This window comes from Momordica charantia (genome assembly GCF_013281855.1).
Source record: "Momordica charantia cultivar OHB3-1 chromosome 11 unlocalized genomic scaffold, Mcharantia_2.0 BLBB01000011.1, whole genome shotgun sequence".
Taxonomy (NCBI): domain Eukaryota; kingdom Viridiplantae; phylum Streptophyta; class Magnoliopsida; order Cucurbitales; family Cucurbitaceae; genus Momordica; species Momordica charantia.
The window spans coordinates 21,299,683-21,371,219 of NW_028275159.1; the positions used below are offsets into that span (position 1 = coordinate 21,299,683).

Sequence of the window (71,537 nt, forward strand, 5' to 3'; positions counted from 1 at the left end):
TCGGCACAAAATTTATATATTAAAGCTATATTGTAATTCTCAAGTTTGTGTAGTTATAATTTTATTTTAATAAAATTAAATGATTATTTTTGTCTAACAAGATAAATCTATCTTCAAGAATGTGTGCATTGATGTCAAAGCGAGCATAAATTAGTGGTAATTGACATATATGTCCAACCAAGAGGCACCCCCACATATTGTACTAAAAAAATGTGTGTATTGGTTTTTTTTTTTTGTTACTATTGTTTTTTTTTATACCATTGAGGGTCGAGGCCAAGTGCTCTTTATAGAAGAGAACCGATAATTGCGCCAGGGCACAATTATTGATTTCTTACTATTGTCTTGACACTTGTCTCAACATTCTTAGATACAAAAAAAGAGATAAAGACCGACAAGACAGGTCCTTGACTGACATCTTATCTCTTTGGAATCTACTTTTTAAAAAGTAAAGATAAGCGTGGCCGACAAGAGGCATCTTATCTTTGAAAAAGTAAGAAAAGAAATAAAGTTAAAGCGGAAAATAATTACAAACTGACAAAATAAAGAAAAGACTGAAAGTAAAGGCTGATATGACTGTTTTTGGACTGGATGCTTGCTTTAGAAATCTGATGAAGTCACCCGGCTTCTTCTAATTTAGCGAGGATTGCGGATTCTGTATATCAATCGTAAAGGCTTCTCTGGTTTCCAATTTGGACGTTCCATCCAGGGTCTTACTCTCGGCTTCCCGCCTATGCTGCCCAAGGAACACCAACTGTCTTCCACCAGGGTTGCCTTATGAGATATGGAATCCTCTCAACTGAGTCAATCCTATACGCTACCTGCGCTGCCTTGTAGTTGGTTACTCCACATCAGAAGCATGTCATCTACTGCATCTCGATTTCTTCTGCAAGTCCTTTACAAAAACAGACTGGGATAGAGATGATAAGATCGGAATACAATGATCTTATCCAAAATTCAAACGAAATTTAAACAAATTAATTTGCATAATTTACAATAAGAAATTAAAATAAACTCTTGAAATATCTAGTCTCAGCTAGGCTGTGAATCTAGATATGAGTTGTTGATGTCGTATCCTTCGAAGGGATCGAAGTCTTCTTCGTCGTCTTCGACATCATTGTTGACAGAGGTGGAGGAGTCTGCATCCGCCTGGGCGTCGTCTGGATCAGAGATCTGAACCGCGACTGTGTTGAGAACTGAGTTGAAGTCGGCTTGAGATCCGGCTCCAGCTAGTGAGCTCATGACAGCGTTCTTGGCGAGAAGAAAGCTTTCGTCTTCTTGCCTTGTCACGTCTTGGAGATGAACGTTGGTTTTTAACCAGTCTTTCATCTTATCAGATTCTAGGTAGGAATAATCAAATTTTTCCCACCATTTGATGCGTAAAGCTTTGCTCAACGCTTTGAAGTTGCCACTGGTTCCTAGCTGGAAATTCCAGCAAAAGATCCATGGTATTTGAAAATACAAAGCAAATCTAAACGTCTTAGAGAGGGGAGACGAGTAGATACTTTGTTGAAACAGATGGAACGATCTTTGAACCTCTACTGGAAAAATTTCTTCAGAGAGTCCAAAATACGTCTACCAACTTTGAAACCAATTCGGAAAGTGAGATTTGTAAGCTTGCTTACAGAATGTCACAAACCAAGAATGGTTGTAGCCTTGCAACCAGAAGACAACGTACCATGCTTTCATGTAGTCTCAGTAGTTGTATGTTTGAGGCTGAAAGGTTGTCATCAGTTTCTTCCCTACAAACATACCCTGTTTCCAAGAGGAAGGGGTAAGGATGCGGAAGATCCTGAGTTTTGAGTAAATGGTCCTGTAGGGATCATTTCTGTCTGGAATATGAGTAATTTCTGCAGATTTAGAATCTACCAGAATGAACTCATAATAAGTGCGAGTTTTTTGGAGATCCTCTGGTAGGAAGTTAAAGCCATGAGGAAATATTTGTCTACAGACTCCTTGGACCGAAGGTCTGTCGAACTCTGGTTCAATGGTTGAATCCACCAGGGTTGTTTTGGTGAAATAACCATTGATTGGAGGCCTTGGCTGGAAAACCTTTGGCCTGACGATTTGAGAGAACGAGGAAGGATTCCTCGGAACCGTTGGTCTTGAAGTGGCGGCTATCGTAGCAGGACGCCTATTTCTCGTCGTATTACCGAAGGGGCGTAACAACGTACTTGATGGAGTGGGAAGGCTCGGAGGGCCTGTTTGGATAGTCAAGGCTCTCTGTGAAGAACCTTGCTGGCGTCTGGATACCGTCTCAAACTGGATATCCATAGCATAATTTTCTGCACTCATCGGAGATGGTACAGATGATTGAGTAATGGGCCTTTTGCCTTTTGAGATAGCAGCTCTTGAAGAGGATGCTACTGTTTGAGGAGAAATGACTGTCTCATTTCTCGGCGACGGAGGTCGCTGATTGTTCTGCGGCGGAGGCCGCTGAGAGTTTGGTCGTCTCCGGTCGAGAGGAGGTTCCATCTTGAGGAGGAGAGGTCAGAGCTGATTCTGGGGTTTTCTTCAAGAGATGTTCTCTTGAGAGGTAATCAGCAAGGGAGTTCTCACTTCCTTTTATAGGCTCGATTTTGAAATCAAAGCAAGACAGAATGGCCTGCCACCTTGCAAAGATTTGCTTTGAGACAAGATTCTTTACATCCTTTTCAAATATGTATTTACTTGCTTTTGAATCCGTCCGTATGGTGAAATCTTTGTTGATAAGATCTCATTGGAACTTTTGAATGCAAAGTACTATTGCTAATACTTCTTTCTTCACCGTGGAATAGTTTTTCTGGGCACTATTCCAAGTTCCTGAATGATAACGGATTACTGTGACTTTTCCATTAACTTCTTGTTTGAGAACACCGCCGTAACCGATTTCTGAAGCGTCGGTGTCAATTATGAGGTGTGCCTGTTCATCCACTAGAGATAAGCATGGGATGCTTTTCGCCAGTGATTTGATGGATTGGACTGCGCGTGTATGTTCTACAGTACAAGGCTTTGGATTCTTCTTCAATCTATCATATAGTGGCCGACAGATTGTACGGAGATCTTTAATAAAGTCTCCAATATAATTCACACAACCCAAAAATCGATGTAGTTGTGTTTTGTCTTGTAGGACATCTGGAAATTTATCCACGAATTCCAGAGACCGTTGGATCGGTTTGATAATCCCTTGATTAATATCATAACCGAGGAATCTAACCTTCGTTTGGAACAACTTAATCTTTGGTTGGGAAACCACAAGACCATTTGTTCTGATAATATTGAGGAATATATGGAGATGCTTGAAGTGCTGATCTACAGTATTCGAGAATACCAGAATGTCGTCAATATAGACTATCGTGAATTCTTGGTATTTGTTGAAGATATCGTTCATAATCTTCTGAAATTCAGAAGGAGCATTCTTCAATCCGAATGGCATGACGTTCCACTGATACTGTCCGAATGGAACATTGAAGGTCGTCTTGTAACGGTCGCTTGGATGAATCTGAATTTGCCAAAACCCAGATTTTAAATCAAACTTTGAGAAAACCTTTGCAGAGGTAATCCTCTTCAATAGGTCCTGTCGGTTAGGTATAGGATACCTAATCCATTTGAGAACTTTGTTGAGTGGCTTGTAATTTATTACGAGCCTAGGAATTCCGCGTTCTTTTTCGGCCTGATTGTTTACGTAAAACGCCGAACAAGACCATGGGCTTTTGGAAGGACTGATTAATCCTTTTTTGAGAAGATCTGATATCTCGTCAGTACATGTCTTGACCAGATCTTTGCTCATTTGAATAGGCCGAGCTTTGGTAGGGATTTCGGCCTCTTTGAAATCATCTACATATGACAGATTCACCATATGCTTTTTCCTATCCCAGAAGGCATTTGAGATGTTTGAACAAACTTCCTTTTCAAGCTTTCTTAGGAAGTTTTGAATTTTCTGCTAAACAGATGGCGTATTGATCTGAATTGCCACTTTACAGGTTTTTATATCGTCTTGAAGGAATTCAATCTATTTTTCCTTCTTTGTGATACTATTGATATAAAGACTGATGTCTTCTTCAATTGATGAAATATATCTTGGAATTATCGGCTGACTGAATTCGAAGATAATCTCCTTGTTGAACTTCTTAGACACTATTCCTTTATCAGTGACTGAAAAAGGATATAATTGAGTTAAGAATGGGGTACCTAGTATGACTCCTTCATTAAGGTTTTTGACCAGGATGAAGGTGTTGATGAGGCACATGTCGTCTTTGCAGATGTGGACCTTTGATAATTTGTATTTGATATTCAACGGATTCCCTCCGGCTCCGCTGAGAACTTCTTTGGTCTTTTCAAAGTATTTTGAAGGGACCAATCCTTCTTGGATAACATTCTGATCGGCTCCAGAGTCGATAAGAGCGAATGTTTCCAACTAGAAGTCTCTGATTTTGAAAATAATCTTGGACATCAATTTCTGATTTTGAACTTTGCTAATGTAATTGATTTCGCTTGGTGAACCAATCTGTAGACCTTGTTCAGATTTTGAGAAAGTTTCTCCTTCCGTGGTTTCTGACTCTTGAATTTTTTTGAAGGTGAATTCAAGGGTATAGAGTCGTTGCTTATTATTAGAAACTCCTCTTTTAAGATTCTTTACTTCAGTGTGGAGATCTTCAATTTGGATTGGCTTCTTAGCTTCTCCTTTGACCCTTTTTAGAATATCGTGAAAAGAGTATTCTATCAGGTTGTATTCTGGTTTCCTTTGAAGAGCTTCTGCTTCAAGGCTTTCCCGAAGTTTAACAAGACACATTCTTTTCGAGTCTTCATCGGGTAGTTGATCAATTAGATCAAAGAGAGCCTCTTGATCTTTACTGATGACATTGATATGGCCGTGGCATTTTCCAACGCAATGGCCAGTGCAGGGGATAATTTCATCTTCTTCAGAGGAATCACTTTGAGAGAAAAAGGTCTCTTCGTCAGAATCTTCTTCGTTTATGAGATTAATCTCATCATTGTCAGTGGAAGATTCGGAACTCGAGGAGTTTTCTTCTTCACTTCTGATGGCATAGAGAAGAGATTGCCGTGTTTCTTCATCTACGGTCAGAGAATTGATCTTATCCTTCAAAGGGCACTTGCTGGAGTAGTATCCTTTGCGGTTGCACTTGTAACAAACAACAGGGGATTTGTGAGGACGATTCTTTGAATAATCCTTCTTTCCTTTGTTCCTGTTGTAATACTTCCTTTTACGCCGTGGTAATTCGAAATCTTTTGATTTACTCTTGCTAAAGAGTCGCTTGTTGGAAGATTTCTTTTTCTTCTTCTGTTCTTCTTCAGGTCTGTTGTCAAGACCGTATTGTTTGCAAAAAGTTCCCAATTCCTTTCGGTAGTCGGGATCTTTGATGACTTTGGTTGTATGCTTATTCTCTAGACAGAGATTAACGCATATCTGTTGAATCGTGGCATTAATGTCCCCGATTGTTAACTCTGCCCAATCGATACGATTAGTCATAGAGTTCGTTGCCGCAGTTTGGTAGAACTTTTGAGCAATATAATATGGAAGTCCTTCAACGAACTTTTGCTTTCAGATATCTGCTCCGCATGTTGTAATAGTATAGAGACGTGCCAAGAAGGTGTCTTTATACCATTTGTAGTTACTCATCTTTCGACATCGAAGGCTTAAAAGAGCTTCGGCATTGAGATCCGAGTAAACTTGAGTGCTACCAATAAAATTCTTGGTCATGCATAGATTAATTGATTTACCATATCTGGCTCATCAATCTGCATTGCATTAGAACCTTCCTACTTGACAACTGATTTAGTCGCCGTCAGGATTTTTGTTCTATCTTCGTCGGTTAGCTGGTTATGCCACCAGCTCCTTAGGTTTCCAGAGAGACTCGAGATAAGGATTTGGGCTGTCTGTAAAACCGGCTTCTTGGTGCTGAAAGCAGTGGCTGCCATCATCATCTCTTGAAAAGTATTCATCATTTGAGCTTCAGAATATCCATCGATATTCCAAGTGATTATGGAAGATCCGTCATAAGTCATTTGATCATGGCGGAGATCGTCTCATCCCATATCCGGAGGAGATGGTTTAGGATAATGGTTCTTTACTTCCGTGTGCATGGTGACCGGAAGTATTGTTGAGGAAAAGGCCTGGGTTGCAGTTGGTACAGTAGCAACTACATTTATACTCTTGGCTACCTCATTCTTTTGAGAAGAATCTCCCTTATTGAGGGACAAGGAAGAAAGTCTTCTGTTGATCTCAGCAAAAAGATCTGAGGGGTCTTCTTTGAGAGGTCCAATCTTAAAACTGTTTGGTTGAAAGATTGGTTGGCAGGGGTCTACTGGAGGGATCCCTGGGATTTTGGATATGGTAGGAAGAACTGGATTCTCAATTCTTTCTACAGCTTTAGATACTTCGGAAAGGATCTTGTTTGAGTAGTTGAGTTGATGTTGGATGTTCTTAATCTCTCGAACACCAACTTTCTGGACTTTGTCTTCATCTATTGTCTTATAGGGTGAAGACATCATCTTTATGGCAGGTATCACTGGGTGAGAGAAGGTAGCTTCTTCTTCCGGTGGGAAGGTGGAAGCTATTTCTTTGCCTCTTGCAGTAACCCAAACAGTGCCCTTTTTTATGACTGCTACCTGTCCATCGGCCTGGAGCTTTTTGACTAGATCTTCGTTCCTAACCAGCTCTCGTTCTTGTATCTTTGAAGTGAAATCGCCAATAGTCATGACGGGTTTCCTTGTTTCTTTTGGTGCAGCAATCCACATATCGATGTATTTGCTGTATAGTTCTTCATAACGTTTCTCAGGTTTTGAGATCACGTTTATTTGATTGAAGGCGGATTCAGTTCTCCTTTCCATGTCGGATTGAGTTGGAGAGAGTGATCCTTCTTCATAATGAACGTCAGAGATCGGATGAGTGAAATCTACTGACGCTCGCATGGATTCAGATCTTTTAAAAGATCTATTAATAGTGCTTACCGACCTAGCATCTGAAGATACGCTTGGACGGCTGCTCATGACTTCTCTAATTCTGGGATATCTTGCCTCAGAATTGAATTGAACTTCGACATTTCCATCTGGAAATTCGGTGATTGATGCCTCCGTATTAATCCTTCTGGCGGGGGCTGATACTCCTTGAAGTCTCCAGATAGTGTTTCTAGAGATTTCATCCCATCGAAGTGTCTTCGGAATGGTCATCGAAGATTTTTCGAGATTGACTTCCATTAGCATGGTGTAACCTTTTGGAGAGACACCAAGTGCTTTTGGAGAGAGGTTGGTATGCATCAATTTGTAATAGATGCGATAAGAAACAGCAAACGGGAGAGATCTGTCTTTGAGCTCCAATCCTTCAGAATGAACATCTAGACATAGGACGTCCATAATGTTTTTATCTTTAAGGGAGACGGTAAGACCGGATTTGTAGTTGAAATAAACTGGTCCTTGTACCAGATTTGATTCGACGATCCTCAGAAGAGAGGGAGTGAAGTTGAGATGTCTCTTATCTCGAAGGGCGAGATAAACGGGGACATCTAAGCCTTCTCTGAAAAGAGGCTTCAAAGCCACTTGAACGCATCCAATATGGAGGTATTTGAATTTGTTCCTGACTCTGAAGAGGGTTTCTTCAGGGAGAAGGGTGATCTCTGTGAATTCATCCTTCATGGCCATGTTCTCCTCAATGATGATGATAACATCCTGCTGGGAGAAGTTGAAGGTATTTATTTTGTATACCTGATTTGGATCTATCTTGGGGATAGACCAATTTTTGAGACGATCTTCAACCTCAGCCAGATGGGCTTCAGCTGAATTATGTTGAGCTAAAATCTTTGAAAAATCATTTTCAGATTTTTGTTTGTTGGAGGAAGAAGAGGAGGAGGAGGCTGTGTCGACGATTGACTGAGAATGAGGGGAGATTTTAGAGAGGAGCTTAGACAGCATAGAGGAGGGGAAGAGAGAATCTGGAGATATCTAGGAGATGAAAATAAAATCTTTCTAAGCTCATAATCTTTTATTTTGATAATAATCTATCTCTTAATTAAATCGAATTCTTCGATCAATCAATCTATATTCAAACATCTTCATATTTCCTAACTAGAAATTCTCAATCATGAAGGTTAACCACGCCTTTATCATGATATCTTGAGAATGGATAGCTAGAATTTATCAAGAGTTTGAACAAGAGAGATACCCGAATCAGATTTATTTAGTAGATAGGTTAAAAATCAAAAGAAAAGAAAGACAATCTTAGAAAATTTTATCAATGAAAATAAGATGAATTGACTTTAATTATTAATAAAATTATAAACTGTATAGACATAAATGAACAAACTAGTACATTAAAATTTGTCAATATTTACTTAGTATATATTATTTAGAGAAAAATTCAATTTTTACCCTCAATTCTCCGGAACTCTCTAATTCCATTGGAAATCAAATCTTAACAACAAATAAATACACAAAATTAAGACCAAGTGTTGAATGAGAAATTTCGGCTGATTATTAAATTTCACATCACAAAATTAAAATGACATTTATGACCAATGATAAAATTACACGTGTCCTAAATTAATTTTAAAATCGACGAATCAAATTATGTCACGTGTCTCTCCTATGGTTGTCTAATGAAATCAACTAATTGGATCAAAACCCATGAAAGACTGGATCCAAGCCCATGGTCAATTGGAGATTCAGAGCCTCAAAGCTTTCAGAATCATCTACAATCATTTAGAGTCAAACGAATCATCTAGAGCCGACAAGACTTGAAGACTATAAGACTTCAAGAACACTAAATCTTCTCTTCGTCAAGCAACCAACTAAAGAACTCTCCACCAAGCAACAAAACTTTTGAAGCCGAAGACTCCATCCAACTGCAAATTCTTCATCAAGCTTCAAAGCCGAAGAACTGCACAAGCTACAAGTCGAAGGATTTCAACAAGCTGCAAAGCCGAAGAACAAGTCGAAGGACTTAAACAAGCTGCAAAGCCGAAGAACTTCAATAAGCTGCAAAGTCAAAGAACTTTAAAAGCACAAAGCCAAAGACTTCACAAAGTCTTGATCAAGCTACAAGCCAAAGAACTCCATCAACAAGTCAAAGTCTTCAACAAACTCAAGGTTGAAGACTTCAAAGACCCTTCGATAAGCGAGAAGCTGAAGGCACCAACGTCATTTATTCACCAAACTCACACGCCCTTAAATTAAAGTTTACATTTGATAGAATTAATGATTATATATTATAGATTATAACACGTACATGCATAAATACAATACAAGTTCATAAATCCGAGTTTTCTTTTCGTTGAATTTCTCGTCGAACACCAAGCAAATAAACACACAAGGGATAAACCTCCCAAAACTCAAGTTTCAACAAAAATACAACAATAGTGTTGTCTTTTTCTCTTAAAAGACCATCAATTTTATACCAAACATCTATTTTAGCACTTTGGTAATCCGTGAAGGCACGTCAAAATATTCGTTTAACGAATTTTCAAACAAAAGCCTCTAGTAGAAAAAAAGGAAAAATACACTTAACAAAGTGATCTAATGTGTAATTTAATGAAATTGAAACTTTATAGTAAGATTGATTTTTCTGCTGATATTTATTAAGTATAAAATTTGGTATAGTTTGTATTAAATGTGGAATTGGCGGATTAAATAATATTAATTAAGATAAATTAAAGGGATGAGTGGTTTTGTTTCATTAACTATCCACCAAATTCTTCCGTCGCCTCTCACTATTTCCATACTTTACGTTTTCCTTTGCAACTCTCCAACTCTCTACCAATTTGTCTCTTTAATAGAAATCTCCGCTAAACAAAAAGTAATAAAAGCCAAAGAAAAAAAAGTATCCATTTGTATTTATAACATAATTTAAATTAAAAAAAAAAAGAGGGATAAAACTAACCATTTCAAGCCAACTTAATAGTCACTCATTGCTTTTTTTAATCCAACTCATAATCTTTTAGTTGGAGACACAATTAACATTGTTATTTGTAACTAATTAATTAAGATATATATCTCGCACCAAAAAATCGTGGGTTCTAATTTTTACATTTTATGTTGTACTAAAAATGTCGAAACTTTGTAACGTTGTATTTTTAAATTTTATATATATATATATATATATTTATTTATTTATTTATGTTGCGTATATTTTTTATTCTTCGTCCGTCCGGCCGTCCCTATATAACACATAAAGAATAATATTATTCTCTCTATATACATATATTTAAAAAAAATCACATCTAATATATAGAGGAGAATTAGACTATAATAAAGTTTTATCATTGAAAATTAAACAATTAATTAAGAAAATTTATAGGAAAAATACTTAATTGAGAAATAATTTTAAAAATAAAAAAAATAAATGGGAAAAATGGACTGTGCAAAATCTGATCCCTAAATTTCCCGTAGAGAATCCCCACCTGCTGATCCTTGCAAAATTTCATGGGAAATTTTCTATTCCCGCCCATGAACATCCTTAATGATAACAAATGTCTTATCATGTTCGAATTTGACCTATAGTTTCCGTCATCCCCAAACTCAAAAGCGTATTTTTTTCCCTTAATTTCAACAATTAAAAAAGTGAGAGATCAAATAATCAAGCTTTAGATGATAATATCCAAATATTTGCTCTCTTTCTTGGTGTATGGTGTATAAATATGGGATACGAATGAACCAAAATTTTGTCACTCTCTCACTGAGGAAGCAAACAAAATGAGGTGGTTGGTTTGGGGAGTGCTGTTGGTCCTCCTCGGTGGCCATTCGTCTTCATCGTCTCCGGCGCCGGCGCCGGCGGCCTTCGTCGGAATCGGAGACGGCCATTTTCAGTTGAACGGTTCTCCATTTGTGTTCAATGGATTCAACTCTTATTGGATGATGTCCGTCGGAGCTGACCCAAACCAACGCCGGAAAGTCTCCGATGCCTTTCGCGACGCTGCCGCCGCCGGCCTTACCGTCTGCCGGACTTGGGCCTTCGCCGACGGCGGCTATCACGCCCTCCAAATCTCTCCCGGCGTTTACGATGAATCGGTTTTTCAGGTTTTTCCTTTTTTTTTTCCTTTTCTTTTTCCTCTTTTAATCATATTAGAATTTTAAATATGTAATTTCATCATTTCACGTCCAACTTCTGTATTAATATTTTTAATAATTTTTTTAACACTTTTTTTATTAATACATTTGCTCTTTCAACTTTTCCATGTTGTGCTTATTTTATTAAATTCTCCTCCTTAACTTTTAAGATTTATCGTATTTTATTCGTATACTTCAAAAGTTTCTTAATTTTAATAATGGGTTTACTATTTTTTATAGTACAATATATTGGGATATAAGAATTTGAATCTCTGACCTCAAGAAATTATTAGTAGTGTCTGTTGAGCTATGTTCATATTGACGTGTCTAGTATTTCTTTGTGAATTTCGTCGGTTTAACATTTATAATCTTTATGTTGATTACCTTGTATTATAGTTTTAATTATTACATTGTGAGATGATTCCAAATCAGTAGTTCGGATATTTGGTTGCATATATATGTAATTAAATTGACGAAGCTATAAAGACAAGAAAATTGAAATCCAAGACCTATCATAATTTTTTGGGAAATTATACTAAATGACATAATTAATATATATATAATTACTTTTATTTTTATTTTAAAATATGTCACAGAAATGATTTTTGGTTGGTCTATGTGATTATATGTTTTGTCATTTATATCATTTTTATAAAATTTTAAACTTCTATATATAAAAATACATATTCCATATTATTTTTGTTTTTTTAAGATACATGAACTAAATAGATTCAATTTGGGTTGATTATATGTTTTGTCATTTATATGATTTTTGTAAAATTTTAAACTTCAATATATAAAAATACATATTCCGTGTTATTTTTGATTTTTTTAGGTACATGAACTAAGTAGATTCAATGTCAAAGTTAAAGATTTATTAAATTTTTTTGTTTTTAAAATAATAGAGATTGAATATTTATTAAATTTTTTTGTTTTTAAAATAATAGAGATTGAATAGATATAATCATAACTGAGATGTCTTAATATTTTAATATTTTAACATTTTTAATTTTATCTATTTTTCGTATAAAAAAATTTCAGGCGTTTATTTTTCGTTGAAACCCTAGGATTTCAAAACGTTTTCGGAATAAATTAGAACAGAAAGAAAGCAATTAATAAGTAAACATGATTTTTAAAAATTTGAAATACTAAAAATAAAAACATTATCAAAGAGCTCTTATTTTTATGAAATAAAATAAAATAAAAGTTTAAATTCTATTTTAGTTTATAGTTTTATATTTTGTCCCTAAATTTTTAAATATTTTGTGTTAACTTTCATAATTTTTTCTTTTAATCTCTTGACATTCAATTCTTTTATTTTTTATCTTTGAACTTTGCTTTTAAAAAGTACTACTTTAGTCCCTACCACTAATTTTCATTAATCGTTTAATAATAAACTAGACACAGTCTATTACACATATGTTTTAAACATTCGTCCACGTAAATATCTATCGATCAAGTATATGCACAAAAAATGTGACAATATCATATTTCAGTTAAATATTAATTTATTAAAATATTAACAATTAATAATAAAATAGTTTTTTAATTAAAAGTTTAATAAGACAAAACATTACTAATCTATATAATCAACAATTACCTTCACCTGCTATTGCGAGTATAACTTAATGGTAATTGACATATATCTCAAATCAAGAGGTGTGAGTTCAATCTCCCACACCCCACATATTGTACTAAAAAAATATGTCACCTTCACCCCGATTTGAACTCAAAAAAATTAAATATTTAAAAGTGGAAGAATAGAAAATGTTAAATATATGAAATGATACTTAATTTTTTCAATAATTCTCCATTTGATTCTCAATAATTTAAAATTCTCAAATTTACCTTTAATGTATGAAAATTCTCAATTAGGCCATTCCATTATTTTTTTTTAACTTGTTAACAAAAATTTAATGATTTATTGTTTTATTAACATATTTGGACACATAAATATATTACTTGAGTGTCATTTGACACATGAAGTCCAACTTTCTCCTCAACAAAACTATATTCTTTGAACTCACTTGTCAGGTTAACAAAATAATAAATCTAATGTCGTATCAAGTTTTCGTAAATAGATTTTAACATATTTTTCAATGAAATAACTCCATTGAGAATTCATAATGCAAGTAAAATTGAGGAGAAAAAATTTTCTAAATTTTGATAAGAGTTATTGAAGGCTTAATTCCATTGAAATTAGTAAGTTTTTTGATATCTTTACCTTACCTTTTGGGTGAATTAGCAAAAATGAAAGTTCTCTTTTTTTTTTCTCTCTTTTTTAAGAACTGAAAATAAAGATTAAAAATCAAAACCGCCGTCGCTTTGATCAGGCTCTTGATTTTGTGATATGGGAGGCAAGAAAATACGGAATTTGGATAATATTGAGTTTGGTGAATAATTACGGCGACTACGGCGGAAGGCCGCAGTACGTCCGGTGGGCCCGGGCTGCCGGCGCTCAAATTCACAACGACGATGACTTCTATACAAATCAACTCATCAAGGGTTTCTACACGGGCCACGTCGAGGTAATCCCGTCTTTTAATTTCTATTTTGGTTTCTAAACTCTTAGAGTAAATTACATATTTTGAATATTGAGTTTGTTATTTAGTCTCTAAATTTTATAATGTTTCAATTCCGTTTGTAGAAAATTTTGAATCGGACTTATCTTTTGTCTCTACCGTCAATAATGGTTTGATAATTGGGTGGGTGTGACACTCGATCGAGTAATTAGTTTCATGGATTAGAAATTAATGGACAGAGATAGATGTTTGGTTATTGATTTAGCAAATAACTGAGTTGAGTTGTATTTCACTCCTAACCACAACTTATCTGCTAATTTTCCAACATCATTAGTCAATTTGGTTATCCACTTAGTATCACCCAATCTTCATCCTGGTCATAGATAAGTCACCCAAATTCAAGTTTATAAGCAAAGAGTGCCAATTGGCCTCATGAAGATTCAATTTCACTGTGGCTAAGTCATTGTTTATGAGTCGTCAATTATTCTTCAACAAACATGTAGTCAGAGGTCCTGGTCTCCTCCTACTATTTAGAAGTGCTTACGGTTTCATGTTCATCGGCATGTAGGTCCTAAGAAAAGGTTTAGAATAATCAATTCGGTGATTCTATCAACCAATGTTGTTCATATCATGTATTAAAGATAAGTATGATTCTCCGAGTACCACTTAAAAAAATTATACCTTCCTTTTACAATCAGCAAAATAGGTAAGTTTGATTTATTAATTATTTCTAATCTAAGATCAACCTATCACTCCCATAGATTGTTAAGATTAATTTGAATATAGCTCAGCAAGTTAAGATATTTATATCTGACTAAAAAGTCGTGAGTTCGAATTGATGTTGTACTTAAAAAAACATAGATCGTTAAATTGTTGCTTTTAAAATTTTGCAGAAAGTGTTGACAAGGAAGAACACAATGAGCGGCTTAAGGTATATGGATGATCCCACGATTATGGGATGGGAACTCATGAACGAACCACGTTGTGAAGTTGATTCCTCTGGCGCCACTGTTAATGTGAGCCCTACCATTTTATTATATATTTATTGCATCATCATTTTATTTTTAATTACCGTCATATTATACTTTCAGTCCATCATTTTTTCATTGAGCGAAAGGTACGAAATAAATCAGATTGATTTTTCGATCAAAAGTACTATGTGAAATCTTCGTTTTTGTCCTCTTTCTCTATCCCTATCTCGCAGGTACAGTGTTTGAATCAATAGAGAACCTTTTGTTCTGTATCTGTATGAATCGCATTATTGCATTCCAATTCCTTCCCGATACCTCCCAAGGAAAATTCCAAATTGGATCCAAAATTGACGGGTTAGTGTGGTTTGGACTTTGATTTATTTTGGTTCCTTTCCTAAGTTTCCAAAACTAACACTATTGCTCCAGAAAACTCGAATTTAGTTTTCATTTAGTCCCTCGTATTTTAAAATGATACTTTTGGTCTTTGAGGTTTGGATTTAATTTCTATTTAGTCCCTCCAATTTCAGAAATGACATTTTTTGTTTTTCACATTTGGATTTTATTTTTAGTTGGTCTTTGAAGTTTCAAAAGCAACACTTTTAGTCCTTAGAGTTCGGATTTTAATTTCTATTTAGTCTCCAACCCTAAGTTAAGTTAACAGATAGATGACGTGACAATTTACTTCTTCCTGGAGGTCTTCGATTGGTTGAGAACGTCGACATACCCATTAACAGTGACATGGGTGGTCATCAATAGTCCACTTCAACATGATATCTACTGCATCGTCATTTTTCTAAGTAAACTAATGACAAACTCAATTCAAGGACTATATAAAAATCAAATCCAAACCTCAAAAGACCAAATAAAAGCAAAATTTAAACCTTAGAAACTAAAAGTTTAAGTGTAAAAACTTCCAAGATCAAATACAATCTAAATTCAAACTTTGGTAACATATATGCACCATTAATTACTATTTGGTTAGTATATTGACTAGTACAACCAATGTCTGATTGAAATCAATCCACTATTGACTATATCCAATACGAGTCAAATTTTAACTTATATCAATTACTTGAATGATCAATGTTTTAGCTTCTCTATATCAATATTCACGGAGTTTCATCTCAGAACCAATTGACAATGAGAGAAATAACCCACTTATATTATAAATTCTGGTTAGATCCCTTAACGTAGTATCCTTAACATGACCCCTCGAAATGGTGCCTCCACCAATCTTGGTCAGATCTCATTTTCAGATTGGATACTCGTTTGAACTTTTGAGCTCTGAATAAACCGCTACTCAACCAAAAAACTTAAGTTGGTGGATTTGATAAATTCAATTCATATTTTAATATCTAACCTTCTCTAATTTGAGCGTGTTTGTGATGTGATAGAGATGGGTGGAAGAAATGGGAACTTATGTGAAGTCAATTGACAAAAAACATTTGGTGGGCATTGGAATGGAAGGATTCTATGGAGATTCAAACCCAAGTAGAATCAAATTCAACCCAAATGGTTACAAAGTTGGCACTGATTTTGTGACCAACAATCTCATCAAAGTTATAGACTTTGCAACAATACATGCATATCCTGATTCTTGGTCAGTCCTTTCATTCTCTCTCTATATTTCTCCCTCTAAATTCTAATTTCTAATCACCTATTTGATCATTATTTTGTTTTTAAAAGTTGTGAAATGCTAATTATATTTCTTTGTTTTGAAATCTACACATTTTCCAGGTTTATTTAATAACAACTTGAGTTCTTATCCCAAAAAAAAAAAAAAAATTGTGTTTCAGGCTTTTGATTTGTGAAAATAAAATCATATTTACCAATATAATTATATATTCTTAAATTATATTCTAAAAACAAAAACCTCATTTGATATTTGATATTTGATAACAATTATATTCTTAAATTTTCTATTTTATTATAAAGAATAAGCTCAAGTCATTTACTTGAACACTTTCGAATGAAATCGTAGTTTTTAGCCCAATTTCAAAAATTGAAACACAAACTTGTGATTTTATGTATTATTTCTTTTCGAGTTCTCAACATCTAGCTAAGAGAAAATTTAGTATAATCATTGAAAATAGAAAGCCGAAACATTATCAAGCCCAGAATAGAAAAATTACTATCAAACGGGACCTTCAAAATCGACCCTTGAAAAAGAAAGCATTGTAATTTGTTCTCCATTTTCACAGGCTACCAGGACAGAGTGAGGCAACCAAAATGGCATTCTTGGAGGAGTGGATGAAAATTCACTGGTCAGACTCAAAGACAATCTTAAAGAAGCCATTGATTTTTGCAGAATTTGGAAAGTCAACCAAAAACCAAAACCAAAACCAGGCATTCAGTGTAAGAGACAGAGATTCATTCCTCACTAAGGTTTATTCAAACATCTACAACCTTGCAAGAAATGGGACAACCATGGCTGGAGGTTTGGTCTGGCAAGTTATGGCTGAAGGAATGGAGTCATACTACGATGGATACGAGATCGTTCTTTCCCAGAATCCTTTGACAACCGCCATTATAATGCAACAATCAAAAAACATGGCTGCCCTTCAACATTAACACTCATCACCCCCTCAACACAACAAAAGATAGTAAAAACTTGCTCATACTGTAATAAGAAACCATGGACATGTTGTGCAGAAAGGGCTGATGTGAAAAATGTCGTGAATCTAATGATAAATTTAGAGGATGGTTTATGGGTTCTCTAAGTATTGGAATGTAATTACTTATCTAAAAAGGATAGTTTAGGTTGAATCTAAATCAACCCAAGCTTATTAGTTGGAAAATAAAAGTATTTTGTTGTCAGTGGTATAACCATTTCTGCATGTCTTCTTCAAGTATGTGGCTTAATTACACTTTCTTCTGAATAAGGAAGAGGGTTGGTACTCGAAAATATAATATAAAAATAATTTAAAATGTCAATCAGGTCCCACATCATTAAAAATCATCAACATCTTTTCCACATCAACAGGGACTAAAAAGTAAAAGCTAGATATTCAATAATTGCCATACCATAGTGTGGATAATGTATAGTAACAGAGCATTCTCGGAGATCAAGGAATTCACCTTGTATTATTACTATCTAATGTATTGTGTCTATAATTTTAATTTTTTTGGATGACTACGAGTCGGAGCTTCATTCTCCTATTATACCCAAGGGCGCCCGCGTCTGGACACAAGAGACATCAAGGATTATTGGTATTAAGTTCACTGAAAGGTTCGAACTTTAGACCTCTAAGCCGGTATGACTAAGAGACCCCAAGTCCTTGCCAACAGGACTGACTCTTGAGGGCAAGCCTATAATTAAAGGTACTAAGGTTTAAAATGACAGCAGAAAAGTATATTGTGTACAAATATAAACAATTCTTTGCACAAACAATTTTTTTTTTTTACGAAAAAAGAAAAGAATAACTCAAGATGTTTACATTCTTGAAGCATTGTGCAGACATGTGAATTATACTCTAGGAGAATCAATTTGAACTTCCTTTATTGTCTTTAAAAGCTAGTCACAAACTGGGAGTGGGACTATATATGGAGAATACAACACTTACGAGGCATAAAAATTTCCAATATAAACTAGTTCAACTTTTGACTATAAACAGAAAAATTGCATTTACCAAAAATCAGCTACAGGCATAACACAACAATCGTTTTAATATTGACTCGCATCCCCAACTTATGCTTTACATGCAAGGGTCAAAAAAATATACTCTCATACCTGATATGCATTTCGTTAAATCCATCTCAGTGTGCCACAAGATGAAAAATCTACAAGAGGCAATCTGCATCTTCCAAATATTTCTGATCAACGTAGAATCCATCCACCCTCTACAGCAAATCCATAAGGGGAGTTTGTCCAGATGACGATTTGTTATGAGTAGAACGAGATGACGATGAACCCCCCCGCCCTCTTCCTCTTCCTCTACCAATAGTAGTCGACGGGGGAGGGGCAAGTCTGGGTGCAATATGATCATTCTTACTTGGCGCAAATATGGATCCAAGATCAGTGAATTTCTTGTCGGCATCAGAAGTATTTTGAGATGATATTCCCTGATTTTGCTTCTGAAAACCAATAGAATTTTGGGAAGTGATGCCCCCACTCCCCAGATTGCTTGAATTGAAAGCCGAAATTCCATGATTTTGTCTCATTGGTTCAGTTGTATTTTGGTTGTTGAGGGTCCAACTGGTATTGCTGTTTGTTGGAAAGTTCAAACTGTTCTGTGTACTCAAAGATGAACCAGTTCCATATTTGTTCACGGATGGTCCTCCAACCATTCCATTGTTGGAAGTTCCTGAAGCACCTCCTAATGAGCCACTAGGACGTGGAGGCCAATCAGCAAAAGGGTCCGTGTCATCCAAGCTGGAAGTTGACGATGATCCGGTAGTTGCTTGCATCCCAGAATCAGCTATTCTGGGTGCACCACCAGTAGAGTTCCGAGGAGGCCACTCAATATCTACTGGAAGGCAGGACGCAACAGTTTGTGGATTAGACACAGATGTAGTCACGACAGAATTTGTTTGTATAGAGTTTCCTGCCATAGACTGACCACCAAGAACGGCAGGAGCAGATGAGAAATTGGTAGTAGAGTTTTGAGGGGGTGTTGGCCCCTTCGTAGAATTTTGTGGGAGCGTTGGTCCCTTGGAAGTAGGGCCCCAATCTTCATCCCAAGCAGGTCGATTCTTTATTGCTGCTCCGACGGTATCACTTGTTCTGCTTGATGATTGGGACTGTGGCCCATTAGATTTCATCTCCGGTACTCCAGAATCAGAAACAGTGACTCCCTTTTTCTCTTCTATCTTCCTGTGATGGAAAAATATTGTTAGAATAAAAGATATATTGCTAAGAGTAACCTCCCCAAAAATGAGGCCACATGCATGTGTATGCCCTCAATCATGCGCAAAGATTTGTGGTGCTTAACAATATTACCTGAGAATGTCCTTGACAAAAAGCATATACTTAGCAAATTGCTGAACATTTAATTGTTGGGCTGTAAGAAGAGGTGTGAGTAAAGGAAGAACGTGCTCCGCAACAAATTCGACTCCATACTGAACAAAATGAGTTTGTCAGAAGGTAAATTAGTTCAAGTACCGCACAAAAATCTTCTGCAACAGTATCCTTGTAAACAAGAAGTTGGCTTATATATGGTTAGTACCTGCTTAAGGATTGAGTTTGCAACCCCAAGGGTACACATGAGAGTAGGAGCAGAACGGTCAACAGCAGTACAACGTTGAATTGTTTGCAAGATTTCTAGAACGGCGTGTTTATCAAGCGTCTGAACTAATTCTCCAAAGCATAGCAAAGCATTGACTCTAACCTGTACATGGGATGAAAAGCCCAAAATGCCACTCAAATTTTTTTTGAACATTCAGTAGATAAGTGCCAATTCTTGTTGGGATAACATGCTGATGTACTAAAAACCAGTAACTAGACCTTACTCAAATTCTATATATATATAGGGGAAAACAAGAACGTGTGCATGCATGCACGTACTCAATAGTTTATAGAGAGGAAGAATGCTAATTTTTACCATTCCATAATCACATAATTAGACACTCACTACATCTGCAATTATGAAAACTGAAAAGCAATCAGAACGAATCAAGGACCTGTGGTAAGTTACTCATGTAAATCACATTATTACCATTCTCTCATGTTCACAAGGTCAACGATAAACAAAGGCTAACAGAAGAATGCCTTTAAAAGTGAACATGCATCAATCAATTGTAAAGAACTTTCTCTTCTTTTTCCTCTTTTTTTTTTCCTTTCTTTTTTTTGGTAGGAAATAATGAGCTTTCACTAAAGAGGGAAAAATTACAAAAAGGATGACAAGATGTCAACCAGCCAAACTGATAAACAAATTGAAAAGAACTTCGAAGAATGAAAAACCACTAAGAACTGAAAAAACATACATACCGCAGCAATTGTTGTCTTTAGAGCCAAACTGTGAACACGAGGCAAAATTGTTTGTTTCACTAACTGTAAGAACACGACAATTTAAGTAAATGTGAATGCAAGCCTGCATACCATAAGAAAGGTCAAAAACGAAATAACATTTGATAGTTCGAATTACATATCGACCACAACTATATAGACAGTACAGACTATTATGCTACCATAGTTAATCAAAATAATGAATTTCCTTGAAAGTGGTTTTCCTTTTGAATAAGAGAGTCCAATGTAATGTGGTTATAGATTCAAAAACAGGAAAAACTGCTCTAGGTGCAGATTTATGTGCAGTGCCCCGTGCGAAATTTGGCTTCAACATAGTAGCCAATTTCTAGACAATGAAGAGAGGACCGTGATCAAATCTAGGAAATGGCTCTTTTGTCTCCCACCTTGGTGTCTTAGATCCAATCTTCATTGTAATATTCATTGTATACTTTATGTACTAGTTGGAGATGTTTTGTATGACTCCAACGGTACCTTGGGCATCTCTTTTTGTAAATTTAGTATGTATAGATGTAATTGTATCTCATCTAAATAAGAAAGATTACAAGATCAAGGGAACAAGGGAACAAGGGATCTCTAAAACCAAAGCATTTAGAAAAACACACTCAAAAGAAAATCAGAAGATAAGGGGAAATTTGGACACGTTATGAAGAGCGTTGCTAACAAGTCCCCAGAGAAAAAAAAAAGGAAAAAGATTCCAAAAATTGCTACCTTATTATCATAATTCATAACAATTCTAATATTTGGTTTTTTGCAATATATCATACTTACCAAGCAAGCATCATAATTTAACAGAAGTACATTAGCAATTATTTCTAAGTCAAAAAAAGAAACCAAAAAAAAAACCTAAATCATCACATCATCCATTTGTGTGGGGTATATTTCTGAATGTATTTTGGACAGCTACTGGGGGGTCTCTCAAATTATCCTTAGTGTTTGTTTCTCTTGGATGAATATAATACTATTTCCTGTCTCATTTGGTACCAGTACGGTGAGGTTTCTAGAGAATGGTTGTGAACAAAGGGACGGAAACAAGATTGGATGCAATGGAAGAGAAAATCTGACGTGCAGAGTGCAGGAACATGGGCATTAGTGAGAAAATAGTGAAGAAGTTAGAAGGAATGCAGCATCAGGAGAGAGGTTCCGTACCGAAGGAGAAAATGAGGGAGGATCCCAGGAAGGCTCTAATGGAAATTTCAGCTCAGAGAATGATGAAGGAGAATCATTCTGATTTGCCTAATGTAAGATAGGAGCTGAAAGAAAAAATTTTCCATACTGTAGTGGTCGGCCGGCAGAAAGCTCATAAAGCTTCGCTTCCCTCCCCCAAGCTCCCCTAGTACTCAGCATTCGAAAAGCGACTTGTCAAGTCTCGAAGCTTTGCTTCTTGTAGTCGGCCCGTAATGCCTCCCTTCATTTGCTTGCCTCCTTCCAACTTAGAATGCCTAATGCCTATTTTATCTATTTCTAGAAGCTAACCCTTCCGATCTCGCTTCTAGCGCAGGGAACCAAGAATTCTGCCCCACGTCTCAGGCCTCGAAGCCCCAAAAGCCTTTGTTTTAGCATTGAGTAGTACTAAAATAGCTAATTTGACAAAGGTGAACTAGCATTGAGTAGTACTAAAATAGCTAATTTGACAAAGGTGAACAACTCCCTCTTCTTAATAGTCAGGGCCTCTCAAAAAAGTAAGGAGGCCTTAAGGCCGACCACTATATCATAGGTCTTCTGGTGGGAAGGCCGAAGACTCCACGGACTCTATACCAAGTCATGTAGGGAGAAAACTATTTTAGGGAGTGGCCAGTTCCCTATATTATGTGATCCATACCTTGAGGACAAGGTGTGTTTCTGGGCAGAGTAATGTTAGAGTATCAGTCAAGAAATAGTGAGAATATTATTAAGAATATTAGTGGTGGCATATTTGTAATTACTTAGAAGTTAGTTGTGTTGACGGTTATAAGTAGAGGGAGTTAGAGAGTTTAGGGGCAAGCAGTTTCTAAAAATAGTTTGTGGGAGTCCAGGCCTCTCAAAATGCTTGGAAAACTTATAATTTTCCTTTATATCCATACTATCTTATGTTAATTTGCTTTTTGATTTCTAGTTCCTATCATAACCATAAAAGAAAATTCTTTATACAATTCTTACCATCTGCCAGAGAAAGTACAAATAAACTCCTCCATCCCCCAAACCAACTCATAAAATAAATATCACTACTATACAAAAAATCAGTTCAACAAAATAGCCAAATTTCCTTTTTCTAAGAGAACAAATAAGTAGAACTTTAGAATTCATTTCAGAATTTGAAAACCAGGAAGCTGAACTTGTTGAGACAACAGAAAATGACCATTCATTGGAAGAGGTTTTGCAACAAAACAAAGACATCTTTCAAAGTAATTTACATGTAGTAACACTTATTTGATGCATTTGTAGGCTAGCTTTCCCAATTTCATGAAAAGGAAAGGGGTTTGAGGGGAGAAACTAGAAAGATAACATAAACACAAGATATGAAGCTCTCACCTGTGTATCAAGTTGCTTAGCAAGGGAAACTGATTTTCTCAGAACTTCCTCTTGTATGCGAGCATCATTATCATCATAAGCCCGAACAATCAATGGAAGGACATTTGTTACTAATTGTTCCTGATTGGTCTACAAAAATGACAGAATGGTTAACGAGTAAACTTCCCCTAGGACATGCTGTCAAATAGGATTGAAAAAAAAAGGAGAAGAAAGAAATATATATATATAATATATATATATATTGAAGGCTGAGGAACAAGCCACACTCAATAAATGTATTCAAGTGTCCACAATGACAAACAAATTCAAATTAACATTTTCATGATTAAATTGTATAGAATTGTTGTAAGTTCTGATAAGATACCAAGATTTCTTAAACACTGAGATTTAGTAATGAAATCATGTATGGTCCCACCATGACCAACATCAGTTTCTCTTGCACTTTTCCTTTCAGCAACATCATGTGTGGCAACGAGATTCCTACAACCAAATTAAGTGCAATGCAACAACCTCCAGCACACCATCAGCCCTTCGCCACCATTGTTCTCTCTTGCTAACTCACCGTCGTCATTCATGAGAATATTTCTCCTTGCATCTAAAACACAATCCTTTCTTCCTCATAGTTTTTATTATGTGTTTTTGTGCCTTCCAAACCTATCGTGTCACTTTTCTGCCCCGAAAACAAGGAATATTTTTAAAATATTTGGGTTAGTTTAGGTGAAAGGCTAGGCTCAAATGAGTTCCCCCCTCCTCAGCCAAGGGCTGCTTTCATGATATTTTCCAAGCCCACCAATTTCAAAACTTGGAGCTTCCTGTTCACCTTTGCCTTCATGCCATTCATGAAGTTCCTTCTAACACGAAGTCTAGAACACCCAATAATGGGGCAACAAACACCGCAAATTGCTTGATATACTCTCACACAGTTCTCGACAAAGTGAAAGGGTTGAAAATCGTTCATACATGGAGCCCCTCCCATGTAGACGGGAATAATGTAATCAACGCCTACTAAAATTCCTCCCACAATGTGCCAGGTCTCTTCTCCATCCATCAGAATCAAGCTAACACTTTGCTTGGCCTGTCATGCACAGAGTTTGGAAAAACACTCCATCTAAAATGTTATCCATGAGGATCACTGCCTTCAAAGATTGGCAATGCCAACTTCCTCAATGAGCACTTCAAAGTAGTCCTTTCTTCTACTAATCTTTTACTTCACTAAACTACCATGATTTCCTTGTCTGTTAATTCCTTTACCGCCCTGTATAAATAAATTGTCATTCAATTAACGTCTCTAATTTTTTATTTTCTTCAATAATTGGTAACTCCCACTAGATGACAATACTCCTCATTCCAGTGCAAGAATTTTCTGCATATCCTCTGCTGCTACAACAAGATGGCAACACTCCGTTCCATTCTGTTCTCCAGATCTTTCCTTTTGGCATACCCAAGACAAAGATCTAATACCAATCGATGTGATAATTAGCAAACAGAAAGAGTTTTCTGCTGATTAAGAAATAAGGAAGACAGTGAATATAAAATTCCCAGACTATTCGAGAAGCCTGAGCTTGCTCTGGTCACAACTCAGATGCCCTCTACCCCTTACATCATCAAATGCATGTATCATAACTAACTTACTCATAAAGGGCCCAACACCATATTATAAACAGATGTGGAACTAGAGCAACACGTATAATTAGTTACATTTTATCTTGTAAATCAACCAACAAAATAAAGAATCACCACACAAGAAGCATAATTACTTGATTTTACCTTGTTAATTATAAGATCGGCGTGCTTCACAAGCAGCAACATTGTGTCACCTGCAGCAGTACTCAGGACGGGAACAAGAGATGGCAAAGTTGATAGCTCAAAATCATGTTTATCCTGCAAGCTTCAACAAATTAATCTTATATTCCAAGAATATAATCCCACAAAACTAAATGGTAGGTAAATGCACAGTGGAAGACATCAAAGATAAAACAAATCGTAATTTACTATTAGAACATACGGGAATAAACCCTCCAGTGGATAAAAATAAGGACCTTTGATTAAAGAGGTTCATTAACCCTCGTCTCACACTTAGTACCTATAATTTATATATAGAAAGCATTTTTTTGTAAAGCTCCTTGATGTGGGGGTATACTTTTCCTTTTTGTACATTTCATCCCTTAAAAGAAAAAATCTGTTCTTTCAAAGCAAGAGGAAAGCATCAATAAAGGATAGAAACTGACAATCACAATATGCCAGTCAACCAAATATCCCTTCCTCTCTCGTGCTGATCAATGAAATATCTCTATTTTTGCCTCTGCTTGTTTGGTTCGGTTCTCCCAAACATTCAGCTTATCTTGGGTTTGGGACCTTGAGGTTCCTTCAAACATTCAGCAATTACTTTGTGGTTTAAGGTTCCAACCTAAAGCTCATATTCTATGGGTAAATAGTTTCAAGGCACTCATTTCAAAATTGTGGTTTGAAAGAATCAAAGGTTTTTAAAGGAAACCGAAGATCTTACATGGATTGCTTCAACATCGCCAAGTTCAAAGCCTCGCAATGGTGTGCAATGGTGTGCTCTTCCTGATGTACTTTCCAATTATTCGCCTAGTATGATTTGTATGGATTGGGAGGCTTTTATAACTCCAAGCGAGCTATGACTCTTATACTTTCATTACCATTTTATATGTTTTACTTTTCTTTTTCCTTTTCGCTCCTTTTGGAGTTTGTATATTTGAACAATTTTGTTCCTTTACATCTATGAAGTATCTTGTTCTAGATTCAAGTCACTTGATTTCCCGGAAATTTGATAAAAGATCAATCTCCAGAAATCAATCTACAGAAAATCTCAACTCCTTGCTAGCTCTTACAGTTTAACATACCTATGACGTAGGACCCGAAAGTAACAGAGCCAAAAAAGAAAAAAACAGGAAAGAAAACTAGACGATCTTAAAAAAAGGACCAACAAATACATACAAATATGTATCTGCCTTCTTATCCAAAAAAATATATATACACACATTTTTAGGGAACAAATTAGGAAATGCCATCTTTTATTTCTATATAAAACCAAACACCATGCATTACCAAGTCCAGATACAAGGAAGAAAACTGAACAATCTTAAAAGAAACCAACACAAATAATGCGTGTACAAATATGTGTGTGTGTATGTATATCAGTATATGTAAGTATAAATATTGGGACAAATTAAGGTATGCCACCTTTTTATTAATATTTAGAACCAAACACCAACCAACTTCATATTATTAGTAAAACTGCAGTATGCTAAATCTCATTAAAATAAAATAAAATAAAAAGAAGATATATATATAGAGAGAGAGAGAGAGAGATAAATGGAATCAGACATGGAAAACTTCAACGTAGACTTTTGCATGGAACCTTAGTAAGATAAATAAATGATTAAAAAAACATGAAACCATGGAGGTCTATACCTGAGACTCTGCTATTGTGAGAACCATGGGAAGAATCATAGGTTGCATAACCAGATTCCGTAATTCTGCACAAAGAGGTGGCAGTACCTGCAGAAGACATAAAGATAACCTCATTGGGAGATCAAATATTTCATGAATATTACTTTTCTAGATGTCATATATATTAGTTGGGCAAGCGCAAGACTATTAGTAAACTCCTCATCTAATAAATGTCTACGGCCATTTGATGAACTTATTAATTCTTATCATGTAAATTAATTGGAAGTAAAGCCGATATAACTTGTAACTGTGAATCACACCACCATCTAAAGAACACAAGAGTGTGTTGCTGGAAATTGCATTTTAAAGTGTAATCAAATAATTCAACCTATGAAAAAGGCAAAACAAAACGGGGGGATAACAGTTACACTCGGTTAGTTGTTTATCACTTGGTTTCCAAATTCTGATGTCTTCTTTGGTAAGGCATCTTTTCTTTGTAAAATAGTGTATTTGGTTCGCCCTCATGTAGTACCATCCATAAGGAGTTTTTCCGACTATAGTTTGTCTTTTATTTCTACCAACTGGAGAAGTGTATTATAAATCCTTCGTTCTATTCTAATTGGGTGAGTGTTCGGACTATCTTACACGTATTAAACAAATGAGGACAACCACTTTAATCCTATAAAATTTGGTGTTAGAGAGTTGGATAGGTTACAGTTACACGCTATAAATCCATGACCCCAAACAAATGGTTTCTGGCATGTTGCATGTCCCTTTGACCACTAGGTCAACTACCAGTGGTTTAGCTTTAGCTTTTCTTCTATCACCTTACTATTAGTCAATCAATGAAATTTTGTGTCTAATAAAAGAAAGCCACAAAAAATTACAATTTAAAATCAGAAAGCATCACAATAGCCAGAAAATTCATAGACAAATAGGCCATGAGAAACTCAAACCTTATAGCGCAATATACGGGAATCAAAATCTTTCCACATATCAGATAGAGCTTTCAAGAAGTCAGACTTTTGCATATTATCTCTTTCCTGAAAAGTATCAATGATAAATAAATATTTTCAATTTCAACTATCCTTCCATTGTAAGTAACTGCTTTAAATAACACATCAGAAAGACACATATCGGTAAAACTGAAATGGAAACAATTAATTACAAGCATGTGGTCAAGAAAGCGAAGAGCACGCAGCCTTGTGTCATCTCGGAAAAATGGGGAACCTGCAAGAAAATCAGATGATGTTGATATGAACTGACTACAAACAGCTCAAACAATTGAGAAATAAACATAATGTGGTGTTGAGCTTCCATTGGTTTACTTGGGAGCATTGGGAAAAAGAAAGAGGGGGGAAGGGGGAGGGAGAGATGTAGGAAATCTCCTTGAAGACTTTTGATCGATGGAACCATCAACCAGCCATCATGTAAAGGCTCCAGGTATTTCCATTAAGAGTATGGCTGACTAAACCTATCAAAACTGCTAATAACAACAGATAATTTATCAAATATGATGGTTCCATTTTTTTTTCCTTTTGAAAAAATATGGAATGTAGTGGAACATAAGGGTCTAGAATTTAGAATACAACACGTGACATAATAAAAATTAAAAGCCAATCCAAATTGCAAATTCATCATAATCACGTAATTTATACAATCCTTTCTATCTTCCAACTTCCATGTACAGTATCAAATATTCAACGTTACAAATTGTATGTATCATTTAGATTTGAATTTCAAATTGTATTACCTGTGAACTCCAGTGCTGTTGGCCGGAAAGACTCATTTGATGAGAGCATTCTTTGCAAGTCAGGAACTAACTCCGGTGGAATGGAAGAAAACGACTCAGTCGACATGTAAGTTAAGGAATTCATGTACTATTGGGGAAGTGGGAAGGAACAGAAAGAAAAATAACAGGAATTAGGAACTTGGATGACAGACATGAATTACAAGAATATTTGAGCCAATTCCCTTTCATTTTCGTAAAACATTTTTTCCAACAGGTATTTTTATCCTCAGTCTATACCTATATTACTGAAAAGATTCAGATATAGATAACAGATAACTCCATAATTACCACTTAGTACAAAAATAAATCTTTAGTGCACCATTTATACATTGTTATAACTTATCAGAAAAGCTGATATACGTACAAAACCAACCAATATATGGCAGCATTATCAAGCTTCTTGCATCATAATACAAATTGTGGTTTGTATACATATTACATAATTCAGCATTTATCATTTCAACTTCACTTAAGTTGAAAAGACTGGATAGTTCTCTTATGCCCCCTGCATAGGGCTAAAACGTAATAATAGTACAGTAGCACAGTTGAGGACGATAGAAGCAAACCTTTATAATAGCATGCTAATTTCCAGCGCATACTATTACTTAATCACTTTACGAGTTTTATGACCAAGAATCTTAATGTAATCACTCATAGACCTCCACACTTACGGGCGCATCAATAGAGGCTCAATGGTGTAGGCTGAAAAGATCCAGCATATAGGTTTTTTACTTTTGGGCCCAAATGTTTAACTCATTTACTGGTTCAACCAGACTCCATTAAACATGGGCTTCATTTGCACATTTCAGATACAGTAAGTAACAAAATACAATATAGTATAGTATATTTGCTACATCACTCGATAACATATATACGCTACAGGGCTAATAGCTGGAACTTTCAGTGCCATCTCAAAAAGTTACAGTTGAATTCCAAACATCTGCATGTTTTTGGGAAAAACTAATTCATATTTTCCACGACCAGATAAAGGTCTTCCTAGCCTCAGGTAAAGAGAATGAAAAAATTTACTGGTTCTATAGGCCAATAACTCCACTTTAAAAGCATCAGCCATTTTTAATTAACAAAACTAAAAATAAGAGAGAGTTCATACTTAATTACTTCCGCTGTAGACCAAGAAGATGGCTTTTCCCAACATCAAGTCATTTAAGAAGACTCAAACTAATTGGAACATATGAAGAAAGACCAGAAAATAAGGATGTTCAGAAAATGAAAAATCAAAATTATCTGGACGGCACTTTCTCACTTATAAAAGATACAAGCAAGTAAGCAAAGTACATCATCAGGGAAGGTGATCGAGTTCAGAAAGAATGAGCTTGGAAATACCATTTTAACATTGTTGTGGCAGTCAAACAAAGGCTTTCTAGCAACCAAATGGTAAACGAGGCATCCAAAGCTGAAAACATCAGAGTAACATCCAGCCAAAGATGATTTGCTCCTAACCAATTCAGGAGCAGTGTAATTCAGAGATGGCTGAAGAGGCAGTACAGAATCTTCAACATCATACTCCTGTGCAATTCAATAAAATAAAACATAGGAGCCTCAATTAGTCTTAGTAATGATGATACTAAATTCATGTCCTAATATTGAATCAACTAAATCTTTATAAAGAGGGGTAAATTATAGGAAGATGGCCAGCTTGCAGATTAACTCAAAGGATAAAGCTGCACACTGTATTCACAGATATTAATCACACTAACAAGGCTGTTAAATTTATGTCTAAACTGTAGGCTGTAGCATGACAATGACACAAGGACTGACAATTCATATAAAATATTTTATCTCCTTTTCAAAAGATCTCAACTGAACTGAAAAGAGCATCAACCAACAATTGGTTTGTGTTAGATATCCTATAAATGATTAACTTTACCCTAACTCATTAGCTTAAACTTTTAGGTTCATTGGTAATTTAATATGTTTAACGTGGTACTAGATTAGGAGGTCCTGTGTTCGAACCCCTATATTGTCATTTCCTCCCCCTTTAATATTGATTTCCACCCTATTTAATATTGATTTCCACCTCTTGGCCTTGTACAAATTTTCAAGCCCATAAGTGAGGGAGAGTGTTAAATATCCTATAAATGATTAAATTTACCCTAACCCATTAGCTTAAGTTCTTGGGTTCGTTGATGATTTAACATGTTTAACAACTTGTTTCCCTTATTTTTATTTTACAACATTAAAAAGTTATCAAGAAACCAGTGGATATCAAACTCACAGCATAATGGAAACCCTGCATGGTAGCCATGTCACCCGAGGTCTGATCAGCTGGAATTGCAAAGCCAAATCCAGCAAGTTTCCAAGCTCCATTTGATGTGATGAGAACATTCTGCAAAGTCAAAATTCTCAGAAACTTCAAGAGAAGGAGAGAGAATAATATTGAATGCAGCTTGCATGCTTATGGATCTGAAACCAATACAATAGCAGCAACAAGTCTGGCTGATTTGATACTTGTCTAAGATGGGGGCTTTTTCTGTAATCTTCTTCGTTATTTTGGAGAGGAGATTTTTTTCTACTATAGTAGGAGGTTCGTATCATTGAACACTTGTAACATTTCAATTCTTAATGAAGCAAAAAACAACTTCACATAATCTCAAATTTTTTACAACAGAGATTGAAGCTACCAAGAAAAACTAGGTACTACAAAAAGAAGGAATTGTTTATTAAATCACATCTTCAACCAATTATCTTAGTCTTTTCCAAAGCAAAAGCTGAAAGAAATTGATACCTCAGGAGATATAGCTCGGTGAATGAGATGCGCATTGCTATGAAGAAAGTTTAAAGACTCTGCAATCTGAAGCAAACCATGCTTTATTTCCAGTAATCCCATTTCCTGTGAGATATAGATGAAGGACAAGATGATCAGAGCAGAGAAGCCTTTAAGCAAGCTACGCGCGTCACATGATTAAATAAAGATCCAACCACATAGAAAATCATGCATATGCCACCATACAAGAAATTTATGTGGGAATTGACTTTCTCAATCAATGAAGGAAAGAGTCTATGGATAGAATAGAAGTTTCTCAATAATTAATTTAGTAGTAATACTAAAATCACTTTACATTTAAAACTCATTATTTATCCATAAACCATTTACATTTACAAATAACAATCCTACAAACCAAACACTTGCAACACTTACTTTTACAAGAGGATGAAGTAAATTTTACAAATAGCAAACCCACAAACCAAACACGAACTATACAAATCTAGACTTATGAACTTCATACTACACGACCCAGACTTGTTAAAACTGTGAGCTAAACATCCCTTCAAAGAAAGCAACTTAAAACCAAAAAAGTTAGTAAGCTTCCACCAAAAATGATAAAAGAAGCACAGAAGGAAAATATGTTCTAATCTACACTGGTTTTTTTATTGAAAATAATAATAATAAAATAAAACAAAATAAAAGAATATAGAAAAGGCAATACAAAAAAATGGAAAGCCCAAGACACCAGGAGTCAGAAAACAACAACTACCTACCTGCAAAACATTACATAAAAGGACAACAGTTACCAAGAAGGAGAGAAAGGAAATGCATAAAAATCCTTGGTTAAGGAAACCAAAGGAAAAGCATCTACATTGCTACATCTGCACAAAACATACCACCTTGGGTAGACACAGCTCAAATGATTACAGTTTTCAAACCTGCCACAACTATTAATACCTTTGAGGAGAAGAAACCACATGGAACCTCAAATTTCTTCAGCATTTAGTCTCCCAAGTCAGTTTGATCAAACAAAATGGGACCACCACTCCTTTTAAAGCATAAAGATGGTGAGAAAGAGACTTACATGAAAACTGCCCTCAATTTTCCATTAACCATACCCTAGAATCTTAGGAGAGTTAATAGACACAAAAAAAATCCCCACTTAAGACATACAGGCACAAATCCTGAACTTTTGTTTCATTGGTGTTTCTTCTAACCATAAGCATGCCTATAGATCCCTTATTCCAACAGTTCTGAATACTTTTGTCTTGCTTTCAGTGTCAGCAAAAGCAAAAAAGCCTGCATAACTCAAAGCACGGAGTGGAGGTATCAACTGAGATATAGTTCCAGAATCTTATGGCCAAATTATATCCAACGTTGACAAATGATCTTTTCATAATCAGTCCCTTGCAATTTTCAACAAAGTACCTCAAGCTTCCTGTAGCAGCTACAGAGGCAGTGAATGATTAATAAACCAAGGAGCTCTTTACCATACTAGAAAAGATCTTATGGCGTGGCCTGTAATGCTTCTCTTTCATTAAGAATCTCCAGAATCACTTATCCAACATATTCATTTTATTTTCTAATATAACTAAACCCAAGGCCAACAACGCATGGGAAGAGCAGCTCCATCTCTATTTCCCAGTGGATAATTGAATACAAACAAAGAAAAAGAAAAAAATCCCATAGAACATTCAATTACAAAAGGAAAAATTGTCCGGAAAGAAACCTAAGGACTTCTGAAACAAACCTAGATACTGCGCAACTTCTTCGTAAGCTCCATTATATTATGATGGTCTCTACTCTTCTTTATGCTTTTCACTTATCCATGAATGGTCGGGCTCTTATTTAAAAGGAAAATGAAAACAAATTTAATTTAATAAATGGAAATGGAACGAGACAAGCTTGTATACACATTCTCTTCGAAGTAAGGGCATCAAAATTGAAACTCATGAAGAAGTCGAAGATAAACATCAAGCTTAGTGATCAACTAACATCCACAAAAATTCAACAAGACAACTATTATATTTTGGAATTTACTAGATTTCCCAATATCACAACTGTAATACTGATAATTCATTTGAATATCGTAAGAGGCTCCTCAAACTCAATCGGGTTTAAAAATTACCACATTACTCGGTTTATCAAAATTGAAATAAAATTCGGCGAATTGTGGCTCTACATACCAAACCCTTTAGCTCCTTGGGAACCTTAGCAACGTTCTCCAGATTCCCTACAGCATTTGCCACCGACGCAAAGAGCGGCTCCGTCACCATTGCCATGGCATTCTTATTCTCATCCAACGCCTGCACCACGTGAACTACTCCGGGATGCCTAAGCCTCACCAACCGCCCCGCATCAGCACGAATCAGATCCAAAAACGCATCCTCCACAGACTTGGACAACCCCGCGCGCGCCCTTGCCTCTGACAGAACCCTCTTATCCAAAACCCAGACGCAAACAGTGGGATATTGCTGCGGTCGCGAAGAGTCGCGAGCCCTGGCAGAATACAATTTCCAGGCCATACCGGGACCGCCGGAGCCGATCTGATCGATAAGCTCGTAATCCTGAAGCGGCTTAGGTCCGGTGACCTCCTGTACGGTGGTCTGAACTGTTTTCTCGATGACCGCGGCGGTCTTGGCCAAGGCTTGGGTGAGGGTTTTCATATTCAGCGCCATTTTTTTCTTCCTCTGGACTGTAGAAGTTGACCGAACAAAAATCTGGAAGAATTACGAATGTAGATGATGAATTTGGTCTGTGATTCGAAGGAAATGAAGGAGAAGGAGGGAGAAATTTGGAGGTTTGGATCAAAGCAAGAGTGCTTGGGTTTCTTCCATTTCTCTGTCTCTCGCTCTCTATCCGGTCTCAGTCTCTTCGTTCTTTGGTTTCCTTAATTATTCTGCCTTACTTCATTCGATTTGCTGTTTAGAGTTGGAAGCTACAAATTTTACTTTCTTTAAATACTGTTTTACTCTTAACTTTTACATTAAATTACAAATTTTGTCCAATTGTCTTATTTACTCCCTAACTTTATAAAAAATTTTAGGAAAAATATTTTTCGTCTTCATGTATGAGGTAAGTATCTATTTGGTTCCTAAAATTTTAAAATTGACACTTTTTGGGTTAAAGTTGGAAAAATTGTTCTAAATGCTTCAGGATCTTATTTGATTAGTTAACTAATGTTAACATGATGCGACAATTAAATGGGTGTTCGTATTAGCTTATTTGGAAAATATATTGATTTAATAATATATGTGTGGATTATTAAGAATACTTTCTCTCTCCTCTCTTCTCTTCCTCTCTCATTCTTATCTTTTCCCTCTTTCCAGCACACTTTGCCACCCCTCGCCGTATTGTCATCATCACCCACCATCTTCGACCGGTCGCCCCTCTCCCAGATTTAGAAGATAAACGTTCCTCTTCCACGTCTGGAAGAAGAAGAAACAAAGAGCTCTTCGTTTCGTTTGGTGGAATAAGAGGTTTCTATTTCAGATCTAGCAGAGGAAGAGGCGGTGGCGGCAAAGACGGCGGGTGACAGCGGAAGCAAAGAGGTGGTGACGGTGGCAAAGTGTGCTAGAGAAGAGGAAGAAAAGAGGATGAAAGAGGAAGATAAGAGAGAGAGGAGAAAGAAAGTCTGAGAATCATCTATTTAACCGTCACATCATTCTAATGTTAAGTCATTTAACGATCAAAGAAGTTCAGGGACCATTTAAAACCATTTCTCAAACTTTAGGGACCAAAAGTGTTCATTTTGAAACTTCATATATCAAATAGACATAGTTCAAACCTCATGGACCAAAGTATATTTTCTCCAAGATTTTATTTCATTCCTATCCCATAATTGGTAAACTAAAAAAAAACTAAATTGTAATGTATCTATTAGTCAATTTTAGAAGAAGAAAAATATTATTGTTTTTCTTACTTAAAAAAATAAAACCCTAGGCCTTTTAAATAAAGGTGAGGAGAAACTTTCCTTAACAAGGAAACTAAAACATAAACTTCTAATTACATAAAATATAGGAAACTATGAATTCCTATATAAAAAAGGAAAGACGAGATATTACAATAATTATCTAAAATATATAAAACCAACACTCCCCCTCAAGCTGGTTTGAAGATGTCTTCCATTGCCAGCTTGTCAATTAACTTGTCGAATTGCATTTTCGGAAGACCTTTAGTTAATACATCAACGATTTGTTCTATAGTTGGCAAGTAGGTGGTACATATTACTCCTGCATTGATCTTCTCTTTTATAAAGTGTTTGTCAACTTCAATATGTTTTGTCCTCTCATGTAGAACTAGATTGTGAGCTATGGAGATGACATCCTTGTTGTCACAATAAATACGAATAGGTTCTTTCTTAGTAAACTTCAATTCCTCTAGTAGCCTTTTGATCCATATACCCTCACAAATACCATGAGCTAAAACTCTAAACTCTGCTTCAGCGCTACTTCTTGCTACTACATTTTGTTTTTTGCTTCACCGGGTAACTAAGTTACCTTCAATAAATGAACAGTAATCTGATAGAACAACTGTCTGTATCACTACCAGTCCAGTTGGCATCGTATAAACTTCAACTTGCAAATGGTCATGTTTTCTGAACAGTATACCTTTACCCGGAGTTCCTTTCAGATATCTTAGGATCCTGTAAACTGCTTGAAAATGAACTGAACCAGGTGAGTGCATGAATTGGCTCACTACACTTACATCAAAGACAATATCAGGATGTGTGTGAGACAAATAAATAAGTCTACTCACAAGTCTTTGATATTTCTCCTTATCTTTAACTTCATCATCTTTTGCAATTTGTAACTTTAAATTAGGTTCAATAGGAGTTTAAGCAATCCAGCCAAGTAAGCTTGTTTCTTTAAGTAAGTCAATGATGTATTTTCTTTTATTAACGAAGATCCCTTGTTTTGATCTAGCGAATTCCATCCCTAGGAAATATTTTAAAGTACCCAAATCTTTAATTTGGAATTTACTGACAAGCTTTTTCTTAAGAGAGTTCAATCCATCTTCATCATTGCCTGTGAGGATAATGTCATCAACATATACAATCAAAACAACCATTTTGCCATTTTCATTGTGCTTATAAAAATTAGTGTGATCTGCTTGGCTTTGAAGCAAACCCTAGCTAGTGACTGTTTTCTCAAAACGTTCAAACCATGCTCTAGGAGATTGTTTAAGGCCATAGAGAGATTTCTTCAATTTGCATACTTTGTTATCTTCAATATCCATTTCAAAACCTGGAGGTAAATCCATAAATACTTCTTCTTCTTCTAGATCTCCATTGAGAAAGACAATTTTTGACATCTAATTGGTGAAGAGGCCAATCTAAATTAACAGCAATAGATAAAAGAACTCTAATAGAGTTAATCTTAGCAACAATAACAAATGTTTCTTGATAATCTATCACATAAGTTTAAGTGAAGTCTTTGGTTACCAACCTAGCTTTGTATCTTTCAATATTACTATCAGCATTGCATTTTATAGTGAAAACCCATTTGCATCCCACTATTTTCTTTTCTTTAGGTAGATCCACAATGTCCCATGTGCAGTTCTGTTTTAAAGCATTCATCTTTTCCATAACTGTTAATTTCCAATTTGAATCATTTAGGGCCTCCTGTAGGTTCTTTGGAATAATCAAGTTATTTATTTTAAAAGTGAAGGCTTTATGACTATCTAACAGTTTTTGATATGAAAGATAATTTGCAAAAGGATATTTAGTGCAAGTACGAATACCTTTCCTAAGGGGAATAGGAACATCAAAATCAGATATATCAAGTGAGATTTTTTGAATGGATGATTGATCGGGAATATGAGATTGATTACCCGGATTTTCAATATCATTCCTTGGGGTAGTAGACTGGGGTGACAAGTCAGCTCCTTAATCTTCATTTCTTTGATTGAAACGTCTCCTAGTATAAACTTGAAGCTCGTGATTTTTATCAGTAGGGTCATTTTGTGGTGGTTTTTCTCCCCTTGGATGAAAATCTTCCACACGTGGTACTAAAGAATCAGGAATATGAGGATAAATGATATTCAGGAGAGAAGTAGAGATGCCCCAAAAATTATCTTCAGAACTTGATTCCTCCCCCTTAAGGGAATTTTTGGAAAAAAATGTTGATTTTCCCAAAAAGTTACATCCATGCTCACAAAAATTTTCTTTGTTGTAGGATCAAAACATTTATAACCTTTTTGTGTCAACGCGTAGCCTACAAAAATGCATTTGATAGCCTAGTGATCAAGTTTAGATCGAAAAAGATTTGAGATGTGAACATAAGTAGTACATCCAAAAACTTTTTTTGGTAGGTCAGAGAAAAGACGAACAGTAGTAAAGAATTATTTTAGATAATCAAGGGGAGTTTTGAAGTTTAAAACTTTAGAAGGCATATGATTTATTAAATTAGTAGGAACAACTTCTCCCCATAAATACTTTGGAACATGCATAGAAAACATAATGGCACGAGAAACTTCAAGTAAATGTCTATTTTTTCTTTCCGCAATGCCATTTTGTTGAGGGGTGTCACGATATGTAGATTGATGAAAAATGTCGTTGCTTTTAAAGAATTCCCCCAAGAAATCATTGAAATATTCAATCTCATTATCTGAGTGAAAAATACTTACTTTGGTTTGAAATTGAGTTTCAATCATTTTATAAAAATGTATAAAAAGGTCTTTTACTTCAGATTTTTTTTGTCATTAAATAAACCCAAGTTACACGAGTGTGATCATCGATGAAAGTTTATAAGTTGAAATTTTGGAAGGCCCCCATACATCACTATGAATTAAATAAAAAGGTTTTGAAGCCTTATAAGTTTGAGAGGGGTATGTAGAACGGTGATTTTTAACAAAAATAAGTCTCACATTGAAAATTTGGGCAATCAATGTCTTTAAATAAGGTTGGAAACAAAAATTTTAAGTAGAAAAAACTAGAATTTCCTAGCCTAAGATGCCCAAGCATTATTTTTTCATTAACGGCAGGAGAAACGACACTATTTAGAGCTTGTTTATTACTATTTGGAAGTTCTTTAAAGAAATAGAGACCATCGAGCATCCTAGCACATCTAATCGTCTTCCCTAAGTCTCGATCCTGAAAGAGACAATGAGTTTCAAAGAAAGTGACACGACAGTTAGAATCTTTAGAGATTTTACCGACATATAAAAGGTTGCATGCTACTTTTGGAACATGAAGGACAATTTTTAAGGTTATATTTTCTGTTAATGGAATAGTTCTTTTTCCTGCAATGAAAGAGAAACTGTCGTCTGATATTCGAATTTTTTCATTGTAATATGTAGAAGTGTAAGACTGGAAAAGTTTAGAACAACTAGTCATATGATCAGAGGCTCTAGAATCTATCATTCATAGAGATGAATTTAGACAAGATAAGGCATGAGGATAAATACCTGATTGTGCCAAAGAACCACTAGGATTACCAGATGATGAATTAGTCTTTAGCAGCTTTAGAAGTTGATCAATTTGCTCTTTATTGAACTGGTAAGAATCAACAGTATTTGCATTGGAATAACTAGATACCTGGTTGCCACCGCTCTTCTCACCTGGTTTATTACTCTTCCAATTTGCCGGTTTTCCATGAAGCTTCCAGCAAGTTTCACGGGTATGTCGAGGTTTATTACAATAGTCACACCAAACACGAGATTTCTCATTCCCTTTATTATGATGATTTGAAGCTTTATTAGCAACTGCCTCATTCACCAATGCAGAACCTTCGATTGTGTTGTTTGTAGTTTTCTTGCCGAGCATAACATTCCTACGACTTTCTTCACGTTTTACTTCAGAAAAAACTTCATTAATGTTTGGAAGTGGTTTTCTACCAATTATTCTGCCTCTGACTTCATCAAACTCTACATTTAGACTGGCAAGAAAGGTGTAAATTCGATCATTTTCTATAGTTTTTTGATGATGTTTATAGTCATCCGAAGATTTCCACTCATGAGTATCAAAAAGGTCTATGTCTTGCCAAATTCTCTTTAAAGAATTAAAATACTTCGTAACTATATCGATTCCTTGTCATATTTCTCTGAGTTTTAGTGTCAGTTAAAATGCATGTGATTGATTTTCTAAGTTGGAATACATCTCATTTACGTTTTTCCATAATTCACTCGCCGTAGAATAACACATATAGTTAGCACTGATCTCCTCATCCATAGAGTTAGCACTGATCTCTTGAACCACGAAGATCTGCAAACCCTTGATAGTTTCCCACAGACGGCACTGGCGAACTAATTTGCAAAATCCCGACGGCGAACGGATTTGTAGACGGTGACGACACTCCAATCCTTAAGACGACACGGTGATAGCGACCCGATCCTTTAGACGGCAACGACGATGACGATCCCTTAGACAGCAACGACAAGATGGCAGTGGGCGACGACGGTTATAGCAGCGGCGGCGGTGGGTGGTAAAAGTATGGTGGCTAGAAATAGGGTTAGGTTTAAAGTTAGGGTTAGAGTTTATCTTGGCTCTGATATCAAGTCAATTTTAGAACAAGAAAAAATATTATTGTTTTTCTTACTTAAAAAAATAAAACCCTAGGCACCTTTTAAATAAATGTGAGAAACTTTCCTTAACAAGGAAACTAAAACATAAACTCCTAATTACATAAAATATAGGAAACTGAATTCCTATATAAAAAGGAAAGACTAAATATTACAATAATTATCTAAAATATATAAAACCAACACTATTAAATAAATATTTTTTAATAGGTTGACCTATTTGAACATTTTTGGATGTATGCTTATTTACAATTCCCCACTTGTTCCCAAAAAAAAAAAAAATGTCGGGCAATTAAGTTGGTATGGAAGAGCTGCAATATGATTGCATTGGGCCAACCTATGATGTATCAATTGTTATACTGAAAGTTGTGCCGGGCAATTAAACTGGTATGGAAGAGCTGCAACATCACATAAAATCTCTCTATACAAGTTATCGGACGAAATTTTTGAATGGAACTTCGATAGACAATAGGTGTAAGCACTGCGTGTTGGGTTTTGGCAAAATATTGGAATTAAAGTTGTCTCACATTGGAAGAATACAAGGATGGTCTCCATGTGCTAGAAGTTGTCCCACATCGGAAAAGTATAAGGAGGAGATGTGTTTCAACTACTATAAAAGGAGCTCATGGGCTTGGGTTTTAATCATCCCAATTAAAATACTTTAAGCTTGATATACTAGCTCTAGTTAACTGAGTGGTATTTGCTTTGAAAGAGTGTTTTGTGTAATTGGGGTCGGGGAGAGAAATCTGTGTGATTGTAATAATTTTTCACATAGTGGATTTTCCCTTGTGGGCCGTGGTTTTTCCTCCGGTTTGGAGTTTTTCCATGTTAATTCTTGTGTTTCTTTATTTTATTGCTTTCTTTAAATTTCTCAGTTATTTTCTGCTTATTCCTGCGGTAGAAGTAGGGGATTTGTCCCAACAAGTGGTATCAGAGCTTTAGGTTTGTAGTTTCTAGAATTTCTGAGTATGCTCTGTGGTTGCAGCATTGTCTGAACTTCCACATCAGAAAAGATTTCTTGAAACGAGCTACAGTTCTGTGAATAGTGTGGATTGTTCACTATTTGCCGATTTGCTAGGAGTGTGAAGCAGATATGTCATTCTTTATGAGTCCAGTGAAGATTGACGTGGAGAAATTTGACGGAAGGATCAACTTTGGCTTGTGGCAAGTGCAAGTCAAGGATGTGCTGATACAATCTGGGTTACACAAGGCGTTGAAGGGAAGATTGAGTGAAGGTGCTTCGGAAAAGCTAAGCGGTGATTATGGTCCAATGGAGTCCAGTGGTGGTTCCAGCAGAGGTTCTAAGAAATCTAGCATGAGTGATGAAGATTGGGAGGAAATGGATTTGAGAGCTGCAAGCGCGATACGAACAAGTTTGGCTAAGAATATTTTTGCGAATGTGCATGGAATTTCGAAAGCCAAAGAACTTTGGGAGAAGCTCGAAGCATTGTATCAGGCAAAGGGCATCTCAAATCGGCTGTACCTGAAGGAGCAGTTTCACACGCTGCGAATGGAGGAAGGTATGAAAATTTCAGATCATCTGAGTAATCTCAATAGCATCATCTTTGAGCTGGAGGCGATCGAAGTGAAGATAGATGACGAAGATAAAGCACTCAGGCTCATCTTATCACTTCCACCTTCTTATGAACACATGAAGCCGATCTTGATGTATGGGAAGGATACTTTAAATTTTGCTGAGGTTATTAGTAAACTCTTGTCAGAGGAAAGATGGCTGAAGAGTGAAGGGCGTACTTCACATGAAGATTCGACACTGGTAGCTAGCAATTGGAAGAAGAAGAAAGACTCCGTACAAAAGAAAGCTTGTTGCTGGGGATGCGGACAGTCTGGACACATGAAGAAAGATTGTCACAACAGAACCGATTCGTTAAAGGGCTTTGGGCAGGATGCTGACAATATTTCTCTCATCAGGGGAGACGATGATCAGTTCCTTTGAAAAGAGAGAGAATTCATCCTCATGGTATGTCCGCTTTACCATGATAGAGGATGTGATGTTAGCGGTTCCACAAGTTTACACATGGGCATTGACTTGGCGGTTATGCAAGGTGTGTGTGGTGGAAGTTATGTCGATGGCTGAAGAACTTCCAAGTGAGCCAAGTAGGTGGAAGTTGCACCATAAATCTCAGTAGGATTTATCGACATGTGACGAGGAAGAAAACTCCTGGAAGGCGACATTCCAAGTGATCTACTTTTATGGTGGAGTAGGCTATAGTTCTCTGAATTGAGAATTATGATTGTCGGTGAAGACAATGAGTGTAGAAGCTGTGAACTTTTTTCAATATCTTGCCAAGGTGGAATTTGTTGGGTTTTGGCAAAATATTGGAATTAAAGTTGTCCCACATTGGAAGAATACAAGGATGGTCTCCATGTGCTAGAAGTTGTCCCACATCGGAAAAGTACAAGGAGGAGATGTGTTTTAACTACTATAAAAGGAGCTCATGGGCTTGGGTTTTAATCATCCCAATTGAAATACTTTAAGCTTGATATGCTAGCTCTAGTTAACTGAGTGGTATTTGCTTTGAAAGAGTGTTTTGTGTAATTGGGGTCAGGGAGAGAAATCTGTGTAATTGTAATAATTTTTCACATAGTGGATTTTTCCTTGTAGACCGTGGTTGTTTCTCCGGTTTGGAGTTTTTCCACGTTAATTCTTGTGTTTCTTTATTTTATTGCTTTCTTTAAATTTCTCAGTTATTTTCTGCTTATTCCTGCGGTAGAAGTAGGGGATTTTTCCCAACACTGCGAAGTGTGAAGTGATCTTGTACCAAATGAAACAACTTTCACTTTCCATACTAAAATGAAAGAAATCAATATAAGAGAGAGTACGAGCCTTAAGCAACTAAAAGAAGGTATCCTATACACAAACAAATTGTGATTTTAGTAGGATGTGTGGAAAAAAATAGAATGGCAAGATTTACAAACATAATTTGTTTGCCACTTTTTTATGTAAAGTTCATATATTTCAAGATGGTTTAACTCTCAAAATAAAAAGAATAAAAGATATTCTAAATTTTATCGTGATTCTCGAATTTTTAAGATTATTCCATTTTAGCTCTCAGAACATTTAGAATATTTATCTTAAGCTATAAACCTTTAGATTTAGATATTTGGTTCTGATAAATTTAAAAAAACAAACAAACAAATTTGTTTCTTGTAGTATAGATTGTTGATGCATAAATTTGGCGTATCAGAATTACCAAATATGCACCAACTTCTACAATAAAAATGATTCGACGAAATTTGCAAAATAGAAAAATTACACATCGGTATGGTGCTAGCCACACACACTCCAATTTTAAGTCAGTATCGGGATTTTAGGTGAAGCATAGCAAAAAGTAAGGTTCGATCTCTCCCTTATTTATAGAGGGAAGAAATTAAGAGTCAATAAGATAACTTCTCCTTTTGAATTCTTTAAATGAAGAGAATTCAAAAGGGTATTTCGAATTCATTAGATAAGGGCAATTCGAATTTCTTAGATAAATGGCAACCAGATCTTCCACCCTGGCAGACCCATTATGTAATGCACGGGTTATCAACGTAGGACGAGTTCAAGCTGACCTTGTCTCGACTCGTGACTAATCGGAGGATGATTAATCTAGCTACCGATCGAACCAATGTAACTGGCCAAGCTAACCAGCTGACCAAAGGCTTGTCAACCTTGTGGATCAGCTGAACTGACCAACTGACCAAGGCTGGTCGGCCATAAGCCCTGGGCAAGCTGAGCTAATTAACTAGCTGGCTAGTAAGCATTGTGACCTGGTCGAGACAACCAACCTTGATTTGATGACAAGATAAGTTGGTTGAGATAAATACGTTAGGTGAGACATATAACCCAACTATAAAGCCGTGAGTACGAATCTATTCACATGGTTTTGTACTAAAAAAATGTTTGTTTTTTTAGATAAAACAAGAACGAAGCTACGACCTAAAACCATTAACCAAAAAAATAGGGAATGCTGAGAAGGGCTTCTTCAAGCCACACAGAATTCCTCACTGTCTCAATCACCATTTTCACCAGGCCATGTGCTGCAGAATTTCTTTCGCTTCTTGTAAAACTGGAAAACATACCTCTTGGAATCACCCAATTCTTCTTCAAATTCAAGTGTAAAATCACCAATTTCTTAAATGTCTTCCACGACGCCAATATGTTTGGTGGTATAATAATAGTAAGGACCAAATGTAAGTCGTTCAATTTCATTATATATATTATTACTACTTTATTATTGAAATATTTTTTAAAATTTGAATTGGCCTCCTATTATCTATTCTCCCTCAAGTTATGAGTGGTTAGGTGGTTACATTTTTAAAATCATTTTATTCCATCTTATTCCTCTCGATGGAAGAAGAATTTACAGAGAGATTTTTTACAGAAAACTTAGGGTCTCTAACCTAACAAAGGAAGCCTGTATTTTCTATCAAGATGTGGATTAAACCATTGGATAGGTTAGCAACGATGTAATCTTTTTAATTGATTTCCAAATGTGATTGCTACGACTGGAGGTATGCAACCTTTAAATTTTATCGAACATTTGGTATCAAAACCATGCTTCCGGTATAGTTTTTAATTTGTTTTCATTGCTATTGTTGATGCTTGTTGTTTTAAGCATGATCTTTTCAGCGTCGTCCCCTTTTTGACTGGACTTACTCTTAGGGTCAATTTCTTCCAAAGCATGCTGCATAGCCACTCATTCGTCCTGACCAAATAGTGAATCTATCTCTAGCGATTCTTTTCTCCACTAATAACTCCTTCCCAACCAGCCCGCCCCTTAAGGTTTTCTATTGTTTTGGTTGAATTTTTCAGTGTTTTTGTGTTACTGTGTTTTGGTACAGATTAAGATTGGAGAGAATCCCATATAGTCTATTCTCATTATTAAAGTCTATATATATAGACAAATATACAAGATTGACATAATCCTATAAGGAGTAGGTAAATGACAAATTAATACATATTAATACAAGAATATAAAATATACTAATAATATACTCTAACACTCCCCTCAAGTTGGTGCATATATGTTAATCATGTCCAGCTTGTTAGATAGACAATCTATTCGTGCTCCATTTAATGCGTTAGTAAAGTTATTTCCTAACTGCTCTTCAGTCTTCACACATCCTGTAATCACCAATCTTTGCTGTATTTTCTCATATACGTAATGACAATCAACTTCAATGTGTTTGGTTCGTTCATGAAATACTGGATGAGATGGTACATGGAGAGCTGTTTGATTATCACACCAAAGTTTCATTGGAGTGGTGATGTCAAATCCCAATTCAATCAGAAGTTGATATATCCATACTAATTCACACACCGAATGTGTCATAGCCCTATATTCTGATTCAGCACTCGAACGCGACACCACGTTTTGTTTCTTAATTTTCCAAGAAACTAAATTACCTCCGACAAATACATAATATCCTGAGGTTGATCTTCTATCTTCCTTAGAACCTGCCCAATCAACATCTGAAAAACATTCAATATTAAGATTACCATGATTTTTATATAACAAACCACATCCAGGAGCACCTTTCAAATAACATAGAATATGTTCCAATGCGGTCCAATGGTCAGTCGTAGGAGAACTCATAAAATGACTCATAATACTGACTGGATAAGCTATGTCTGGCCTCGTAACTGTAAGGTAATTCAGCTTCCCTATATACTTCTCAGGATCTTTTAACAACTCCCCTCCTTTGTAAGTTGTAAATTAGGTATCATTGGAGTACTACGTGGCTTTGCAGCTAACTTTCCTATTTCAGTTAACATGTCAAGTACATATTTTCTCTGTGATAAGAGAATCCCCTTCTTGCTCCTTATTACCTCAATTCCTAAGAAATATTTCAGCACTCCCAGATCCTTAGTATGGAATTGATTATGAAGAAAAGTTTTAAGTGATAGGATGCCTGATGAATCATTACCAGTAATCACAATAGCATCAACATATACAACCAGTAAGATAATGACTGGGATGTTTATGCTGAACGCACGCGCTAAGCGTGGTAACAATTATATAGATGCAAGCGCACACCTGTCAGAGTAATATAAAATGGATGGAGTATCCAAGTATCGATCCTCAAGGACTTCTAAACAATTTCCAAACTCTGAAGTTTTAAAGAATAGTGAATGTTGGAATGAGTGATTCTTGTAAATGGGAAGTGGTCACAAATAATGGTTTGGATTTGGGATTTGGACTTATAATAATAAAACCTAGCCCGAATTACTTCAAGTTAGCCAACAAAGAATCAAGGACATGCTAAGGATAATATGCATTTTACTTTAGAAACTAACGACTACGCTTCTCACTTTACTTATGTCTAAGCAAGTTCAAAGTCCTAAGACATTCCCTAATATGTCTATTATGAGATATATCTTAGTTTTAGGATGGAAATAGTCGCAACCTCGGGTTAAGGTCCTATGTCTAGGCTACTTAAGCGGAACCCTTATGTCTAAGGCGCTCCTCTCCTCGGTTTAACCACTCAACAATGCAAATAAGCAACCTTTTCAGTATTGACTTATTAAGACTTACAGTGGCCTTCTCTAAATCCTAACTTTTTGGGAAAACATGTTGAGCAATGAATGGAAAGTAAAAACACTACTTCTTAGCAAACCCTTTTTAGACATAAAAGGCTAACTATCCATAACCGGGCTAGAGACGGGAATTTAGAAAGACATATTGAAGAAAATACAGCAAGTAAAATGGTTGAATGTGGAATGCATGTGTGAAAAACAAAAGTTAACTAACGGAGAGTTTTTATCGGGATTGAGAGCTTCGCCCTTCTCTTTCAAGCAAGGGAGAGTGTCACGTGCTCTTTCCTCCAAAAACACAACTCTCTTAACTAAAAATAAAGTAAAGACAAAGAGAAGATAAGCAAAGTGCTGGATTTTTATATATTTGAATAAGTAGAAAATGACTAAGTACAAATGGAAACAAAACAAAGCTCAATAAAAGAATGTAAAGTGCTCGGGATTTAAAAACCAAAAGCAACTAATGAAAGCAACTCAAAAGTACTTAGAAAGCAACAAAGAAACACTAAAAATGATCAAGAGAAGGAAGCAAGGCTTGATGAATTTGGTGGAGAAGTTGCTGGAATTTATAGCTGTGCAGAATTGGTTAGATAGGTCCTAAAACGATGGTGAATCACCCATTTCCAACTCCTTTGACTGACCAAATCGTGCTCAAACTGATAGTGGAACACTTCTTCTACACGTATGCATCGGTTGGAACCACCAAAACGCATTGGAAGACGCGTTTCATTAAGGGCAAAGTTGGAAGAAAAACTGTTTTCTGCAGGCTTCCCAGGCGCCTGGCGCCTCCTAGGTAGGTTTTTCCGTCTTTTCGCTTCTTTTGATTAATTTGCACTCCCAAATGGTCCTAAAATGTCATAAATACAACATAAGCCATCCACAAACCATAGTATATGAATTTTGCATGAATTGGAACTCAAACGATCGAGAAAAAGTCCGAAACAAGGCTGAAACATAGTAAAAACAGCATCTAAAACCTTCTTTTTACGCATGTAAACAAGCGTAATCAGATAACACCAGACTCAGTTTGTTTATAGAAGACAGAATGGTCCGACTTACTCCTCTTCATTCCAAAGTCCTCAACCACCTGACTGAATTTTCCAAACCATGCTCGTGGACTTTGTTTCAACCCATATAAGAATTTACGAAGACGACATATCTTTCCATTCTCCCATTGAGCAAAAAAACCTGGTGGTTGCTCCATATACACTTCTTCTTGAAGATCACCATGGAGTAAGGCATTTTTAATATCAAGCTGATGTAAGGGCTAATGGTGAATAGATGCCAACGAAATGAATAACCTAACAGAAGCCAATTTAGCAATCGAAGAAAAAGTATCAGATAATCAATTCCACAAGTCTGCGCATATCCTTTAGTAATAAGGCGAGCTTTCAAATGGGCAATTGATCTATCATGATGAAATTTAACAGCAAACACCCATTTACAACCGATAGGTTTCTTTCCTGTAGGAAGAGACACTAAATCCCAAGTACCTGGTCATCTAAGGCAGTCATTTCCTCCAACATAGTAACTCGCCAACCAGGATGAGACAAAGCTTCATGAACAGTTTTAGGAACAGATACAGACTCAAGGGATGCAAGAAACAAACAAGTAGGTGAGGACAAATGGTTATATGAAACAAAAGAAGAAACATGATAAGTACATTTATGCTTACCTTTTCTAAGAGCAATATGAATGTCATCACTTGTTCCTGGATCCATGGATGAAGAAGCTGCTAGTATAGGGCATGAGTCCGTAGGAGGTTGCCGACGAAAATAAACTTGAGTAATGGTGGGAGGAGAAGGATCAGGCACATATGGAGATGTATTGCTATAAAGCTCTTTAGTAGAAGTAGAGACAATGAAATAGACAAGAAAGTCATCATCTTCTTGTGAACGTTCGCCCTGACTGGTACTCAAAGATGATGAAAAAGAAGTATCTTCAAAGAACGGGAGAGACAAGATATCTATTGAGATCAGGACAATAACATCGATACCCTTTTTGAACACGAGAATAACCAACGAAAATGCATTTCAATGACTTGGGGTCAAATTTGGTGAGCTGAGGGAGAACATCACGAACAGAAAAGTGCAACAAAATATTTTAGGATTAATAGGAAATAAAGGTTGCATAGGATATAGAGTACGATAAGATATTTCACCCTTAAGAACTGATGAAGGCATGCAATCAATTAGGAAGCAAGCTGTCGAAACAGCATCGGCCCAAAAGTATTTTGGAACATGCATTTGAAACATTAAGGTCATTGCTGTTTCGAGAAGATGTCTATTTTTTCTTTCTGCAACTCCATTTTGAGACGGAGTATCGACACAAGAGGATTGGTCAAGAATACCATATTCACTCAAATAGGAGCCAAGAGCTCGAGAAAAATATTCTTTAGCATTATCACTTCGTAGAACTTTAAGAGAGCCACCAAATTGAGTTCGAACTTCAACATGAAAGTTACGAAAATGAGAAAGTAACTCAAAATGATGTTTCATTAAATATAACCAAATTATATGGGAAAAATCATCGACAAAGGTAACAAAATACCGAAACCCACCTTTGGACTCAATAAGACAAGGACCCCAAACATTAGAATGAACTAATTCAAAAAGAGTAGTAGCTTGTTTATTGACTCTAGGATACGAACTAAGACGGTGAGACTTAGCAAATTGACATAACTGACAATCTAAAGAATGCGAACTATGAAATTGAGGACGAAGACTCTTTAACACGGTGAGAGATGGATGACCTAAATGACAATGTTCTTCAAAAGGAGATGGTACTCGAGTGAAAATGGTAGATGTAGGTATTTGTGTATCAAACGTGTAGAGGTCATTGGATTCATGCCCTTTACCAATAGTCTTCTTCGTTGTAAGATCCTGAAATAAGCAATAACTAGGGAAGAATAAGACACAACAATTTGAGATCACGAGTGAGTTTACTAACAGAGATCAAATTAAAAGAAAATTGTGGTAAATTTAAGACATGTCAATGAAATAGATTTGGAAAGATGAACTGTGCCAGAGCCAAGAATAGGAGAAGTGGTGCCATCTGCTATGGTAACATCAGGCAAAGATGCAGATGGGGAGAAATTAGCAAATAAGTTAGAGTTACCTGACATATGATTTGTCACACTAGAGTCAATGACTCATTTTGACGCGAAGGGAATAAAACATTTACTGGTGTTACCTGACTCAGCGATGACGGTAATTGGATTAGAGGACGATGTCGTCAATGACTTTTGATACTGTTGGAACTTAGCAAACTCTTCTGGGTACAACCAAATCAAGATGCATGTCCCAGATCAAGATCATACCGCATTCATAACAGACCAAGGTTTGTACTGTTACAAGGTCATGCCCTTCGGTTTAAAGAACGCAGGAGCGACCTACTAGAGAATGGTGAACAAAATGTTCGCCAAGCAGATCGGCCGGAATATGGAAGTGTATGTGGACGACATGCTCGTCAAGAGCAAGCAGTCGAAGTCGCATCTCTCCGATCTGACCGAAGCCTTCGAGGTTCTGAGGACATATCAAATGAAGTTCAACCCAGCTAAATGTGCCTTTGGAGTCTCTTCGGGAAAATTCCTTGGCTTCATGGTGAACAACCGGGGAATCGAGGCCAACCCCAAAAAGATTAAAGTCGTGCTCGAGATGGAGGCACCTAAGACGCTGAAGCAGCTTCAGTGCCTCAATGGCAGGATTGCGGCCCTGAACCGGTTTGTTTCAAGATCGACAGATAAGTGCCTTCCTTTCTTCGAAGTCCTACGAAAGAAAGGGCCGTTTGAATGGACAGCGGAGTGCGAACAAGCATTTCAGCAGTTGAAGAGCTGCCTCTGTTCGGCACCTTTGCTCGCCAAGCCCATGCCGGGGGGCAAGCTCCAATTGTACTTAGTAGTGTCTGACAGTGCCGTCAGCTCGGCCCTAATCAGGCAAGAGGAAGCGCGGCAAAACCCGGTCTACTACACAAGCAAGGCTATAACTGAAGCCGAGACTAGATACCCTCAGATGGAAAAGTTGGCTCTCGCTTTAGTCACCTCGGCCCGACGGCTTAGACCATACTTCCAAGCCCATACTGTGGTGGTGTTCACTAACTTGCCCCTAAAAAACATCTTCCATAAGCCAGAAGCTTCTGGACGCCTGATGAAGTGGGCAATGGAGCTAAGTGAATACGACATCCAGTTCGAACCTAGAGCTGCGTTGAAAGGGCAAGCAGTGGCAGATTTCATAGCCGAGCTCACACCACCTTCCGAGCTGAGCGAGTCCGACCTACCGTGGACAATCTATGTCGATGGATCCTCCAATGAGAAGGGGTGCGGGGCCGGGTCCTCTTGCTCGGACCAGGAGGCGAGCGATTTGAGTATGCCTTGCGGTTCGGCTTCCGAACTTCCAATAACGAGGCTGAGTATGAAGCATTTATTGCCGGTCTACGAATCGCCAGAGCATTGGGGGCCTCTTGTGTTAAGGTCTTCAGCGACTCCCAGCTGGTTGTGAGCCAGATCAAGGAAGAGTACCAAGCCAAAGACTCCCGAATGGAGAAGTATTTGGGCAAGGTCAGATCGTACCTCGCCCAGTTTCGAACTTACGAAGTAAGCCGGGTTCCCCGAGCAGAAAATTCTAATGCCGACGCCTTGGCCAAGTTAGCATCAGCGTACGAGACCGACCTGGCCAGGTCGGTCCCCGTCGAGATCTTAGATAATCCCTCGATCTCAGAGCGAGATCTGATGGAGATCGACGCTCCAGAGTCCTCATGAATGGACCCGATTGCGGACTTCATTCGGGGCAATTCACCACAAGACCCCAAGGAGCGCAGAAAGTTGGCAAGGCGAGCAGCTCGGTTCGTGGTCCGAGGTAGAGCATTGTACCGACGCGGCTTTTCTCTGCCTCTATTGAGATGCCTAACCCCTGAAGAGGGCCTGTATGTCCTCAGAGAAATCCACGAAGGAGTGTGCGGCAATCACTCAGGCGCCCGGTCGCTGTCAGCCAAAGTGATCCGACAAGGATACTATTGGCCGACCCTCAGCCGGGACGCCAAGAAGTTCGTTAGAACTTGCGACAATTGCCAACGCTACGGAACCATAATCCACCAACCTCCCGAGCTGCTCACCCCCATCTCGGCCCCGTGGCCATTCGCGCAGTGGGGGGTAGATATCATTGGTCCTTTCCCTTTGGGCAAAGGCCAGACCAAGTTCGCTGTGGTTGCTGTGGATTACTTCACAAAGTGGGCCGAGGCCGAGGCGCTCTCCCACATAACGGAATCCAGAGTCACGTCCTTCGTATGGACAAATATCATATGTCGCTTTGGTATACCGCAGGCCATTGTGACAGACAATGGGAAGCAGTTTGACAACGCCAAGTTCAAACACTTTTGCAGCAAGCTTGGCATAAGTCACCTTAGCTCGTCCCCTGCACATCCGCAAGCAAATGGGCAGGTGGAGGCAGTGAACAAGATCATCAAGCGAGGCATCAAACTTAGACTGGACTCCAAGAAAGGCAGGTGGGCCGAGGAGCTACCAGAGGTTCTATGGTCATACCGGACCACCCAAAAAGAATCGACGGGTGAGACCCCGTTCTCCCTGGCCTTCGGCTCCGAAGCTGTAGTCCCGGTTGAGATCGACATGCCATCTGACAGAGTAGAGCATTACGAGCCTACAGCAAACGAGGAAGAGCTGCTCTTCAACCTCGACTTGTTGGAAGAAAGAAGAGCATTGGCCCAGCTGCGCCTGGCGGAATATCAGGGCAGAATGGCCAGACATTACAACGCCTGCGTTCAACCTCGGACCTTCCAGGTCGGACATCTGGTCTTAAGGAGGGTCCAAACCCATGTGGGTGCCTTTGACCCGACATGGGAGGGGCCGTTTGAAGTCAAGGGAATAGTCCGACCTGGGACGTACATGTTGGCCGATCTGAAAGGAGACGTCATCGCGCACCCATGGAACGCGGAGCACCTGAAGCGTTATTATCCTTGAAATGCCGAAATGGTTCTCAATGGATCTGTAAAAACTGTTTCAATCGAAAATGTGACGATTTAATTTCATGATTCCGAGTTCGACCAGAAATTAAATGGGGCCACGGACTCCCGCACGGTCACATTCCAGCAGTCGGTTAAAATCCAATCCTCCAAAACCTAAGGGTACGAGGTGCGATGCCAAAACCACTGACGAACTTAACATTCAAACCTTCAAGGTAAAGGGGCGATGTGAAAAGTTCAAAATGATCAAGCCTTTGAACTTAAGGGTACGAGGTGCGATATGAAGAACAGCTACGGACTTAGGGTTTTAGCCTTTTAACGTTTTTTAAGTTGAGGGTGCGATGTTAAAAAATCCAGAGTTGGTGCAATGCATTGAATGCTAGACAGAGATTCAAATTCAAACTTTCAATTATTTTAATTGAAGGCGCGACCTCAAAAGTAAGAGGTGCGAGGTGACATTGGCTGCAGTTCAAAGAAAAAGCAAAGAAAGGAAAGATGTTGCCAACACCAAAGTAAAAACGAACAAAGCTTCTTCATTAAATGGAGAGCAGAGCCAAGGCTTATAGACCTTGCAGCTCTGCCCTGACACTTACAAAAAAAAAAAAAGGAGAAGAGAAGAAAGACAGAGAAAGGCCTCATGAAGGATGATTGCCTAAGAGCCTGCCTGAGGAGCGCCCTCCTGAGTGGTGCCGACCTGGTCCTCTTCGAGATCGGAGTAGTCAGAGTCCAGATCTCTGACATACTTATCCACCAACGCCTGGGGGCCAGGGGTGCCGCTAGGCCCAGACGCCCACTGCTCAGCGTACCTCTTCTTCAGACCACCGAGATCGATCTGAAGGTCAGGCATGTCGGAAGCAATGCCCTTCTGAGAAACTTGAAGCCCGCGTCAGAGAAGTCTTTGGCAAATCCATCGAAGTCAGGATGTTGCCTAAACGATTCCTCCAATAGGGCTCCATTGCTGAGACGCTCCTTCACCGTCGCCAGCTCGGCAGTCGCATGCTTCAGCTCCTCCTCCTTCGCTTCAAGCGCCTGGAGCATGTTGTCCTTCTCCTTGAGGAGTTGGAACTTCTCCTTCTCCAAGTCCTTGGTGATAGCATGGGCAGCTTGGAGCTGGGCCTTGCGTCTGTCCTCTTCTTTCTTCAGCAGCTCGGCCTTGGTCTCCACCTCGGCCTTCAAAATTTCCACCTCAGAGTGAGCCTTCAGCAGCTCATCCTTCATGGTGGAGGAAGCAGCCTCCAAGGCAGCAGAGAACTCCTCTTTCTCCCTCGCTGCCAAAACTTCCCTCCCATCCAGCTCGGCCTTTACAGCCAGAGCCGATTGAATGGAAGCAACAAATGCCTGAGAAAAGGTACAAATAAGAAGTTAGACCGAGCAACCTGTTAGGTAAATTGAGCAAAAACACCAATCTTACCTCAGCGGCGTAGTCGATGGTCCTCTGCAGGACGGACCCCGGGTCACTTACAAATTTGGACGCTCTTCTGAGGCAGCGGTCCAAACTTGCAGCCGAGATGCGGGACACCTGGTCCCTCACCCCAGAACTTGACGGCTCAACTCTGAACCGTGCCGTCACGGCGGACGTCCCGCCCATCCTGGCTTCAGGATCATCCACCCGATCTACGAAGCTCGCAGGCAAGACCCCACGAGCTCCGACCTCCAAGGGGGAGGTGGTCTTCTTCTTCTTCCTCCTTCGCTTCAGAGGGACTTCCTCCCTCAACTCCTCGCCCAAGGGCGAGACGTCCACCACCTCGGTCTGATCCCTGGGGCGCTTCTCCCTCGAAGGACCCCCAGAAGACTCCAGCTCGATCACTGGGGCTGGATCTTCCGAGGCTGGCCCTACCACAGCAGGGGTGGCAGGTTTCGAACTCTGGACGGCCTCAAGAGCATGGACTTGGCCCTTGGACTTGCGCTTCACGTTGCTTGCAAATCCGCAAACCATGGCTGCAAAATAAAAACATGAGTCAACACAAAGTTAGAGGGAAAAGGGGGGAAGCAAGCTCGGCATACCAAGTTCGGAGTTCGGCCTTGAGGATTCAATGGGACGAACTGCAGGGTTGTAATCTAGCAGCCCGGACTCAAGCAGCAGCTTGTCGGTCACCAAGGTTCCGACCTTCCTACCCCTCGGAAAACGCTCCTTGTAATATTTCAGCGTGTCGAAGGAGGCTTGCGTAAGCTCAGGGACTGGTCGGATTGAAACTGCACGAAGACAAAATCCGAGTTAGACCTGAATGACAAGAAAGAAAATCACAAAAAGTAAGAACTACTCCGTACCTAGGTTCCCAAACCTAGTGGGAACGTCAAGGAAGGAACGACCTGACTCATCCTTTGCAAGCCATTCCCCAGAAGCGTAGAACCACTTCCTCACCCATCCCTTGATGGAGGTCGGCCCCTTAACTATACCGCCTGCGCCTTTCCTTGCGCACATATAGAACCGACCAGGCTTCTTAGCTATCCTTTTCGCTTCGAAGCACGCGAGGAGCTGGTCTACGTCCAACAGCTCGGCCTCTTCACTATCCCGAGCTCGTAGCCAAAAAAGGGTGGCCAAAGCGAAAATGACACCCCACCCATTGGGGGCCACTTGAGCCGGAGCCAACCCAGTTCGGAAGAGAAATTCTTGGACAAAAGGGTGAACGGGAAGTCTGAGGCCGTACTCAAACATTTTGAAGTAGAGAGTGACCCATCCCTCTAGAGGATTGTCAGCTCTCTCCCCCTCCTCCGGAATCCTAAGGAGGATGTTCTCAGGGATAGCGAACCCCCTACGAAGGGATCCGAGGTAGTGCTCAGGTATCCTAGAAGGGTATTCCAAACCCTGACCCGATGTGGAGGCATCACTATCCTCCCCGTAATCGGAGAACCTAAAGTTTTCTATCTCATCGAGCTCGGACTCTAACCTACGAGCTAAATCCTCATCGGACCCTAAGTCGCTGCTAAAAGGGGACGACATGGCAACTACGTTCGAAAGAGAAAGTGAGGGAAGAGACCAACCTACCAAGGGTTCGAGCTACCTTCAGATCGAACTCCAAGAATTCAGGGAACGTAAGGTATGACCTGAAGGATTGGGGGTACTTATAGCTTGTCGGAAAAATTTCCCCACCGTACACGTGTAATCAACGAGCGGCTGGGATGCTCCCGAAGATCCGAAGCGTCGGAATATTTGAATATTCCGACAACGGTTATGTTTTCCCACGAATAGGAAGTCGCCACGCGTCCAAAACAAGTCGAATGAACTTCTCTGCCAGGTCGAGATCGGACCAGACAGAGAGGGGGCCAATGTTTGGGGAAAATAATACCCTGGACACGTGGAGGACCCCTATTGGTGCTCCAAGATGACTCATGAGTCATGCCCAGCTCGGACCGCCGAGATCACCACCACTAGCGTTGACAGATGCTAAGTATGACGGCCGAGGTGAACCTGGCCGAGGTCCGACCTACCGGGAAGCTCGGTGGGGGCCGATGTGAGCTATTGTCAGCGGCGTGATTATCGGGTCTAACCGTCGGTCCCGAGATTACCGGGTGTAACCGACGGTCCCGAGATTACCGGGTGTAACCATCGCGAGATTAGCAGGACTGCCACCCATAAGTAGAGGACCTCACTCCACGATCAGGTACGACGATTTTTTCTGACCTCGAACTAAACTGAGAATCCGACCTATACTGACTTGATCGTCGGAGTGCTCACCTTTTTGTGCAGGTCCGCCCAAGTATTCAGATCGGTCCGGAGGCCGAGTTCGAGTTGCAATCTGAAATACACTGTTGTGCATATCCTTGCATAAACAATTACTATCTGGGAGTAATGCATTAAACTCTACATAAATTCTTTTGTGTTCCATAAAGTAATTTGTAAGTGATTGGTCACCAAACTCAGGTTGATAGAAGCGCTTGTAGATTTCTTCAAATATTCGACTAACATTTCCTTTTCCAGAATAAAGGAATTCTCAGTATTTAAGCAACTCTTTAACATACTCACACTCATTGACCAAGCAAATAATGTCACCTTCGATTGAATTCTTGATTTGTAAAACCAGTCGAGCATCATTCCGCAACCAAGCTTTCTTGCTCTCATCCTTAGGAGGATCTTCAGTTATGTGATCGTCCATATCAATACTTAGGAAAAAAATACGAACATTGATTTTCCATGAAGAATAATTTGATCCATTCAACTTATGTTCTATGATTTTCGATATCATTGGGATCACCTCATATGTTACGGTTGATTTCTTCTTAGCCATAATAAACAAATGAACTTATTTGAACAAAACAACAAAACCAAGCCAAACCACCCGAACAGAACCAAACAAAACAAATGAACCAAACTGCTTGAATCAAATGGCTTGAATCAAATCGGTTGAACCAGACCACTTGAACTGGACCAGGTGTTTTCTGAAACTAGAAACCTTAAATGCTAACCCACGACAACCATAGGGGCTGACGGCAACAGGGTGGCGACAACGGTAGTAGTGAGTTGAGTTGGATACTAATGAACAAAACCCTAATGCACAAAATCCTAATGGGCACAAAACCCTAATGTGCACAAAAACCTAATGGGCATCAAAACCTAAGTTCAAAAATTTTAAAAGAAACCTAGAGCTATGATACCATGTAGAGACTAAGGTTGGAGAGAATCCAATGTAGTCTATTCTCATTATTTAAGTCTATATATATTGACAAATATACAAGGTTGATTTAATCCTATAAGGAGTAGGTAAATGACAAATTAATACATATTAATACAATAATATAAAATATACTAATATATATACTCTAACTTTGGTTTTGTATGTGCAGTAGTGTTTTCTTTTTGCTAAATCAGAATTTTTTATTCTGCTTGAGTTTTTTATTTTGCTAGAATTCTTGATCATGAGGTTTATATTATGTTTTAGTTTTCAAAATTTTACTGTTCGTTTAATTTTGAAAATTTATTATTTGATATTCTGTATGTTTATACAGGATTATAAGTATCATGTGTTTATACAAAATCCTACTGTATCTTATTTATACAGTTTCATGTATTTTATGTGATCTTTTAATATACATGTTTGATTATTTAATAGGCATTTGTATATAATATCCACATAATTTTATTTTTTTTTGAAACCAACACAGGCAAAACCAAATTAAACCGAATAAGATGCTACTAGGGCTACAAATAAGGACTGAAACTCAGTCATCTTACGGGAAAGCCACAAAGGGAAGTGATCCACCCAAAGAAAAGTGGACCTCGAACGGACAACCTCTCTGGTCAAAGAATCTGCAATTTCATTGTGAATCCTTCGGATATGACGAAATTCCACCATTTCAAAATTTCTCCCAAGCTCAAGGATCCTCAAAACCCAAATCCCAGCTTCTGATTTGTTCATCTCCCTTCTATTTAGAAGGTGAATCGTCTCTAAAGCGTCAGATTCCACCACCACAGCACTGAAATTCATCCTGAAAACAAGACGAATATCTTCCTTAATCACCATCAACTCAGCATGGAGGGTACTGTACCTGATGCTCACAAATTTGGACATGGCAACCTCCGAAAGATGAGTACCTCTACGAATTGAAATCGCAATTCCAGTCACTGACAATGAAATGTTACAGGCTGCATCGGAATTAATCACCATGCCCTCCTGCACAGGAAGCAAGCTCACCTCTAAATTTGAAGGAAACCCCTCCAAAGTGCCCCCAAAACATCTCCCCTTTTACTAGCATTCACACTTCTAAAAGATTACATGTATTGAAGAATTCATTCTCCTTTAATAGAAACTTCAGGAATTTACCTATTATTACTGATATTGTTCCTGTCATTCCAAATCGCCCAAAACATTACTGTATCTAATTTAAGATCCTCTCTCGACAGCACCTCCATCATCTGCTCCCAGTACCACCGAAGATCTGGGCCTTTTGCCAAGCTTCTTGATGATAAAGGCAAACAACACTCCCAGACGCTTCTAGCACGCGAACATTCAACAAAGACATGGGTGACTGTCTCCCTTTAGCAGAGCAAACTAGGCAAACAGGTACCAACTCTATACCCTTATTCTTGAGATTACTTCTTGTCGGTAAACAACTGTGTAGAGCCCTCCATAGGAATAATTTGATTTTAGTAGGAGTAGAACCAAATACATTTTCAATATTTGTCTTTTCTGTTCACACTATGAATTTTAAGATTCATAAATAGTTTATATCCACTTTTCACACTATAAATCCCCCTCTTATCATAATGTCATAACCACTCATCACACTAATTGAAATAACTAAGAGGAATATATTTAACCAGCTCCACATCCTCAAGACACAGAAAAAACTTCAGTTTCTACTCATCCTAGTGGCCCTGAGCATCAATAACATCTGCAACAAACAACTTGTCAGTAGACTTGAGCTATCTTAAATGTTTCAACAATGTTTCCCTAGGAAGCCATCTGTCCTTGAACACATCAATCGAGTAGCCATCCCCCATTCTCTTCCTCATCCTTGTTTGAACAGCTCCCCACCCCAGAGAAAGCTTTTCCAAAGATAAGAAGCTTTGGGATCAAACGAAGCCTCCAGAATACTCTCAGTAGCGTAAATTAACTCTCAGCTAGAACCTTTGCAACAAGAAGGTTCGGATTGCACAATAATCTCCAAACTTGCTTAACCAACAACGCCTTATTAAAACCCTCTAAATCCCTAAAATTCAGCCCACCAAGCTCTTTGGGATAGCACAACTTCTCTCAACTCATCAAATGGATCCAACGATGTGTATCCAAAGATCCCCACTAGAAACTCTCAAAAGAAGATGTGATCTCCAAGCAAAACGTCTTTGGTAACTTGAAGATGCTCATAGTATACGTTAGGATTGCCTGGCCCACACTTTTAATAAGGACTTCCTATTCCCCAAAAGAGAAAAATTGACCATTTCATCCTTGAAACATCTTCCAAATCCGCTCCTTCACAAATCTAAAATCTGATTTACGACTTTTAGAGAGCACCAAAGGCAACCCTAAATAAGAGTCCAGATTTGCCACCATCCTAACTTAGTGATTGCAGGTAGGTACCGCTCTCTACTATAATATTAGGAGAGAAACAAACCACAAATTTGTCATAATTCACACTTTGACCCGACGCCCTCTCATAATCTGCCAAGATCCGCTTTAAAAAGAAACATTTTGTTGGATCCACTCGAATAAAAAGTAAACAACCGTCAGCAAAAAGAGATGAGAGATCTTAGGGCATTCCTCAGTAATAGAAAAGCCGATAATAATGCCTTTGGTCGTAGCATCCTACAACAACTGAGATAATCCTTCAGCACAAATAATAAAGAGATAGGGAGAAATTTGGTCCCCTTGCCTCAGCCCGCGAGAAGGAAGAACAGACCCCCGAGCTTCACCATTAATCACCACAAAAAATTTGACCGTCGACAGGCAATGAATAATAATTAGATCTCAAGCACTCTTTGGCAAACCCCAATTTTACCATCATTTTCTCAACGAAACACCATTCCACACGGTCATAGGTTTTGTTCATATCTAACTTCAGAGCGACCATACCCTCCCTGCCTTGTTTGATACCTTTCATAGCATGTAAGCACTCGTGGTCAATAATAATATTATCATGAATAGAACGCACCAGGATAAAAATCGATTGACTATCGGAGATAATATCATTGAGCACTTCAAACAATTTGCTATAGCCTTAGTAACTATCTTATAAGACACGTTACATAAGCTTATGGGTCTGAAATCAGTTACCTCCTTAGGTCTATCAACCTTTGGGATAAGCATTATATTTGTCGAATTCCACTTTTCCACTCACCTCCTTTTGTTCAAAACATCCAGGCAACTTGCTACGGTTTTTGGACCCACAATATCCCAGTAAGACTGGTAAAATACGGTCGGAAAGCCATCCGGACCCGGAGCCTTGGAAACATCTCTTTAATGGCAGCTTCCACTTCTTCTTTTTTAAAGGAGCCAACAACCGCACATTCATTTTGCTCGTAATCTTCAGGGTAACATGTTGGAGAACCATTTCACAATCACTGTTCAACAAAAAAGAAGATTGAAAGATTCTCCCAAAATAATCAATAAACTCCTGTTCGATTTCCCCCTCATCTTCGATCCACCTACTAACACCCGTACTAAAGCCCTGAATAGTATTCTTCAGCCTTCAAAGAGAAGCTTTTTTATGAAACCATTTTGTATCTTGATCTCTCCATTTAAGTCAATCCTCTCTTGACCTTCGCATCCAATAGATTTCCTCCTCCTCTAAAAGACCATCTAGCTTAGCTTCCAAGCTATGGATAAATTGAAAGTCAAGAGGCAAAGGCTTTGAGTACTAAGCACATTTTAGCTTCTTGATTTAAGAAAACAGTGAGATGATAAGATTTTCCCTCAGGCTTGAAGCCCTCTTGCTGAAGCTGACAAATTGTAGCTAAGCGAAGACCCATCACCATTGGGTGAACTCCAATCCCCTTTCTCCAAAATAATTCTCGCAAAATTCAGATTTCTCAACCACACTGAAATATATTGCACATAATTAAATATATTGCATAATATTATATTAAATTATGTTACATATGTGCATTGTTATATGCTTAAATGTTGGTCATTAAAATGATATAAAGATTAATTAATTATTTTGATGTCATTGGTGGAACATTAAGTAATTAAATAGTAGCAATAGCATTTTAATTATTCTAATGTTTTTAAGATATTTTACTATTTTTTAATTTATTGAAATGACATCAATATTTGTAATTGAATATAAAATTTAAATTAATTTTCCAACAGAAAAATTATTTTTATTTTATATTTAATTAAAATGAGATAATATTTTATTTATTACGATAAACATGCATATATTTTTGGAAATTTTAGTAGCCCACAGGTCTAGAATATATTTTTATATATATTCTTATTGGTATAATGAATATTAGCCTCATGATGAAGTATACTTGAATATTATAATTTTTGCCTACAAGTAAATTACAACATTCAATTATTTGATTATTGGATTAGTTTACATGGGTAAAATTTACTTGCTTCATTACAGTTTGTAAGCTTGATATTTATTTATTTTGCAGTTCAATATTTAATTATTCCTAATTCTAAATCATATCGTATCCCATTTTTAAGTGGTGACAATTTTAAGGATTGGAAAGAGAAAGTTCTCAACATTGGGGTGCATGGACCTTGTCTTGGCATTACGTGTTGATGAACCACCAATACCTATAGAATTAAGTACCCAAAATGAGTAAGTAGCATATGAACAGTGGGAGAGATCCAACCGCTTAAGTATCATGCTTATCAAGTCCCATGTGGGTAAAAGTATTCGTGGTTCGATTCCGATTTGTGCTAAAGTCAAGGAACATCTTGATCCTATTGAGCAGTAGTTTGTTACTTTTGATAAGGCAATGACAAGTACCTTAATGAATCAATTGTCATATATGAAGTTTGATGGTAACAAAGGTATACGTGAGCACATAATGTAAATGAGGGATATAGCTGCTGAACTTAAGACGTTAGAGATAGGGATTTTTTGGTCTTTTATGGTTCACTTCATCCTTAATCCACTTCCTTCAGAATATGGACCTTTTAACATTTCATATAACAAACATAAGGAAAATGGTCAATCAATGAACTTTTGATCATAATTGTTCAAGAAGAAACATGGTTGAAATAGGAAATGGTTGAATGTGCACACGTGGCGACTCGTGGTAAGAAAGCTGTCAACAAGGGGAAAGGAAAGACACCTCTTAATCAAGTTAATAAGGGTGCATTCCTATGTTTTCTTTTGGTACAAAGAAGGGACACGTGAAGAAAGATTGGCCCAAATACATATAATGGCTTGAAAAGAAAGGTACACTCGTCTCTTATGTATGTTATATATGAATCTAATATGTGTGAAATTTCTCATAACACACGGTGGATTGAGTCTGGTTTTACAATTCATATTGCTAATACCATGCAGGGCTTCCTAAGCCATCAGAAACAAGATGAGATCACATGTGGAAGCTATTGGAACCTGTCGTCTTATTCTGTCTACCGGCTTTGTTTTGGACCTTGAAAAAACTACTTTTTCCATAAACCTAATTTCGGTTTCTAAACTTTTACCTTGTGGATATGTCCTTAACTTTTGTGGTAGTTCATCTACTTTTGATTGCAACCTTATGTCTATGCATGTTAACGGCGGTTTAAAGCGAAATGTTATGAAGAAAAAGTCTTCCATGTTATGGTATAGGAGATTAGGTCATATCTCCATTAAGAGAATTAAGAAATTAGCCGAAAGGCAAAACCGAACATTAATGGACATGGTAAGATGCATGATTAGTAACTCTAGTTACCATTGTCATTGTGGAGTGAAGCCCTTAAAACAGCTGTGTATGTATTAAATAGAGTTCCAACCAAGGCAATTCATAAAACACCTTTTGAGTTATGGAAGAGTTGAAAACCTAGTTTAAGGCATTTACATACATAGGGTTATCCAGCTGAAATAGAGTATGTAATCCACATGAGAAGAAATAATTAGACTCACGAACAATTATTGGTCATTTCATTGGCTATGTAAAAGGATCTAAGGATTTTAGGTTTTATTGTCCATCCAATGCAAGTAGAATAGTAAACTCACCAAATGCAAGGTTTCTAGAAAATGGTGATTAGTGGGAGTAGCCAACCTTGAAATTTATGTTTTGAGGAAATTCAAGAAACACGTTCCATTCCCGATTCATCAAATGGAGTTGTAGTGGTTCAAGATAATCATCAAGAATTAGAAAATTTTGAACAACTATATAATGATGAACTTAGCAAAAGTTATATTGTTTATGTAAATCCTGTTAGCAAAAATTCTCTAAGAGAGGATGTTGATGTAACATTAAGGAGATTTACAAGAACAAGAAAGTCTGTTATTCCTTCTAACTATCTAGTGTATTTACAAGAATCTGATATTGACTTTGGTGCTGAGGATGACCCCATTACGTTTTCACAAGCTATGAGTGGAATCAAATCCACATTATGGTATGATGTCGTGGAGGATGAGATGAAATCTATGGCTAGTAATCAAGTTTGAGATCTTGTCGAATTGTCTGAAGGTTCAAAGACCATTGATTGTAAATGGGTATTTAAACCAAAAGAGATTCTAGAAACCATGTTGAAAGATATAAGGCAAGACTTGTAGCCAAAGGTTGCGCTCAACAAGAAGGAGTTGATTATTATATGAAACCTTTTCTCCAGTTTCAAAGGACTCATTTAGGATAATCATGGCATTAGTAGCTCAGTTTGATTTAGAACTACATCAAATGGATGTGAAAATAGTCTTCCAAGATGAAGATTTAGAGGAAGAAGTATACATGAAACAACCTGAATGGTTCACCTCAAGTAAAAATAGTCACTTAGTATGTAAGCTTAGAAGGTCTATATATGGGTTAAAGCAAGACTCTCGCCAATGGAATTTAAAGTTCCATGATGTCATTACTTCATTTGGTTTTTGAAGAAAACATTATGGATCAATGTATATACCATAATGTTAGTGAGAGCAAAATTGTTTTCTTAATCCTATATGTAGATGACATCTTGCTTGCTTCAAGCGATTTGGGCTTACTCTATGAAGTGAAACAGTTTCTCTCAAGAACTTTTGATATGAAAGATATGGGTGAAGCTCTTATATCATTGGCATAAAAATTAAAAGATACGGAGCTCAAAGGCTATTAGGACCGTCTCAAGAAACCTATATTAATAAAGTTCTTGAAAGATTTTGTATGAAAAATTGTTCATTTGGTTTGGTACCTATAATTAAACGTGACAAATTTAATTTGAGTCAATGCCCAATAAATGACCTTGAAAAGGAACAAATGAAAAACATTCCTTATGGTTATGCAGCAGGAAGCTTGATGTATACTCAGGTTTGTACTAGACCTGATATAGCAGTTGTGATGGGAATGTTGGGAAAATATAAAAGTAAACCAAGCATGGATCATTGGAGAGTTGGAAAGAAATTGATGCATTATCTTTAAGGAATGAAACATTACATGCTTACTTACAGACATTCTGATCATTTAGAAGTGATTCGATATTCAAACTCAGACTTTGCTGGATGTTCTGATAGCAGAAAATCGACATCGGGATATGTCTTTTTACTAACTGGAGGAGCTATTTCCTGGAGAAGTGAAAAGCATACACTAATAGCCACTTCGATTACAGAAGCCGAGTTTATCTCCTGTTATGAAGCAACATCACATGCTATTTGGCTCAGGAGTTTTGTTTCTAAACTTGGAATAGTGGATTCTATTTCCAGGCCATTAAAGATATACTGTGACAATTTCGTTGCTATGTATCTGGCTAAGAATAACAAAAGTGGAAGTCGAAGTAAGCACATCGACATTAAGTACTTAGCTATTAGAGAGTGTGTTAAGTCTAATGAGGTGTTCATTGAACATATTGACACTAAGTCAATGATTGTAGATCCATTGACAAAGGACTTAGCACCTAAGTCATATAAGGAACATGTAGGTCATATGGGACTCAGTTTTATTTAATTGAGACACTCATTTTATTACAGTATTTTAATAATGAAAAACTCCAATATTATATTTGTCATATTTGTTTGTATACATAAAATTTGGAGAATGACAATAAGGTTGCTGAAATAAAGTAAAATCCTGAATGAACATTAGAAGTTCATTCAAAAAGCAATAATGAGCCACATATAGTGTACTATTCCAAGTCGGTTGAATACATAGTAATACATGGAAGGTACTTCTTAACTTATAAGAGAATTTACGGCCATGATCCTTGTGTTCAAATGATTTATTTGAGTATAAAGTTGTTTGGAGATTTTGTTATGTTTAGTGGGCCAAGTGGGAGAATGTAAGTCATTCAATTTCGTTATATATATTATTATTTTATTATTGAAATATTTTGTAAAAATTTGAATTGGCCTCCTATCTAGTTACCCACCACCCAAAAATATCTACGTTATAGGTGGTTAGGTGGTTACGTTTTTAAAATGATTTTATCTCATCTTATTCTTCTGGAGGAGAGATTTTTTTACAAAAAAAACTTGGATCTTTTTATAGAAAACTTAGGGTCTCTAGCCTAACAGAGTAAGTCTGTATTTTCCATCAAGACATGGATTAAAGCATTTGATAGGCTAGCAACGGTGCGATATTTTTAATTGATTTCCAAATTTGATTGCTATGGCTGGAGGTATGTAATATTTAAACTTTATCAAACACCAAAATGATTGTTTTTCTTTTCTTTTAGGTTTATGGACTAAAAATAAACACACTTTAAAGTACTTAAATAACAGTTTGAAAAGTTTACCCCTGTTTGAAACTCTTGATTTACAACGACTTGCAAATCATATTGATTTTTAAATCATTTCCATTGTTTGGTGCAAAAAGAAACGGAACGAATTTGAAATCACAAATCATTTAAAATCAGATTTTTGTCAAAAAAAATTTTCCGTTCCAAATAGGTTGGATTTGGAAGGATTTGAAATTAATACTTGAAGTTACAAGTTTACCCTATTTTTAAGAGAAAAAATAGATTTTCCATTTTTTGAAAATTTATTCATATCACTCCATCCTACATCCGTATTCGCCATATAATTATTTTCTGAATATTTTTTTATCTAAATTGTCAAACATACTACAATTATTTTCTATTTTGCTTGATGGTCTCAATCAGTTTTATTTTCTCTTTATTTCAATTTTTATAACACTAATTAGGGTCCAAATTGTTTATGCAAGAATATGCACAACAATGTATTTCAGATTGCAACTCGAACTCGGCTTCCGGGCCGATCTGAACACTTGCGCGGACCTGCACAAAAAGGTGAGCACTTCGACGATCAAGTCAGTATAAGTCGGATTCCCAGTTTAGTTCGAGGTCAGAAATCATCGTACCTGATCGTGGAGTGAGGCCTTCTACTTATGGGTGGTAGTCCCGCTAATCTCGTGACGGTTACACCCGGTAATCTCGGGACCGACGGTTACGCCCGATAATCACGCCGCTGACAGTTGCTCACATTGGCCCCTACCGAACTCCCCGGTAGGTCGGACCTGGGCCAGGTTCACCTCGGTCCTCATACTTAGCATTTGTCGACGTTAGTGGCGGCCATCTCGGCTATCCGAGCTGAGATGACTCATGAGTCATCTTGGAGCATCAATAGGGGTCCTCCACGTGTCCAGGGTATTTTCTTCTCCAAACATTGGCCCCCTCTCTGTCTGGTCCAATCTCGACCTGGCAGAGAAGTTCATTCGATTTGCTTTGGACGCGTGGCGACTTCCTATTCGTGGGAAAACATAACCGCTGTGGAAGATTTATCGTCGGAAAATTCAAATATTCCGACGCTTCGGATCTTAGGGAGGATCCTAGCCGCTCGTTGATTACACGTGTACGGCGGGGAAATTTTTCCGACGGGCTATAAATGCCCCCAATCCTTCAGGTCATACCTTACGTTCCCTGAATTCTTGGAGTTCGATCTGAAGGCAGCTCGAACCCTTGGTAGGTCGGTCCCTTCCCTCACTTTCTCTTTCGAACGTAGTTGTCATGTCGTCCTCTTTTAGCAGCAACTTAGGATCCGATGAGGACCTAGCTCGTAGGTTAGAGTCCGAGCTCGAGGAGATAGAAAACTTTAGATTCTCCGATGACGGGGAGGATAGTGACGCCTCCACTTCAGGTCAGGGTTTGGAATACCCTTCTAGGATACCTGAGCACTACCTCGGATCCCTTCGTAGGGGGTTCGCTATCCCTGAGAACATCCTCCTCAGGCTTCCGGAGGAGGGGGAGAGAGCTGACAATCCTCTAGAGGGATGGGTCACTCTCTACTTCAAAATGTTTGAGTACGGCCTCAGACTTCCCCTTCACCCTTTCGTCCAAGAATTTCTCTTCCGGACGGGGTTGGCTCCGGCTCAAGTGGCACCCAATGGGTGGGGTGTCATTTTCGCTTTGGCCATTCTTTTTTGGCTACAAGCTCGGGATAGTGAGGAGGCCGAGCTGTTGGATGTAGACCAGCTCCTCGCGTGCTTCGAAGCGAAAAGGATAGCTAAGAAGCCTGGTCGGTTCTATATGTGTGCAAGGAAAGGTGTAGGCGGTATAGTTAAAGGGTCGACCTCCATCAAGGGATGAGTGAGGAAGTGGTTCTACGCTTCTGGGGAATGACTCGCAAAGGATGAGTCAGGTCGTTCCTTCTTCGACGTCCCCACTAGGTTTGGGAACCTCGGTACGGAGTAGTTCTTACTTTTTGTAATTTTCTTTTCTGTCATTCAGGTCTAACTCAAATTTGGCCTTTGTGCAGTTTCAATCCGACCAGTCCCCGAGCTTACGCAAGCCTCCTTCGACACGCTGAAATACTACAAGGAGCGCTTTTCGAGGGGTAGGAAGGTCCCAACCCTGGTGACCGACGAGCTGCTGCTTGAGTCCGGGCTGCTAGATTACAACCCTGCAGTTCGTCCCATCGAATCCTCAAGGTCGAACTCTGAACTTGGTATGCCGAGCTTGCCTCCCCCTTTTTCCTCTAACCTTGTGATGACCCCTGTTTTTATTTTGCAGCCATGGTTTGCGGATTTGCAAGCAGCGTGAAGCGCAAGTCCAAGGGTCGAGCCCATGCTCTTGAGGCCGCCCAGAGTTCGAAACCTACCACCCCTGCCGTGGCAGGGCCTGCCTCGGAAGATCCAGCCCCAGTGATCGAGCTGGAGTCTTCTGGGGGTCCCTCGAGGGAGAAGCGCCCCAGGGATCAGACCGAGGCGGTGGACGTCTCGCCCTTGGGCGAGGAGGTGAGGGAGGACGATCCTGCGGCCAGGATGGGCGGGACGTCCGACGTGACGGCACGGTTCAGAGTTGAGCCGTCAAGTTCCGGGGTGAGGGACCAGGTGTCCCGCATCTCAGCTGCAAGTTTGGACCGCTGCCTAAGGAGGGCGTCCAAATTTGTGAGCGACCCTGGGTCCGTTTTGCAGAGGACCATCGACTACGCCGCCGAGGTAAGACTAGCGTCCCCATTTTTGCTTAATTTCGCCTAACAGGTATCTCGGTCTAACCTTTTCCTTGTACCGTTTCTCAGGCGTTCGTTGCTTCCATTCAATCGGCTCTGGCTGTAAAGGCCGAGCTGGATGGGAGGGAAGTTTTGGCAGCAAGGGAGAAAGAGGAGTTCTCTGCTGCCTTGGAGGCTGCTTCCTCCACCATCAAGGATGAGCTGCTGAAGGCTCACTCTGAGGTGGAGATTTTGAAGGCCGAGGTGGAGTCCCAGGCCGAGCTGCTGAAGAAGGAAGAGGACAGGCGCAAGGCCCAACTCCGAGCTGCCCACACTATCACCAGGGGCTTGGAGAAGGAGAAGTTCCAGCTCCTGAAGGAGAAGGACGACATGCTCCAGGCGCTTGATGCGAAGGATAAGGAGCTGGAGACGGCGAATGAGCGCCTCAGCAATGAAGTCCTATTGGAGGAATCGTTTAGGCAACATCCTGACTTCGATGGATTTGCCAAAGACTTTTCTGACGCGGGCTTCAAGTTCCTCATGAAGGGCATTGCTTCCGACATGCCCGACCTTCAGATCGATCTCAGCGGTATGAAAAGGAGGTATGCCGAGAAGTGGGCGTCTGGGCCTGGCGGCACCCCTGGCCCCCAAGCGTTGGTGGATCAGTATGTCAGAGATCTGGACTCTGACTACTCCGATCTCGAAGAGGACCAGGTCGGCACCACATAGGAGGGCGCTCCTCAGGCGGACTCTTAGGCGATCATCCTTCATGAGGCTTTTCTCTGTCTCTCTTCTCTTCCTTTTTTGTTTGTAAGTGTCAGGGCAGAACTGCAAGGTCTATAAGCCTTGGCTCTGCTCTCCATTAATGAAGAAGTTTTGTTCGATTTTACCTTGGTGTCGGCAACATCGTTCATTTCTTCGCTTTTTTCTTGAACTACAGCCAATGTCACCTCGCACCTCTTACCTTTGAGGTCGCGCCTTCAATTAAAATAGTTGTAAGTTTGAGTTTGAATCTCTTAATGTTCAATGCATTGCACCAACTCTGGATTTTTAACATCGCACCCTTAACTTAAAAAAGGTTAAAAGGCTAAAATCCTAAGTCCGTAGCTATTCTTCATATCGCATCTCGTACCCTCAAGTTCGGAGGCTTGATCATTTTGAACTTTTCACATTGCCCTTTTGCCTTGAGCCTTGAAGGTTTGAGTTTTAAGTTCGTCAGTGGTTTTGGCATCACACCTCGTACCCTTAGGCTTCAGAGGATTGAATTTGAACCAACTGCTGGAATGTGATCGCGTGGGAGTCCGTGGCCCCCATTTAATTTCTGGTCGAACTCGGAAGCATGAAATTAAATCATCACATTTATTCCGATCATAATTCTTTTGGAACAGTCTTTACAGATTCATTGAAAATCCTTTTTGCATTTCTGGGATAATAGCGCTTCAGGTGCTCCGCGTTCCACGGGTGCGCGAGGACGTCTCCTTTCAGATCGGCCAATATGTACGTCCCAGGTCGGACTATGCCCTTGATCTCAAACGGGCCCTCCCAGGCCGGATCAAGGGCACCTACATGCGTTTGGACCCTCCTTAAGACCAGATGTCCGACCTGAAAGGCCCGAGGTCGAACGCGGGCATTGTAATGTCTGGCCATTCTGCCCTGATATTCCGCCAGGCGTAGCTGGGCCATTGCTCTTCTTTCTTCCAACAAGTCGAGGTTGAGGAGCAGCTCTTCCTCATTTGCCGTAGGTTCGAAATGCTCTACTCTGTCAGATGGCATGCCGATCTCAACCGGGACTACAGCTTCGGAGTCGAAGGCCAGGGAGAACGGGGTCTCACCCGTCGACTCTCGTTGGGTGGTCCGGTACGACCATAGAACCTCTGGTAGCTCCTCGGCCCACCTGCCTTTCTTGGAGTCCAGTCTAAGTTTGATGCCTCGCTTAATGATCTTGTTGACTGCCTCCACCTGCCCATTTGCTTGCGGATGTGCGGGGGACGAGCTAAGATGACTTATGCCAAGTTTGCTGCAAAAGTCTTTGAACTTGGCGTTGTCAAACTGCTTCCCATTGTCTGTCACTATGGCCTGCGGTATACCAAAGCGACATATGACATTCGTCCATACGAAGGACGTGACCCTGGATTCCGTTATGTGGAAGAGCGCCTCGGCCTCGGCCCACTTGGTGAAGTAATCCACAGCAACCACAGCGAACTTGGTCTGGCCCTTGCCCAAAGGGAGAGGACCAATGATATCTACCCCCCACTGCGCGAATGGCCACAGGGCCGAGATGGGGGTGAGCAGCTCGGGAGGTTGGTGGATTATGGTTCCGTAGCGTTGGCAATTGTCGCAAGTTCTAACGAACTTCTTGGCGTCCTGGCTGAGGGGCGGCCAATAGTATCCTTGTCGGATCACTTTGGCTGACAGCGACCGGGCGCCTGAGTGATTGTCGCACACTCCTTCGTGGATCTCTCTGAGGACGTACAGGCCCTCTTTAGGGGTTAGGCATCTCAATAGAGGCAGAGAAAAGCCACGTCGGTACAATGCCCCATCTCGGACCACGAACCGAGCTGCCCGCCGTGCCAACTTTCTGCGCACCTTGGGGTCTTGTGGTGAGTTGCCCCTAATGAAGTCCGCGATCGGGTCCATCCATGAAGATTCTGGAGCGCCGATCTCCATCAGATCTGGCTCTGAGATCGAGGGATTATCTAAGATCTCGACGGGGACCGACCTGGCCAGGTCAGTCTCGTACGCCGATGCTAACTTGGCCAAGGCGTCAGTATTAGAATTTTCTGCTCGCGGAATCCGGCTTACTTCGTAAGTTCGAAACTGGGCGAGGTACGATCTGACCTTGCCCAAATATTTCTCCATTCGGGTGTCTTTGGCTTGGTACTCGTCCTTGATCTGGCTCACAACCAGCTGTGAGTCACTGAAGACCTTAACACAAGAGGCCCCCAATGCTCTAGCGATTCGTAGGCCGGCAATAAATGCTTCATACTCAGCCTCGTTGTTAGAAGTCCGGAAGCCGAACCGCAAGGCATACTCAAATCGCTCGCCCCCTGGTCCGAGCAAGAGGACCCCAGCTCCGCACCCCTTCTCATTGGAGGATCCGTCGACATAGACTGTCCAAGGTAGGTCGGACTCGCTCAGCTCGGAAGGTGGTGTGAGCTCGGGTATGAAATCTGCCGCTGCTTGTCCTTTCAACGCAGTTCTGGGTTCGAACTGGATGTCGTACTCACTTAGCTCTATTGCCCACTTCATTAGGCGTCCAAAAGCTTTCGGCTTATGGAAGATGCTTTTTAGGGGCAAGTTAGTGAGCACCACCACCGTATGGGCTTGAAAGTATGGTCTGAGCCGTCGGGCCGAGGTGACCAAAGCGAGAGCCAACTTCTCCATCTGAGGGTATCTAGTCTCGGCTTCGGTCATAGCCTTGCTTGTGTAGTAAATCGGGTTTTGCCGAGCTGACGGCACTGTCAGATACTGCTAAGTACAATTGGAGCTTGTCTCCCGGCATGGGCTTGGCGAGCAAAGGTGCCGAACAGAGGTAGCTCTTCAATTGCTGAAACGCTTGCTCGCACTCCGCTGTCCATTGAAACGGCCCTTTCTTTCGTAGGATTTTGAAGAAAGGAAGGCACTTATCTGTCGATCTTGAAACAA

General features: G+C 38.6%; 5 protein-coding genes across 12 annotated transcripts in view; 2 read left to right on the forward strand and 3 right to left on the reverse strand.

Annotated features, from left to right (window-relative positions):
- Window positions 1-10,516: 10,516 nt before the first annotated feature.
- On the forward strand, window positions 10,517-17,353 carry LOC111012035 (mannan endo-1,4-beta-mannosidase 5-like). The gene is made up of 5 exons (XM_022286059.2): window positions 10,517-11,004; window positions 13,368-13,562; window positions 14,450-14,572; window positions 15,922-16,127; window positions 16,729-17,353. Exons 1-5 carry the CDS (start codon window positions 10,681-10,683, stop codon window positions 17,096-17,098), a joined length of 1,218 nt encoding a protein of 405 aa, XP_022141751.1. The 5' UTR covers window positions 10,517-10,680; the 3' UTR covers window positions 17,099-17,353.
- Window positions 17,354-17,475: 122 nt separating this feature from the next.
- On the reverse strand, window positions 17,476-33,845 carry LOC111012034 (SCY1-like protein 2 A). 3 transcript variants are annotated; one of them, XR_015788709.1, is made up of 15 exons: window positions 33,124-33,845; window positions 30,956-31,060; window positions 30,446-30,556; window positions 29,554-29,736; window positions 28,171-28,297; window positions 27,586-27,647; window positions 27,374-27,460; window positions 26,439-26,525; window positions 24,768-24,881; window positions 23,001-23,129; window positions 20,454-20,516; window positions 19,693-19,854; window positions 19,467-19,585; window positions 18,258-19,340; window positions 17,476-17,708 (listed from the first exon to the last, which is right to left on the reverse strand). XR_015788709.1 is itself a non-coding variant. In XM_022286058.2 (14 exons), exons 1-14 carry the CDS (start codon window positions 33,613-33,615, stop codon window positions 18,368-18,370), a joined length of 2,814 nt encoding a protein of 937 aa, XP_022141750.1. In that variant the 5' UTR covers window positions 33,616-33,845; the 3' UTR covers window positions 17,994-18,367. The 3 variants fall into 3 exon arrangements, 1 of the variants encoding a protein (XP_022141750.1); XR_015788708.1 differs by having other exon boundaries at window positions 17,698-17,836; XM_022286058.2 differs by lacking the exon at window positions 17,476-17,708 and having other exon boundaries at window positions 17,994-19,340.
- Window positions 33,846-38,300: 4,455 nt separating this feature from the next.
- LOC148208314 (uncharacterized) lies at window positions 38,301-40,012 on the reverse strand. The gene is given in 2 exon segments (XM_088120179.1): window positions 38,301-39,149; window positions 39,998-40,012. Coding segments are annotated over 2 exon segments (864 nt in total).
- A 12,277-nt stretch (window positions 40,013-52,289) lies between these two features.
- On the reverse strand, window positions 52,290-57,571 carry LOC148208315 (uncharacterized). Its single transcript, XM_088120180.1, has 4 exons — window positions 57,139-57,571; window positions 53,973-54,161; window positions 53,380-53,906; window positions 52,290-53,306 (listed from the first exon to the last, which is right to left on the reverse strand). Exons 1-4 carry the CDS (start codon window positions 57,569-57,571, stop codon window positions 52,782-52,784), a joined length of 1,674 nt encoding a protein of 557 aa, XP_087976306.1. The 3' UTR covers window positions 52,290-52,781.
- The window catches only part of LOC111012053 (uncharacterized), a 21,339-nt gene continuing 6,807 nt past the window's right edge, over window positions 57,006-71,537 (forward strand). Inside the window, exons 1-6 of one of the 6 annotated variants that reach the window (XM_088119320.1) lie at window positions 57,006-57,967; window positions 61,608-61,784; window positions 61,896-67,145; window positions 67,221-67,392; window positions 67,475-67,902; window positions 67,983-71,537. The exon at window positions 67,983-71,537 is cut by the window's right edge and continues 6,807 nt beyond it. In XM_088119320.1, coding sequence (XP_087975446.1) covers window positions 67,477-67,902; window positions 67,983-68,621 — 1,065 coding nt within the window. In that variant the 5' untranslated portion in view covers window positions 57,006-57,967; window positions 61,608-61,784; window positions 61,896-67,145; window positions 67,221-67,392; window positions 67,475-67,476 and the 3' untranslated portion in view covers window positions 68,622-71,537. Of the gene's footprint in view, window positions 57,968-59,764; window positions 61,785-61,895; window positions 67,146-67,220; window positions 67,410-67,474; window positions 67,903-67,982 lie in introns of all 6 variants that reach the window. The other 5 variants (XM_088119318.1, XM_088119319.1, XM_088119317.1 and 2 more) reach the window with 5 other exon arrangements.

Coding starts and splice junctions, on each gene's coding strand:
- LOC111012035 (XM_022286059.2), top strand. CDS start 10,681: ATGAGGTGGTTGGTTTGGGGAGTGCTGTTGGTCCTCCTCGGTGGCCAT. Junction 11,005..13,367: donor ACGATGAATCGGTTTTTCAG/GTTTTTCCTTTT, acceptor CGCTTTGATCAG/GCTCTTGATTTTGTGATATG. Junction 14,573..15,921: donor CCTCTGGCGCCACTGTTAAT/GTGAGCCCTACC, acceptor GTGATGTGATAG/AGATGGGTGGAAGAAATGGG.
- LOC111012034 (XM_022286058.2), bottom strand. CDS start 33,615: ATGGCGCTGAATATGAAAACCCTCACCCAAGCCTTGGCCAAGACCGCC. Junction 30,557..30,955: donor ACCGAGCTATATCTCCTGAG/GTATCAATTTCT, acceptor TTGACTTTGCAG/AATGTTCTCATCACATCAAA. Junction 28,298..29,553: donor GCCACAACAATGTTAAAATG/GTATTTCCAAGC, acceptor CTTCCCCAATAG/TACATGAATTCCTTAACTTA.
- LOC148208315 (XM_088120180.1), bottom strand. CDS start 57,571: ATGGTGATTAATTCCGATGCAGCCTGTAACATTTCATTGTCAGTGACT. Junction 54,162..57,138: donor CTTCCCTTTGTGGCTTTCCC/GTAAGATGACTG, acceptor GTCTTCGTGCAG/TTTCAATCCGACCAGTCCCT. Junction 53,907..53,972: donor AAGGCCGAACTCCGAACTTG/GTATGCCGAGCT, acceptor TTTATTTTGCAG/CCATGGTTTGCGGATTTGCA.